This window comes from Cornus florida, unplaced genomic scaffold (assembly GCF_030987335.1).
Source record: "Cornus florida cultivar Cherokee Brave unplaced genomic scaffold, ASM3098733v1 CherokeeBrave_3.0.0_Hap2_Chr06, whole genome shotgun sequence".
NCBI classification, from domain to species: domain Eukaryota; kingdom Viridiplantae; phylum Streptophyta; class Magnoliopsida; order Cornales; family Cornaceae; genus Cornus; species Cornus florida.
The window spans coordinates 86752101-86821973 of NW_026775576.1; the positions used below are offsets into that span (position 1 = coordinate 86752101).

The window sequence follows — 69873 nt, forward strand, 5'->3', positions numbered from 1 at the left end:
TAAAAAAATATACTCCGTATATTTTTTGTGTTTCATATAAATAGAAAACATACCATTAATAAACTCATTAATTACAAATTTTATAGCCACTGTTAAAATATTTTAGATTACTTATGAGGCCTAAAATATTTTTTCGATATAATTATAGTGCGTTTCACTCTAGATTGATTAGGATTTCTAAAATTATATGTCAATTAATTGAATATTTTTTATAATATAGGATATTTAAAATATAAATTTATAAAATAAAAGTGTCCTTTTAACTCTTTTTTTTCTCTCTCTCCTAGATATATATATATATATATATATATAAACACCTAATTTTTTTTTCTCCCCTCTTTTTTTTTTTTTTTTTCTTTTCTCCCCTCACACACCTGTATATATATAAGTTGAGTATCTACATATACAATCAACTACTTTCCTTTTTATATATATATCATTTAATATTTGCCAACCAAATCATATATAGTATATATATGTATAGAAAGACAATTTAAAAAAGAAAAAAAAACAAAAGTTTAAAATATAAATTTATAGAAAAGTGCCTTTTTAACACTCTTTTTTTTCGCTGAGGTGGCATAAAAAAATATACAACCAAGTCCACGTAAAATACTGCATCTGAGTGTCCTCCGAGATGCCGCGAAGGCGGTGTGGGGTATAGGTATATTATATATAGACGACTGTCCTCTGCCCATCTTCTTCAAATACCTAGAGAGAGAAAACGGAGAGATTTTAGAGAGAGAAAATATGGGGAATACGTGCTGTTTCTTCTGTGGGTGCGTCGATCAAGCCAGCGTAGGTGTGATAGAGCGGTGGGGTCGTTTCGAGAAACTGGCTCAGCCTGGCTTCCATTTTTTCAACATATTCACAGGCGAATGCCTCTCCGGCGTTCTCTCCACTAGGATGAACTCTCTCGACGTCCGCATCGAGACCAAAACCAAGGTTTTCTCTCTCTCGAATTGCATAAATCCTATTTCGCTTTTTTTTTTTTTTTTTGTGTGTGTGATTTTCTGCAATGATTTCGATCTTATTATCTTGATATTTTTTTGCCTGTATCCATACTAGTATAGTGTTTTCATTCAAAAAAAAAAAAAAATTTCTTGATCTTGTTTGCGATCCTATCAATTATCATTGTACTTTTAGAATAATTGTTTTCCCCTTTTTGTGGGTATTTGGCGATTAATTTTGAAGCGTAGAAGAATATGTATAATTGAATTAGCAAACGAAAAAAATTATTAGTAGGGTTTTACTATGTTTTAAGTAATTGAGTAGTACCAGAAAGCTTTCTGTGAGCATATTCAATTTCATTGGGATGTCATGGAAACAGTTGAAGTATGGATATGTCCCTGGATGATTGTTGGTCGATTAATAAATTTTTAATGTTTTGGTGGACGAGTGACACTACTTGGGATGATAAAGTTGAAAGGGAAGGAAAAGAATTAGGGCTTAAAATTTTAAATTCACAGGAATTTAACTCCAACTGGGTATTGATAAACTTAGGTCCTTTCTGTAGGGTTATCTTGGTTGAGCCATCTTCTGCATAGCCCTTTTTAAGAAGATCATTTTTGAAGTTTGTAAGTTGGAAATTGTACTGAAGGATCTGAGTTGTTTTCCTTATTTTATACGTTGCATTTGTGTTCCTTTTGCTTTGAAATATTGGATCATGAACTGATATCCCACCCTCACAGAATAATGGTTGTAGTTAGGAAATATCAAATAGGAGTGAATAGAAAGAGGGAAAGTCAGTCTTGAAACTTGATTTGATGCCGGGTGTTACATGTGTTTACATTTATTCACATTTATTGACATTCCATTGATTTAAAGTTGCTCATTATTACCTTGTTGTTTATCCATATTTGAGCCATGTGATTAATATGTAATAAATCAACAAATTCATGCTAGGGCTGAACATACACTTGAAGCCATTGGAAATATATGTGTATGTATCTTCTGAATGTTGGCAGCTTACTTAAGATGAAGTGTGGTAAAAATGTGGTCTGAAGCTGAAATCATCATATTGACTTTCCTTAGTTAAGATCAAATGTATTTAAAGATCTTGTTTCTGAAGCTAAAATCATCATAGTAACTTTCAAGGAGGTAGAGTTTGTGGGTTGATGTAGGATTTTTTTTTTAGGAATATGAATATTCTTCAATAGTAATTAATTTTTCACTTTTGTGCCTCGCTTCACTCAGGCGCACACCCCACATTGGTCCTAGGCTCCAAAGGACCTCTAGCGCCTTAGTGCCCTTGGGCTTTTGATAACACTGTCCAACCTTCACCATTTGCATCAACTTTGTGAGGGCTTGGAATATATCTTAGGACTGCTAGACATTGTTAGGCCCAGCTTGTAACCTTAAATAGTCTATTTTCACAAAAGGATAGGGCATTTCCTTTCCTCTCAACACATAAAAATTGATAAATAAATCTCATATTTTAGGAACTAAGAATACTCTCATCAAGATTTTAGCTGGTTAACTGCACTCATTTTATTTTTTTGAGTCCAATAAGTTGTACAGTATTTCCATGGTTCTTATTATCCTGCTAGTTGTGGCTTTCTTCATTATCTGTTGTTGAACTCTGTTTTCTGTGTCTGCATGGACCTTTATCCTTATATATTAAATTATGTAAATAAACTGGTATTGCAACAAGCAATATTTTCTTTCAATGCAACAAATAAGTTGCAAAAAATCACAAACCAACCCAATTCAACATAGTCTTATCCGAAGAAGAGACTATTTGGTATTGCGCACCATCCTTGTCTTTCAAGAGCTATATACTTATTCTAGTCATATAGTACCTTAATCCTCACCTTCGACCCATGTTGTTTATGGCTTTGCCATGGTCTTTGTAGTGCTTTGAAATTTAAAAGTTTTTGAATTATTTAGCTCTTAGTGTTGTGTATTTTACGCTGTTGGTTCTTCCAAAATCAGTTGTATAAGGCTTACAGCCTGCTAGAAACTTAAGTCAAATGTTTGTGTTCATTTGGTTGAGGGCTTATGAACATGATAGAGGAGTCAAGAAACAGTTGGGGTGTGATATCATTTTACCCTTTGCGAGTATTAATTATTATGATTTTCTAAGAGAGAAAAAGCACTTGATCATCTGGTATAGTCAAAGCTATCATGTAGGCATTGAATGATAACTAGTGCCTTAATCATTGTTGATCTAGTCAGAGTTAAACTTTTACCTTTGATTAGTCTATTAGAAATTATAAAGTGGGTTTTGATGGACGGATTCAATTAAGGGATAAGAGTCTTACCACATGGAAAATGTGTTAATGTTAATTGGATTATTTAAACAGATGCAGTCTTGCTATATTTGGCACATGTTATAGGAGTTCCAGAGGACTGCCCTAGCTCATGTCTGTAGAAGGAGCATTTCCTTCACAAGAAAACTGGAGTTGTATCTAGGAGTATCTATAGATACGCAGATGTCTATCAAAGAACCCCTCATCTATCTGATCTGCCTCTGCAAAGATCGGGTTTCAAGCTTTTACTCCATGGCAATTAACCCTATGTCCTAAAGTTTGTATCTACAACCTCTCATCAGGCATACGGGGATTTTCGTACCGCTTTGTTTGATCCGATCTGAAACTTGTAAGCAGATGGGAACAGGGGTTACTTCTTCTTGTAGAAAGAATACAAAACACATAGTTTTGTACACATTCTTTCAGTCAATAAAATTTCAATTTTATTGTTTTGCATCAACATTTCAAATTATGAATTAAGATGTGTGTTCATATGTAATTAGGAAATACTGTGGTGCCCTTACCTAAGTGATTGTGACCTGGACCTGGAATTGTGATGCCGGTAGTGATTACTGCGCGTATTAATTGATGATTTGGCCTTTTTAGTTCAAAGCATTAATTTTGAGGTGTAGCATTTTCTTTCTGCCTGAAGTAAATGATCCTCTATTCTGCAGGATAATGTCTTTGTGCAAATGCTTTGCTCAATTCAATACCGAGTGATCAAAGAAAATGCCGATGATGCATTTTATGAGTTGCAAAACCCCAAAGAGCAGATTCAGGCTTACGTTTTTGATGGTAGGTTCTATGATTCGAAATCCTTCTGCCTTCTTAGACAGTGTATATATTTATACACATACTTTCCTTTTCCTTATTTTTATTCCATGGCCTAACACTGTCTAAATTGTTTTCTTAGTGGTTCGTGCCCATGTTCCAAGAATGTCTTTGGACGAGCTCTTTGAGCAAAAGGGTGATGTTGCTAAAACTGTCTTGTTGGAACTTGAGAAGGTAAACTTGATCTGCTTAATCAATGTTTTCATTTCTAGTGGAATGTTATGGATTTAATTGCCTACTTGTTTTATTCCATTCCATTGTCTGCACTAATGAGAGCGATATTTTCATTGATTTTATCTTGTTGTCAATGGCAAAACTATATGGAAAGATATTTTCATTGATTCTCTCTTCTTGTCAATGGCAAAGCTATATGGTGGATAGCTGCACACTTTTCTTTGGTATATGATGATTTAGCTTTTAAAAATCACTAATCACTTACAAGTTGGCAAAGTTAGTCCCAAAGCTGAAGCTTAGGGACAATTTCTATACTTGGAATTTTGTTGAATATTTTGTGTGATAAAGAATCTTTGTGGAAGGTGTACATACAAAGGAATAGGCACATAAAGGGACTCAGTAATACAGCCTTCCAGTAAGGGTTCTTTATTAACGACTGAGGTTATGTTATAGATTAGCCTAAACCTGTTCTTTTGTTAGGAGCAGCGTATGTTTTTCAAATATATATTAAATTAATCATGCTTTACTTGTGTTTTTTTGGGTCCTAGGCTTATCCATTTTTCTGTTTTTTATCTTCCATGTGTTTTGGAAGTGGAACTTTTCAGTTTACTTGCTGGTTTGATGTTTTGAGGGTATATCCTCAGTTGCTTATATGTACTGAATGCCTATCTTTTGTGGAATGAAATCACCTCATTTAAGAAAAAAAAAAAAAAAAATCTTGCTTTACTTTTTTGTTATTAATCATTATTTATTTTACAAGATCTCTTTGGAGGGTGTTGATTTTTCTTCCCATTCTATAAGCAGATTTAATTTTTTTATTCCTGGTTAGGTGGAGCTTATTTATTAATTGATAAAATGATCTAGTTCCAATTCTCAATCTGGGTTGCACTTAATTGTTAGTGATGCACTTCATTTTGTATAGGGACAGTATAATGATTTTCACTCCCTGAGTGTTTTTCTGACTTTGCGTAATGAATTTTGGAAAGTTTTGATTCCCTGAGAGACCTCCTAGCGAGCCGTAAATATAAGTTGTGCAGTTTGGGTTACAATTTCACTGAAGAGATGTATTTAAAGGTTACCCAATATTGTGAAGCTGCCCTTTATCTGAAAATCTTTTGAAAACACAATTCCAACTTAAAACTACCAAATTTTAGAGTGAAAAAAATATATATATATATTTTTTTGTGGTTGGGTGGTGGGAGGAGAGAAGGTCTAATAATTGGAATGGTTTCATATCTGAACTAACTAAATTCTACTTAGCTCAAGGTTGGAAATTGAGAGAGAGTGTCTAATAATTGGGATGGTTTCATTGCTGAACTAACTAAATCTACTTAGCTCAAGGTTGGAAATTTTGTGGTAATGGTATTTGATCATCAAATAATCAAATTTTCCCATCAAGTTCTATTGATTTATGGTTCTAAGAGTACTGAAACTCTTGATAAAGAATCTTTTAGGTTGAATAAAGTTCATTAAAATTGTTAAATCTTTTGGTTTAAGAGGTTATGAGATCAAAACATGCCATCTTCCTACTATTTGAGGAAGGGAGTTGTACTGCTGAAAGTTAAAAGCAAAATTATTCACAGTTTTTGCTTTTCTATTTTCTTTATCAGGTCTTTCCATACTTCTTTGAATTGCTTGATAGTTGTGCTTGATGAAGTAAATTCCCAAGAATTTCGAAAACAAATAACTGTTTTCATAGAATCATAATACATAGCTTTCTGAAAACAAACCTTTTTATGATTGAATTTCAAACCATAACGAAATAAAGGTAATGTTTATTTAGTGTACATTTTTCTATTTTTATTTTTTGAGTTATTTCATGGTGCATGTGAACTTTATAGCCATTTTATGAATTATTAATCACATTTTTTTATTTTTTAGTACGATGCTTTGTTATTTATTGTGATGAAAGATATATTTATGAAATTGATGCTCAAGTGAGTTTAAAGAACTGACATTTTTTATCAAGCTGTTATTCTGCTAGTACCATTACATTTTTTTCGCCAATTAGTTTTATGTTACTTCTTGCTGAAACATGTTTTCTATGTTGGCTTTTTATGGCTGAACTTGGTGTTTTTGCAACTCAATGTATCTTGTCTAAAATGTTGCGTTTATCAGGTGATGGGAGCGTATGGATACAACATTGAGCACATATTGATGGTTGACATAATTCCTGATACCGCTGTGCGTAAAGCGATGAATGAGATAAATGCAGGTTTTGACATTTAACATTTTGAACTTTCTGATTTATGTTATTTAAAGCAGAGCAATATGTTTTGAGATTCAGGTACAAACTATTAGTTTATTCTGCATTCCAGTTAGCATCAGACATGAATTTTATGATAGAATATAATATGTCGGGGATGGACTTTCAATTTTAGTGACCATTTTCAGGAGCCAAAGTTAGGATGTTTGTAACTCATGTAACTATTCATTGTTGTTGTTACATTGTATCGCATGGAAAAATTATTTTAATAAATCTGTTAAGTTCATAAATCCATTGAAGATGTTTTACTACTCATGGTGGAATTTATGATACTTGAGGTGAGTTACTTTTGGGTAGACTTCATATCTCAGTGAAATGAGGATACAGGGGAGAGCTGAATTGTCAACAAGGAATCTCATGTTTACCTTGTATAACACAAGGAAAAAAAGTCATATTTTTTTTTCTTTTCAATTCTTTTGCTGCAATATGAGAGTATGTAATTATAGATCGGTGGAAGTACAGTATGAAATAATGCTATTTGTCAGAAAGCATTATTTCACCATTCTTGTCTTTTTGCTTTTACATTAGAACAGTCATTTAAGGAGTTGTAGGTGAGGGAACTTTTTTTCCTTTTCAATTCTTTTGCTGCAATCTGAGTCTATGTAATTATAGATCGTTGGAAGTACAGTATGAAATAATGCTATTTGTTAGAAAGCATTATTTCACCATTCTTTTCTTTTTGCTTTTACATTAGAACGGTCATTTAAGGAGTGTAGGTGAGGAATTTTGAAGTGTCGTGCCTAATCTTTTCATCAGTTTTCAATTGGTTGCTCAATCTACTATTATTCACCCTCTCCTCCTCCGTTTCATTATGATCTGAAATGGTTTTGTGGATTGTCCAGGTCCATGATATGTGCCCTTGTGCTCCTGCATTAATTGACAAGATTCTCCCGGTGGGAAAAAATTAAATCTGAATCGAAAAATTCATAGAGTTATATGCGATTTTCCCATTAAACTGTAAAACCAGTTTTTTCACTCATGCTTTAGATTTCCTAATATTGTGATATTCTCATGTTATTTACATTTTTTTTATTACTCTAAAGGCTTTTGACTGTTCCTTTAGCTTATCTGCAACTGAACAATGCAATGTTGATTTTGTTTACAGCTCAGAGGCTCCAGCTTGCTAGTGTATACAAGGGGGAGGCAGACAAGATACTCCAGGTGAAAAAGGCAGAAGCTGAAGCTGAAGCCAAGTACCTAGGCGGGGTTGGTGTGGCCAGGCAGAGGCAGGCAATAACAGATGGACTGAGAGAGAACATCTTGAACTTCTCTGACAAGGTGGAAGGCACCTCAGCCAAGGAGGTGATGGATCTCATCTTGATCACCCAGTACTTTGACACCATCAAAGATCTCGGGAACTCATCGAAGAATACTACAGTTTTCCTACCCCATGGTCCTGGTCATGTCAGGGATATTGGTGACCAGATTCGCAACGGGCTGATGGAAGCAACCAGTGCCAATGTCGAGTAACTTCTCAAAAGGTCTCTCCCCCTTGACAGATCTCTGAACGATTTTTTTTTTTTTTGAGTTAAAAATAGAAATTCTAAATAATTAAATAGGTATTATAGGAGAGACAATTCTGATACAGTACAGTGGGTTTGAGATGTAAATAGGTTTTTACTTGCAGTGAAGAATTTTAGTTTGAAAATATATCTTGAATGTGATATTTAGATATCACTGCAAATATATATCGTATTTTTGGGAAATTCAATATATAGATATATGTCATGTGTTACACTATTGTTTTAGGTTTGACGGTGGATGGAAGGAAAATGCTCTTTAAACTTCAATTGCATGATAAACATTTTGAATCTCTGATGTTTGTGCCATCTGGTTTCGTGTTAATTTATAAATGCAACTGTTACAGCCGTTACACCAAATATATTCTACCATACATTGCAGAAAGGAAGGAACTAGAGATTCTCTCAGGTTTCAAGGGGAAAGTACCCACAGCTCTCTCTCTAGTTCGGATTCAGCTTTTCGAATATTACAGCTCAGGAGAAATGCAATCAACTATTCACATTACACAGCAATATACATCCAATCTATTTTATTCAAATTTATGTACATGGAGAGAAATATCCTACTGTACAAAAATAATATCACAAATAATACCGAAATAGATGGATATTATAGCACATTTGAAGAAGAATGAGAATTGAGAAGAAAGACAAGAAAAATCTATTGCGGTTTTCATGGAGTCTAGATTGCCTTTTTTTAAAAAAAAATTAAAAAAAACATTGAAGTATTAAACATCAAGTCAAATCCATCAAATGCTCCCCATGAATTAGAAAGATTAAAACCTTTCCAACGATCTTGTCCATCTTGTATAACCACATATTACATTTATAATTACAATCACTTGATGAACAAGAAAATCAAATAACATTACAAGCAAAAACATATATTTTTTTTTCTAGTGTTTACAGGGAGTCCCAAAAAAATAATAATAAAAGGACTACTAATTATTTTTGTTGTAATATTGTAAGAAAATTGGCCATTGCTGGCTAACCTGAGCACATATCCTAAAGCCCCTCCTCCATAACCCCCCTCCAAAAAAAATAGGGACTACACCCTTCAAAGAACATAATAAGGTAGAGGATCCTGAACTGCCTTTTAAGTCTTTCCAGCAACCGTTTACTAGTATGTCCTTCGAGACAGGTATGCTTGGCTGCTTTGATAATATCCACTGACAGTACTATTACCCTGCAAGAAATGGCAAGTGAATAGCGTGACAAGGAGTTACAAATGAGCACGAGCAGGTTGGTCTAGAAGTACTTCAAGGGAAGGCTGGAAGTAAACTTTGGTTAAGAGCAAGAAAAAAAAAAAAAAAAAAAAAAAAAAAGATTTACTGCTACACTTTTGATAATAATCTTATGCAAGCATAACGAAAAACAGGTACTTCTCAAGTGCCCCGATGAAGGGTCTCAGACAACCAAAAATCCAGTGCTTTATGAGCTGTTTGCCCCAGAAGATTATTAATACGTGTGTGTGCAGGTGAGCACACGTGTGCTTGTAGTTAAAGAAATAATTTGAAAACAAGGTAAACAGGAGAGAGACAGAGGAGGGAGGGAGGACCTTGTATCCGGCATAGCTCGTGTAATTTGGAATGTATGAAGTTGGAAGAGCTGATCCAACAGTAAAGACACAATTATCAGTCAAAGCCAAAAGCACTAATAATGTTAAAAACTCTCAAGTGCTTAAAAAAAGCCCTTAGTTCCAGTCACACTAAACAATAACACCCCAAAGATTGAAGAAGCAACTACCTGCCAATGGGATACTAAAAATCATCCAAAACGAACACTAATAATAAGATATAAAACCCAACTAAAAAACCCAAGAACATAACAAGAGTTCTTGTCCAAATTAACACCATCCTCATAACCGTTCACCATTCCTGGTGGCAAAAAGAATTGGTGTCGCCGTACATCATAAAAGCCATACACTTCTTCTCATCAATTATAACATAAAAAGAGCACATACTTCTTATTTGTATAATCTAAATAAAACTTCGGTTTAGACTAAATGTCTGTAGATGATAAAAACCTGGGAACTTCTCCTACGACCATTGAAAACTATAATCTAGAGAAACGAAGCTGCTGTAAGCCTGAAGTTGCTCAACGTTGGTATAATCTCGTTCCATGTCATCTACAAAGGTATTTGTAGCAGTTGGTTTGTCTCTTTTCTTAATTTATTAAATATTCCTTTTCAAGACATCATTCTAAACATGTAGTTATAAGTTTAAAAATAATTGGTGCGTAGAAGGAAGATAACTTTCAGGGATAAGATATAGATGCAAAGACGACTAGGAAGGACAGAAATACCTGCCATTAACAAAAAATTGCCAGGTAAAGGGTTTGAGCCAGTATTGTTCGGTTGTCTAAAAAAAAGTTTCAAGAACTCTCAAAACATTAAATAGTTTTCAGAGAACTACAAGAAACAATTCTCAGAACTCGGGCCTTTTTCTAAGTCGGTTTTCAAAAAACTTTCAATGAATCAAAATTTCAAACTGTTTTCTATTTTCCAGTTCTTTTAAGTTCTCAGAAAATTGAACCAACCAGGCCCTTAGTACTTGATTCTTTCCCATTCTTTGGGATGGGGTTGGTGGGGAAAAACAAAAAAGAGTGAGATAAAAGAAGATGGAGATACTACCTCCCCCGTAAGCAGAGCCAGCACTACCTTGGCCATCATGTCCAGATGCTCTGTTGACAGCAGAATTGTTATGCATATCAACCAAGTTAAATATTTATGTGTATATATTTATATTATATATGTAAAGCCTCAAAATGAAATATAGAAAAAAATTAATATATATAAGACCTTCTCAACCTAGGGTCATATGGATCTAAACCATGTATTCCACCAGCAGGTTCAAGGTATCCTGCAGCATATGATCGGTTTTGTGTTACAACAGCAGGTTCAAGATATCCACCATGAGATTGGCCTTGTGTTCGACCAGTAGATTCAAGGTATCCTGCATGGGGTCGGTTTTGTGTTCCAACCACAGGTCCAAGGTAGCTGGTATGAGGTTGGCCTTGTGTTCTAACAGTAGGTCTGAAGTATCCTGTATAAGATCGGCCTTGTGTCCCAACAGCAGGTTGAAAGTAACCAGCAGGACTTTTTCCTTGTGTTCCAACAGTGGGTTGAACGTATCCTGCATGAGGTTGCCATTGTGCTCCAATAGCAGGTTGAAGGTATTCCGAATGAAGTCGTCCCTGTGTTCCAACAGCAGGTTCAACATATCCTGAATAAAGAGGTCGGCTTTTCTTTGCAACAACGGGCTCAAGATATCCAGCATGGGGCTCCTGAAAAGCACCATTTCTTGTGATCAAACCATGAAATGCCCAAATTTGTGCAGTGTGGCAAAAAAAAAATGTGATTTACCATATCAGTGTAACGCCTTTTGGATCCAGATACTGCACTGGAGGATTGACCATGGTGATTAGCCACGGATGCACCATATCCCTGTGTATACGAATTTCTAAATGCAACAGAATCTGCACCACTGTCTGGCCCTTTTCTTTTACGAGGGTCTCTCTTTGGGTGCCTGAAATTATCGTCTTGCTTTCTGCTAATGTTGCCTACATTAGTCAGCACACGGATCATTCTATAGCTTCTTGTATAAAGGTTGTTAAATAGATAACAAATTTAGACAATAGAAGTGTAGAAGTACCTCTTGATTTCTTTGATGGCCTCTTCCTGTTACTATGTTTAGTGCCTCTATTATCAAAACCATCAGTCCTTAAAGGTATACTCTTTCTCTTACGATGTTTTCTTTTCAATGTGGATGCTGCTCCATCAAATTGACCTTCAGTGAAACTTTGGTGTTTGTTTGGCTGACCTCCTCCAATTTTTGACTTGGAAGGAGTCTTCTCTTTTTCTTCCTCCACCTTTTTCCCCTTTCTTTTCGCCCCTTTAGGCTCTACATGACCTTTCATCTCTGATGATCCAGCTTCTTTTGCGTTTTCACTCTCTTCTTTTGATGGGGCCACTTCAATCATTTTCTCAACCTTGAATCCCCCACGAAAACCCTGATTTTGAAGCCGACCCTTAAATTGAGGCTTTGCAATGCTGGCTTTAACCTGAGACAAAGTACGACACTTAAGACAACTGCTCCAAGAACAACAAAAACAATTTAGTAAACCAATTTATTACCTTGACTTCTCCTTCTCCAATACAATCATTATTGATCCCCTCCACGCAGGCCAGAGCACTTTCTTGAGAAGTGAAAGCAATAAACCCAAAATCTTTGCGCTTAAAATCTTTGCGCTTGGTGCTTAGGCTCCGAGATAGCTTAACTTTCACGATTTCACCATATTTTTTACAAATCTCTTTTAACTTCTCCTCATTCCAAGCATCAGTCATGCCTTCCACGTATACTGTTTTAACCTTCAAAAAGAAATGTGATCTTGTCATTTTTACACTCCAGAGGATGAAATGAAATAACTTCAAGTAGTATTTGCACTTAAGAATATTTGGTAAGTAAATCATTTTTTTTTTTTGTTAAGTGAAATGTATTTGCAGCAATAAGTTCTGCAGGTACAGAATGCAACTGTCATGCTTACAAAACCAACATGTTTTTTCAACAAATTCATCATTGTATTTCCAAAAATGTAGCCACACATACAAGAAAATGCACATAATTCAGTGCTCTAAGCCCCAAAACTCAAATCTGAAGCTGAAACAGAAGTCGTCCATAAGTCCATAAAGGCATCACAATAAACTCACTAATGCCTGGTGAATATGGCAAAACAGAATATATGTTGGCTTACATAATTACTAAATGCAAATTCTGTACCCAATATTCATTAAGAAGATCTAATGATGATGATACAATAACCTTCTCACAACAACAATAACAACATCGAAAGAAGAAAAAGAAGAAGGAAAAAAAAGACACTAAAAGATACGGATATTTCTTAATGCCCTCTAGAGTCTCTAACCCACTAGGGTTGAGTGCATCTTGCTCATCTGTGCCACAGGCCCACAAGTAACAAAACAATTCTAGAAGTGAGCGGCAAAGTCAGAGCAAACAAAACCACGGGTAAACCAAAAGATCAATTCTAATTGTTGGGACAAGGTTGTTAAAGTCGGGATTCTACGTGGAATCGTTTTGGACTTCGTAGAATCGGAATCGTAGAATCGGATCGTGAATCGTAAGATTCTACCAAACAGATTCATAATTTTAATTATTTTATTTCCCTTTGCTGGTTAAAATATGATTGGTTACATAATAGTTATAATTGACCCTGCTACATAACATAGTGCCTCTAATATATCAAGAAGGGTATTATAGTAAGTTCACATATTTTAGGTCAATTATACATCTCTTGTCTATCTCTCTGGTACAAGTCTGCAAAATCAGCCGAGACCCAAAAGATCAGCGGCAGCTCCTCTCGTCTTTCTCAGGTAAGCTCTCTTAGTCTTGATCTTGTTCCCTCTTTCTCCTCCTCCTCTGCTTCTTCTTCTTCTTCTTCTTCTTCTTCTTCACCCTAAACCCTAGCAACTATTTTTTTTTTCTCCTTTTTTTTCCTTGGGCATCTTATCTCTTCATCCGAGCTGCTTTGTGGTCGCGCAAGAGAAGGAACTGTAATTAATCTAGGGCTTCTTCTACAAAAAACAAGACCACAAATATGGAGTAATTTAGAATCGCTCCCAATGATTCCCACGATTCTGCACAAGCTACGATTTCTATGCGATTCGGATCGATTTGGGCACGTTGGATCTTAGAATCGTGCGATTATACGACCCAAAATCGCGATTTTGATAACCATGGTTGGGACACCTGCTTTTGATTAGAGTAAATATGCTCAAAGATTGACCAAAAAATATAGCCGAACACGAGGAAAAGATACTGACAAGATAGTTTTATCAGGTAATGGAAACACTCTAAGCATTTCATTAGTTAAGGATCAACGTTCCAACAAAAATACTTGTATGCATCAAAAACCCCGGGTTCAGCGGGGTAAATGCATTAAAGGGGGGAAAAAAAATTTAGCAGATGGTGCCGCTACGGTTAATGGCAAACTCGCTTTCGGGAATAACGTATTTTCTTGTGATTTCCTTGTTGCTAGTTCTTTTGCTTGTGTTTGTGTTTGTGCTTCCTCATTTTTATTTTTATTTTTAAAGTTCTTTTTGTTACATTTTCCCTCTCCATGCTTATCCTGGTAAGGGGGTACGGAGAATCGGGACCAAAACCACAGTTTATTTCTCAATATCAATGTTTTCTGATCCTTATTCCCCGCAAATGCATCCGATACTCATGGCTCCGATCCTTATACTCCGCACCACTTTCCTTTCTATTGTTTCAGGAGTTCCTTCCTACTGAGTTCTCTCTTATCTTGTTTATTGTAGTTCTCTCATTTTGTGCCCCCAGTCCAGGCTCCATTTGAGCCGAACAGCCTTCCTTTGTTGAGGCGCTTCTTTTTTAGTGTTTCAGGAATTCCTTCCTTCTTGCACTTGTGCTTGTGCTTGCAACAAACAAAGAAAATGAGAGCTGAGAGCTATTACTGGAGATGGAGCATGGAGGGAGAGAGAGAGGACCAACGAAATGTCAAGTGAAGGAGAATGGGATGAAGCGAGGAACTAATTTATTTAGTTGAATGAATGCTGGCGTCACTCCACCAAACCTAATCAATTAAAACGACATAACACGAAACAGTCCCCATTTCAACTACAATTCTTTTCTGAACACATGACATTTTTCTATAAAAAAAATCCTTATAAAACACAAATATATTTATATATACTTTAGTAACAACAGCCAATAGAACAGGATTACAATATATATATATACACACACATACATACGCTATTAAATTAGCATGAAAATGATTTTATACAAATTGTGATACCAATTGGTTCCTCATAAAATCTTGTTTATGCAAAAAAAAAAAAAAAAAAATTAGCATTACCATTCACCTACTGATAATCCCGCATTACGGTAAGGAATATACGGATCAGCTCAGAAAGAGAGATCCATATTTTCATTTTCATAATGGTGTACTTTTAGGGGCCAAGGCCCTCCCAGGCAATAATTTGCACCCAGAAATAATTTTATTTCGATATCCACATATTCACATTTTACATGATGCATCATCAGAAAAGAGAGTGAATTTTTGTTGTCTCTATATTTTATTCAATTATGACTTTCAATAAGCAAGAACGAAATCGGATTCCTAACCTGAGACATAACATCCTCACTGTGAGGCATTGGGGTTTGTGCAAAAGCAACCTTAGCACTTCTGTTACAGCCAAAAACAGCATCTGGCTTTCTTAGTCGTTGGAACGCTGACATTGCATCAGAATGGGTGCTGAATTCCAAAAGAGCAAAACCTTTAATATTCCCTTCCTTCTTTGGATCATCTGGCACATGTATCTCCTCAATATGTTCAATTCCATAGCTTTTCAATGTATTCAACACCTTTAGGGGGAAAAATAGTGTTAGGCAATGGGAGGCACATCATGCAGTAACTTTGATAGAGAAGAAATTGGAGAAGATGATGAAGATTCAAACATTCACATTGTGTGTGTGTGCATTGTGACATGCCCAGTAAGAGATGGATTAGAGAAGCTCATCCTATTAAAGCTTACACGGCTTTTTGTCCATGTTTTACAAATGTTTCCCACGCAAAGCGTGTCATTGTCCTGGCTTGCTGATATCTTAACACGCTTGCCTCCCACCTTGCAGAATAAAAGACCATGTAATTGCTATCTTGGATTAACATTTAAAACATCATATATATTTATTGTTTCGTCAAAAGACCAAACACACACATACACGCATATATATGACATTCAAAAGTTAACATTTAAAACCTCAATTCCGTCCTTCAACAAAGAGAGAGCATTCTTGGCTTGCTCAATAGTTGCATATCGAATAAATGCAAATCCTCTGCTCTTATTTGTAGTTGAGTTCCTTACTATCCTTGCGGCTTTTATTTCCCCAAACTGCCCAAACACTTTAATCAGATCATCCTCAACGGCCCCCTTATTCAGTCTTCCAATAAAAATTTCTAAATCCTTTTGTTTCTTTCTGTCAGTAAGGGGAACATGGAAAAATACAGAACCGTCTTCATCTTCTTTTTGGTCCCCCTCATTATCTTTCTCACTATCCTCGTTATATTCTTCATCATTTCCACTCTGCTCAACCTCTCCTTCCCCATCATTACCTTCATTGACAGGAAGAACATTGTTATTGTGCCCAAGTGTCTCAGTTTGAGTAACAGCAGTTACTTCTTCCACTGCATTCCATTCTGAAACTGTAACATGTGATTTTTGTTAGCATTGCTGGTCATGAAGGTTGTCAACAAAGAATTCCATACAATTCACAAATAATACAAATAGATGCGAGAAACCTCACCAGTGGAGAAAATACGCACAAATCTAGATACATGTAAGAGAAACGAATGAGGTAAAGAGATAGGATAAGACCAGGTGCTTAAGTTGTATAATAGAATTGGTCAGATGCTTGACTAAAGTAATATAAGTTTGAAGCAATGTTAGTTAGACCAGGTGTTTTCAAATTTTTTTTTTTTTTTTTTTGTTTTTTGAAAACTTCGAAAAGCAAAACTCGCATCAGATCTGGTGGTGTGATAGTCATTATGGAATGTCTCCATAAGCATGTGAGAATAGGTATCCGATATAGACATGATACAGATACAAATTTCTTATAGACTTGTCCATTCTTGATAGCCAAAAATAAAACAATCTTCACAAGCAAAATAGGAAAAGAATATTAAAAGAGAGCAAATCTAGAACTTCCATGAGCAACAGCAAACAAAAACTAGAAGAAAAAAAAAAAACTCATGCAACGCCCTTTTACATAGAGAATATAACCCTCAATATAAGAACATTCCAGCCTTCCACGTACAACTATGTGAGTATTGTGCAAATCTTGAAAAGGACTATTGCTCAACAGCTCAACTATGTGACTGTTGTGCAAATCTTGTAACACTCCTAATAGAAAACTCATTCAATGTGGATTGTCAAACTATGCATGAAATAATCTTTCAAAAGCATCCCTGTCCATAAGAGTTATGGGATTTCAGTCCTCAACTAAAAAACATCATTGATAATAATGTCATAAATTAAATCCATTGCAATCATTAAGTAATTATATACTCAATCCAGCTTGTAGTATAAAGTTGGTTTATAATGATCCAATTCAATTCAACTCAAATGAAACTTCAAACACATTAATTATGTACTAATGGGAACTTTTTTAAAAAAATAAAAAATAAAAACAAACAAACAAAAAAAAACACACTAATGCGAAGCCATTTCAATACCTGGGACAATACCCAATTGAGAGCCATCAACATTACCTGCGCACTCAACATTCAGTTCACCCTTTTCTATATCATCTTCCTCATTTGCATTACCATTCTCATCAGGTCCGCCCTCAATCTGCTCATCCTCCTTCGTTCCTCTCTCTTCCATTGCACTCTCCACATTCTGCACTTCCACAACCACTTCCTCCTTAATATTCAATTCCACCGCCGTATTCGCCACAACCTCCTCTCCGCCACCACTCACCAAACCCTTGGTCACAGAAGAATTTGCATTCAGAACTTCGATTTCTTGCTTTATTTCCTTCCCGGTCACTACTGGCTGTGCCGGACCTTCTGACGCTGCCAATTCCCGATCTTTATTTCCCAACTTCAACATTGCGTTTTGATCGGAGATGCTCGATTCAACGTCCGGTTGATTCGAATTCTGAGCCAATTTCTTAGCCCTAGTTGACTTCTGGCGATTACTCGCTCGAGTGCGCATGGTGCCCCTTCAATTTATCTCTCTAAAATCTCTCTCTATATAAAATGTTCTCTCTATCTATCTGAAAGAGGGACAGAGTTGAGTATAGGGTCTCGCCGGGAAAGGGATCGAGGAGACAGAGGTGTAGCTAATGGAAGCCGTGTCGGTTATCGAGGAAGTTTTGATGGGCCTGTCAGATTTGTCGAATGTTGTCTTTTAAATTTTGGCCCAAATATCTATTCCCAAAGTCCAGCAACATGACCCAAAATAATTTTTGTTGTTATTATTGTTATTATTTTGGCCTTTTGCAGCTTTTGTTTTCAATTTTTTTTTTTTTTAATTAAAGGGTAAATGGCAAAAATCCCCCAATTTTATATATATATAAATATTTAAAAAAAACCTATATTTTTCAAATTTAATAAATAAGGACATTTTTCAATTTGAAAACAGAAACAAACCCTACAAGTGAGTAAGAACTTGACTATGTTAGTTTAGGAAGTACTCCATAATTAAAATTAGACTTATTTTGAGTACAAACAATTTACTTAAAGGGTGTGTGTGAGTATAAAATAGGAAAAAAAGAAGATTGAAATACCTAAAATACCTTTAAACCAAATAAAAAAACTATTTTGAAATTTTTATAAAAATAAATTGGTCAAAATTAACTAACGAGGTAATTTGTTACAAAATTTTACTACATAAATTATAGGGGTTTATATGCACATACTAAATAACAAGATTGTTGCTGCACATTTGTTATATAACATATTTGTTTGCTTGTTTCTTCACTTTACCTTAATTAAATGACATAATTATAAGTAAAAATGTGAATGTTGAGATGGAGTTATGGCAAGACTATAAATGACAGAGTTATAAAATGACCACACTTGGGAGATAGTTAGAGTAGTATAAATTTTATTTAAAATTGGAGATAAAATGAGAGAAAAACGTTAAACGACAGAATTATAATAAAAAATGTGAATGTTGAGATGGAGTTATGGTAAGACTATAAATGACAAAGTTATAAAATGACCAAGCTTGGGAGATAGTTAGAGTAGTGTAAATTTTATTTTAAATTGGAGATAAAATGAGAGAAAAACGAGAAAGATGTTTTGGATGTGAACAAAAAAATATATTTAAATGCGGTAATAGTCCACGGAAGGTAATACTAGAAGAATAGGAAGGCAAAAGTTAAAATAAGTAGAGTGAGTAAAAAAAAATATGTGGTGTGACTAAAGCTTTTCCAAAGAGTCCTTCCATTAGTGGCAATATTAGCAGCATAAATAAATGAGGCAAGACATTTCACTTTGTGATCAATTAAACTTGAGAGTTGAAGAGAAGGTGGAGCATGATTGCATAATAACCAAACTCTACTCATTACAGAAGAATTGTAGTTACAAAAACATTGCCAAGAAGGAGCAATAAATATGATAAAATTTTAAGTGATAGTATTAAAAATGATAAACAACACTTAAAATATGATAAAATCAGTAGAAATGATAAGCAACACTTAAAATATGGTAAAATTTTAAGTGATAGGCATTAAAAATTCAAAAAGATATAAAAAATAATATTTATTTTTTAATTAATACTTGAAAACTTCAGTACTTAAAATTTAACTTTTAAAATTTTTAATATATAATTTTCAATTTGACTCACGCCATACTAAGAAGGTGTTCAAATCGTTATTGATAAGAGTCTTGGTCGTGGGAAAGATATTGGGCTTCGATGCTTAATCTTTTGGGCCATTCAGGGGTGTCTGAGTCGTTGTCGGACTCTTTTGGTCACAAAGCGTAAATATAATAGTAGTTTTAAGTTTTTTTTGGGTCAGATGACAGACATCAAACGGACCACATGCTTCGGCTTAGGCCGGCCCATTACACATCTAGTATCATAAATTACCCGAAATATTTCCTCTCCGGCCAGGTGTTATACGTAGACCTCGCTTTTCTGACCACGTTTCAGTGCTTAAGTACAGCCACGTGGCGTCCCTGATGTTCGGCGTTAGGGTTTAAAACACTGAGGGTTTTAGAGAAGCTCCAGTTCCACCCGAGGAATGGCGTTCTGGGGTTAGTTCCAGATCATTTCTTTAATTTTCCTTTCGTTTCACATGATTTCTCAGCAACCAAACATAGGATTTTACATTATTTTCATCGATACCGCATTTACTTTCGTGGTTCGTTTCAGGAATTGAAATTAAATCGGGCAGTCCGTACACTCATCGGTTCGATGAAAACCGAGGAAGGCTTCACGTATCTCAGGTTTCTTCACAAAGCTTCAATTAATTAAATATACGGTGCTTCAGTTTTTTGTTATCTAAATTCAATATTTGAATAGTTACAGATAACAAGAGATTAGGAATGCGTGTGTACACACACCTATAGACCTATTTTTGGCTTTGATTCATATATTTTGATATTCTAGGAATTGCTTCGACGAGACGGCCACTCATATATTTTTAGACTTCATTAAAGGCTAGTTAAAGTATTTTAGAATTTTCTTTTTTTATATTGGATATAAAAGACTACTGTGGTCTTATAATTTGGTTTTGTTTGTATAGCTTGATAATTTATGTTTTGTGATGATACTTGCTGCTTAACACTATTTGAAATTTGATTTTGGAAATAATTATTATAGTTTATTCAAAATTTTAATTGCGTGATATGGTCATTTATTTTCCAGAATTTTGGTTTATATATACATTTAAAATGTTCCTAAATTTTCTTTATTGTCAACTAGATTGTTCGTTGAGAATTCAAATTTTTATGTTGGTCACATGTTCAAGTTTTTTTTTTTTAGTAGGGGGATAGGATCATTTGAGGGTGTATAACTTGCAGTATGATTTTATAATTTTAAGTTTTAGAATATACCCAACTTTGCTACATCCTTTTCAGTTTTTTGAATTAGCAATTGAATCTAAATTAGCATTGCTCGACAATTTGTATCATGTGACGATTTAGGCAACATTAGGAAGTGGCTCATCGGCAAGGAAGAGCATAGTTCAGTGTAATGTCGGAGATGAGAAGCCAATTTACTTATGTTCTTTGTTACCAGAAAGACTTGAGACTTGCGCATTAAATCTTGAATTTGAGGAGTCCGATGAAGTGATATTTTCAGTTATTGGACCTGACAGTGTTCATCTCTCTGGTTTCTTTCTTCTCGGAAGTCAAGACAGCGTTACTGATGATTACGAGTATCCTTCTGATTTCTGATTCAATTGACATTTCTTTTTTCTCTCTGGAAAGATTCAATTGACTATCACATTATCACTATATTTTTTTTCCCAGTCAGTTTACTCTTAATGGGCAAATAATAGTATTAAGCTTTCCTTGTAATTGTGTTAATGGGGTCTGTTTTGTGATTTTTCTCTACTTTCCTTCACTATGACATGAAGTGATTTGTATGCTGAAGATATTGCTGATACAGAGACTGATGAATCTACTGATTCTAGTACTGATTCTACTGATTATAGTACTGATTCTACTGAAGATGATTACGGATATCACTTTTTTAATGATGATGTTGACATGTTCCCACCTTCACCTGTACATAATTGTGGAGGTATATCTCTTTTAATTTTTATGTATCTTCACATGATTCTGGCAAGTGATTCCTAGGTCTATTTTCCTTTCAGCTTATACTAGTTTCCAGCCTTCTCATAAAAAAATCCATAATTTGTCACTTACATATAATTTTGGTATGTGATTTTTTCAATATTAGCTACATTTTAGGAAATATGCTTTATACATTAAAAACTGGTGGAATAAAGTTTCGATTAGGTACAAGGACGAAACAAGTTAGTTGATTTTTTTAGCATGAATACCTCAACTAACGTCATTAATATTTGATTGTTATTGGAAAAATTAAGGATGACTCTGTAGATTTTGGCTTTTCATTACTACTCATCATGAGTGTCATCATTAGGCTTGTCATTTGGTTGGATACTGTTTTGAATATTATCTATTAAGTTGGATATAGTGAGGGGAAGTTGATCCAATTCCTAATGAACCTGATGTCCACTGGACTGAACTTGGATTGACCTCGATCCAATCCTACAAATGTACGTTTATACATTATTACATACATACAACTCTATAACAAGGCTTCATATACATTGTACTGTCTTTGTAATGTGATGTTTCCAAATAAAGTTATATAATACTTATTGTTGAGATTTCTAATCTGAGGTTGAATTATGAAGTTCTCTCTCCTTTTCTCTCCCTGTCCTTTGCATTTTTATTGATTGGACTAGGGTTTCTTTGGACATGAAGAATTGGTGGGTGTGCAATGTGAAGCTCTTTCCCCGTCTCTTGAGCTTTTCTAGATTTTTACTTTCATTGACGCTTCTGTGGCTACTTCTTAAGATTTAAACACCAACCAACCCACCCACAACCCCGCCCCGCCGCCCCCCCCCCCCCCCCCTCTCTCTCTTTATAATATTGAGGTATGATCTCTATATCTGAATCATCTCTTTTTCTTGTGTTTGTATTCAAAAAATTAAGTTTGATTTTCGGATTTCACTTAGTTTCGTATATATGGTCAAGGGAAAAAAAAAAACTGAAATTGCTTCCAGCTGAAGATGTGGTGATTCATATAAAATTACCAGTCATCTGTAAGCAGTTTTTATTTTTTTTATTTTTATAAATTATATCTTTGTTGTTCTCTTTAGTACAGAGGGTTATACGTTATTAAAGTCTGACTAGTTCCTTGTTATGTTGTGCTTTGTGATTTATATTAGCATCTAACTTCTGATCATTTTTCCTTGGGAAATTTCCTGGATTCATATTAGTGGTAATTGAGGAGATATTGGATGATGAGAAACCTGCTACTGAGAATCATACATCTAAACGACCAAAGAGAAAAGGTCAGCTAAGTGCATTTGGTGACAAAGGTATCTCACAGCAACAAATTGTTATCGGGAGAGGTACTAGTTTCCCAATCTTGGAAAGTGAAGATGAAGATGGTTTTGCAACATCTTCCCCTCGTAAGGACAAAGCAAAAGTTATGAATACCAAGGGAACAAAGGAGAAAGGCAAGAGAAAAAAGGCGAAAGATGATTCTGATCGTGTTAAAAGTTTGAAAAGAAAAGTTGATGCTATCATTCAAGATGGTGAACATGCAAGGTAATAAATCTGCCCAGGTACAGTATTTGATGAAAAACTAGTAACGGGTTCATTTTGAGTTGTTTCTGGTTTGTACTATTATCTGTGGACCTTGATCTCCAGTTAGGTTAGTCTTGAGAACAGGTCGCTTAAAGATTTTTTCATTTGTTATTTTGTTTCTGTTCTCTTAGTGCATCTCTTGAAAGCAGGTTAACTAGCCAACAGTTTGATTCTCCCCTTGCAACAACTGAAGTAGTTCCTGAAAACGATGTTAAGCAAAAGAAGAAGAAGAAAAAGAAGAAAACAAGGGGCAATGAGGAGAAATCGAGAGATAGCCAGACTGTAGAGGCAACTACCAGGGACATGGACCAGGCTCCACCTGTCGGAGAACACGATGAGCATCAAACAATTGAAAAGTGAGTTCTGTCATTCTCTCCTTTAGAATCCTGAAGGTAGTAAAATACCAAAATGATATTTGTCGAACATTGTGTATGTAATATACCAGTATCTGTATTACGATTAATCAAGTAATCAAGAGCCAAATTCTCAGTTCAACTAGTACTATTGATACTAGCGATGCCTTATAGTAGTCAAAAGTAAATAAATAACAATGCCTTATTGTGATTGCCAAATTGTCAGTTCAACTAGTACTATAGTACACTAATGAAAAGAAACAAACAAATAAATTAACAAGGCCTTATTGCAGCCATATGAAGTTATCTACATAAAATTCCACCAAAATCGTTGCTTTCTTATTTCTTAATGAACTGCATCCTTCCTCTCTCTGTGCGCTTTTTTTTTTAGAGCAGACACTAAGATAAGAATTTCAGCCTTCATGTGTTTATGTTCTGAACTGTGTTTATGTTTGTTAGATGAAAGCTTTATGTATCAGGGTTGATCATGATGCTATAATTATGTTTATGTTAATTACATGTGTATTTTTGTTCGATATTTGTTCAGAAGTTGTGACACTGCTGATGAAAACCACTCCCGCGGGAAGAAAAAAAAGACCACAAAGAAAGAAAAAAAGACCAAGAAGAAAAAAAAGATCAAGCCTGAATGCAAATATGGATCGCACTGATACAACCTAGAATCAATCCAAGACACAGGAGAAAAAGAAGCCAAGCCAAATCGGGTGAGGTCCTTTCTTAATGGAGAGCTAGGAGTTAAGTGTGAGACCTCTGCAAGGGCCAACAAGAAATAGGCCAATTCAGCAGCTTTTACTCGGGTAAAAGTAACGTATAGTATTTGAGAAAATACAATACACATCAATTAAAAATTCCGTTTATAGCGTCAAACATGACTTGATTTAGAAGGAACCACTTTGTGCTTATCTATCCAGAAATGTTTATTGATTAAGCATGGATCTCTCCCTCCCTCCCCCCTCGTGTTTGTCTAATTGCATGCATCTGGTCATGTATATGTTATTGCCTTTGTAAGAATATCTTGTTTTATTATATATATACAGGCTTGAGGTGCTGGTGAGTGGTGGCACGATGCTATCAAAATCATGTCTGGTGTTTGAAGTTGATTTGGTAGATGTCTATTGGTCACCTCCTCTAATGTATTAGAGATTTCCTTCTTCCCATTTGGGATACCTTAATGCTTTATAAACCAGTAGTTGAATATGGTCTTGAATCTTTTCATTTTGATTCTCGTCATGTAAAATGGTTTTGTTGGTTATCATAAGCCTGAATTCGGAGTTGTTTGTAACAGAGTATTCATGCGAGCAAAGGTTTTACTGTAAAAACTGGTGCATTTCAATGCTGCCAAATGGAATTAAGAGTATGTATTGCTGAATACTCCAATAACTGATTTTAAGAAGATTGTGCTGATTGAATGTGGGTAATAACTTGTGCTCTCAGAACACTAAGGTCTTGCATATCAAATGATGTTTCACCTTTCACTTAAAAATCATGCACTCTGCTTAATACAATACAATTTCATGGTAGTGTACTATTTTTTTGTTCTTTTTCGTATTTGCTTTTATTTGGCTGAGCAGCTTAGTAGCAACTAGCAAGAGATTAATAATTTAATTATTTGATCTTGGTTAACTACGTTTAATCTCGATTGTGTTATCTTGTAATATTATAGGAAAAAATGATTCAAACTAAAATATAAGGTGCATCTTTGAGACCAAACTGTCACTCCTAAGGTCACTTGAGTTGAACTGCACATAATTTGCTTTGCATTCATGAGACCGGTTTTTTTTGGTGCGGCCAAACCAAATGAAATGACCTTGAAAATGGTTAGAAGTTTAGGCTTCGTTTGTTTAGATGTAAATTAATTTTAAAAAAATATTTTTTTTTTATTTTCTGGTGTTTGATTGTCGTTGTCATAAATATTTTACGAAAAAATAAAAATAAAAAAAATTTGAAACTTAATAAAAGTAACGTACTCATTATTATTTTATACGTCTCGTGTCCATCTGATACGATCCCACCCTCAACCTACACTTTTACCGAACATCAAAAAAGCAAAGATAAAAAAATATTTTACTTGAAACGTCAAAACAAACATAACTTCAATAAATAAACATAACCTTAATAAATGGCATTTTGGTTACCTGGTTTACCATCTTGTAAACTAGTTGAGGGGAATTATTATATACATTATTTCAAATGAAATGAACGAAAAAATAGTCGAGTTTATATATCTTGTCAAAAGCTCTAGTATAAGGATCATGAGGGAACAAATTCTTAAAATCATGATCGTCAAAATAGTATATGTTTTGGCAAGTAACAAGCACACCATTCACAAGCTTATTTTTTTTTTCTTTATGCTATAGGTAGGAAGGAAAGAAGAGGGGTAAAAGGAAAATAAAAAGGAAAGAACAATTTTTTTAGTTCGGTAGAGATGATATAAGGAAAAAAAGAATAATAGAAAGGATTTTCACAAATTTTCATCTGCAGGGTTAAAAACAAGTGAGTCTATTATATAAGTTTTAAATTACTACATCATCCTTTATAAACATTTAATAAATCTTATAAATAAAGTAAGGGATGAGTTTAATGGTAAAAACAATTTAAAAATTTCCTTTTATCTTATAGATCAAACAAAATTATAATTTTTTCTATTTTCTTCCATCCAATCGAACAAAAAGAGAGAAACAGTTAATCTCTTCGCTGGGATGTCTCAGTCATCCTTTATTCCCTCCCTTCCATTCAAAATTTTTCTTCCTACCTAACGGAGCATTAGGGACTAAACTCTCACTTGACTTTTAGGAATAGAAGAGATACTATTCGACTACAAGACCATTATACTATTCGACTACAAGACCATTGCTTTTGGAGGTAGAAGCGATAATATTAAGTTACATTGGTAATAAGATGAGTATTTAGTATTAAAAATTTGGGCAAGTTCATTTAAATTTTCAATTTAAACATTTTGATAGAATTGTTTAACCATCAAGCTGAGAAGTCTTGTCTCAACTTAAAAAAATCCAACCCCTTCTAAGTGGAATTTATTATTATTATTATTTTGTTTTTTCTTTTGGGATCCTTGTTATGGAACTCACTTAAAAAAAATAAAAAATAATAATAATAAAATAAAACATAAATTATTTCAATTTGCATCATCCTTAAGATGCTAGGGATTCCTAAAAGATATAAAAAGGAAAAAGAAAAAAAGGAACACCACAAGAATGCAGAGAAATGGAATAGTGCGTGACCAAAAGTGCCATCCGTGCATTTTAAAACAGGAAAAAAAAAAAAAAAAAAAAAAGAAAAAAAAAAGAAAAAGAAGAAGATATAAAAGGGATCAATGTTATATATTTATTTTATTTTTCAAACTAAATTAATTGGTTATTTCCTTCACTTTTTGGGCCCCTAGCCCGTTTTCTAGAGAAACAGTCAAGCCTTTCTCCAACATAAAGATTTAAAGCCCACTTTAAGGCCCAATCTCAAACAAATGTTAAAATAAGCATCATCAAAATGAAAACCTAGGTCTGAGGTTTCAACTCGCGAGGCGACCTGGCGAAGCGAGCAGCGAACAGTAGCGCGACCTGGTTAACTTCCGACAACCTCAGCGAGTTGCCGACGACTCTAAATACTTCCATTGAGCTGTTCTCGAGGTATATCTTGCTCTTTCCTCTGTACTCTTCTTCTTCTTCTTTTTGATTTTTTTTTTTTTTTACTTATTCTTTGTTTAAAATCGATAGAAGCTTTCTGTGATTTTTGTTTCTTCTTTCTGGGTTTTTGTTGTAAGGAGTCTATGAGCATTTTTTTCTTCTATATGATTGTATACAAGTCAGATTTAGTTTCTGGGCAAGTGTTAATTTTTAATAATTTCTTAAGTTCTTTTGTTCGCTGCTGGACTGTGTTAGTCAAATTTAGATACATATTCTCACACATGTCACTCAAATTCATCAATATTTCTTGGATTTTCCTGGGTTTCGATCAAACAATCTTTTTCTTATCTTGAACGATTATTTGCTGAGGGGAGGATCTGATTGGTGGGATATTTTCAAGTTTCTTCTTATGCTAGAGGTTTTAATTGATCTGCTGGCTTCAGGCACCTATTTGCTCTCTTTGTGTGAATTTCTATATGTTTTTGTAGTCATATTTAATATGTTTATTTTGAGGCTAATAGAGCGGAATAGAAACATGAGATTCATGTAGCCAGCCCCAAGTAGTTGAAGAAGGCTTGGTTGTTGTTGTTGTGTTCAATATGTTTATTTCATGCTTATTCTATCTTACTTTAAATTGAAATCTAGTGTTTTTTCTTTCTCAATTTGTAGGATAGTTTTAACTTTTAACCCCTCATTGATGCCTATAATTTGGTTGGTCCTAAAATTTTATCTAGGTTTAGGGTCTGTTCCATAACAAAAGGGGCGACTTTTGCATTCTCGAATTAGATATGAACAGACTCACAAAGAAACTGTGATTGAAACGTGTGTTATGTTTTCCTTGAAGAACAAATGATATGTTTTCGTGTTCTAATTGTAACAGTAAATTGTATTTTGATTTTAATAGGTTTATTTGATGGGGGTTCTCGTTGAAGATCCGGTACTGTCTGATGATGATATACTGAACGATGTTGGAATGGGAGATGTTAATGTGGAGGCTTCGGAATCTGAGTCAGAATCAGAAGAAGATGAAGATGTGAAGTTGACTGAACCTTCAAAGACCTCTATATACAACAGAGACGGTCTGCTTGATAAACTTGACGATATTAGGTGGCCTGAGAATGTGGAATGGATCCACAAGCTCTCCATTGATATTGATAGAGAGCAAGAGGTGGACGTGAATGATGACCTGACACGGGAGCTTGCTTTCTATACACAGGCATTGGAGGGTACACGGCAGGCTTTTGTGAAGTTTGATTCTGCGAGGCTTCCTTTTCTCAGGCCTTCCGACTATTATGCTGAGATGGTGAAAACTGATAATCACATGGAGAAGGTTAAGGGCCGGCTCTTGTCAGAGAAGAAGAAGATTGAGGAGGCTGAGGAGAGAAGAAAAGCGAGGGAGGCAAAGAAAATAGCTAAAGAGGTTCAGGCTCAGAAGATTAAGGAGAGGTCTAAGCAGAAAAAAGATGAGATAGAATCTGTTAAGAAGTGGAGGAAGCAGAGGCAGCAGAGTGGATTTGCCGGGGGTGACGAAGATGGTGAGATGGGTTTTAATTTCGAAGATGGAAAAACATTTGAGAGGTCAAATAAGAAGAGGCCATGGGTGGCTCCTGGAGATCGCTCTGGAGGGAAGGCAAGACAAGGTGGTGGCAAGGGGAAGAAAGGAGCAAATAAGATGAAAAAGGGTAGGGACTTCAAAGATTCTAAGTTTGGTTTTGGAGGAAGGAAAGGTATGAAGAAGCAGAATACAGCTGAGACCACAAATGATTTGAGAAGCTTCAACAAAAATGATTCCTCAGGAAATAAGAAAAGGAAGAGGTGATCCATTTTCTTATGGTTTGTTCTCTTTGACTGTTAGAAGGATGAGTAAAGTAAAGAGGGCAGCTTACGGAGTTTACTGTGGAAGATCTACAGCCTTTTATTAATAGGTTGTTGTAACCTATTGAGCTTTTTTGGTGATTTTAAGCTATGTGAGACTGAAAGTTGGATTTTCTATTTAATTGTGCTCGCTTTGAAGTTTATATATTTCCGTTTTTGATTACATATAATTTGAAGCAGAGTTTTGCTGATATTGAATTAGTCTTGTATTTATGACTTGATTATTTCTTCTGCATAGGGGAGGTATGAATGATACTTGAACTGTCTCATATTTTGTCTACTTGTCTATGAGTTGATAGAGTAATATTTATTCCTAGCTAATTCAACTTGGCCTAGAATTTGTTTAGGGAGATCAGATATGCATGTCAAGCATCTTGTACTCTCTGTGAACATGTTGGATTGTTTACTTCTATTATTATTATTATTAGATTGGTGTAGTTATTCTTATTAAAATTCAAATTACAGTAGTTATATTTATTGAAATTCGAATTGCTGTTGTTATTCTTATTCAAATTCATGAGTACAAAATTGCTATTTCTGATATACAAAATTCATGAAGCTATTAATATTAGTACTTTGTCACTTTAAATGTCAGTTTTTGTTCATTTGTTCGATGTTGCGGTTGGTATTGTTACAATTTTTTCCCATTGTTATCATTACTACCACTGTTATTCCCTGTTAGATGGGGTTGATGTATCATTGGCCCGAGCGGGTAAGGATGTTCTGTGGATTGCCTTAAAAGTTATTTTCCATCTGGTCATCCATCTTCTGGATCCCATCTCCACACATTGAACCAAAAGCTGATCCCTTAACAAGAGTGATATGTGTTCTTCATAGCCCCTTAGCCTTGACATGTTTTCCCATCTAGATGTTGAGCAATGTCATAAGGTGAAAGTTACTGAAATATTTCAGCTCACTTTTCGTTTCCCCATCGGGGTTTGTGTTTCCTGTGTATTGTTGAGAGCAGGCCCTCCACGCTTATTATAAGGTCTCTCTGTTGCTTAGAGAATCAATATGAGCCCAGATTTCTTTGAGTAGATATAATCTCAGCTATACTCTAATTTTCCATCAAAAGAGAGCTCTTTCGTGGATCTGAAAGGATGTGCCAAAGATTTCTGTGTTGTTGCCCGAGTTAGTCTCCTTGTACGTCTAGAGGCAGCTTTGTTAGCACTTACAGATTGGTAAGAAGTGCTGCTAGAGGCAGCTCTTTTTGTACATAAGATGGGTGTTCCTCAATGTGCATTATCTGGGGTGAGCTGGGAATAGATATATTCGGTGCGCTGGGGGGGCACTCGTGAGCTGGGTAGCCTGAATGCTCAATGAGTCTCTTTTGATCAAAGTAAAGTGAAAAAAGGTAAGCACACTACTGCCTATGAGGACATGTGTTAACAGCCAGATGTTCACTGAAAGGAATTGTTCATGAGGATATAATATATCAAAATCTTGCCAGTTTGTTATTTATTTAACCACGGCTTTAGCAGAATGAATAGAAAAACGGAAAGGCCATGTTTGTACTCTCCCTCTCTGTCTATGTCTATGTGGATATTGGTGTCCTGTACTAGGTATCCTTCACTTTTTATTTTCTCTCCAATCCAACTTTTCATTAATTTGATTTAAGTTTCTCCACTCTGGATGTGTGATCATGTGAATTTGACCCACTGGTTCATATGCTACCGACCCTTTTATGCTAGGGATATTTATATCATTTTTCCAAAAGTATCCTTCATACTTAAATCACTATTTTTGTGTATTTAATTTAATTTATTTTATTTTATTTATTTTCACGGTGTTCTCCCTTTTGGGTGAAAGTAATCCCCATGATCATGAGGTGTGGTTGTTCGCCGCACATTTGTAGGTTAGTGTGAAAAATATAATTGGTTTTGGGGAAGAAATCAATCAATTTTACCAATTCCTATAAAAAATTTGACCAGACCTATACTCAATTCCCTCCCCTCTTTGAGGATGAGAGGTTATACCATTAAAATTGAGGCCATTTAGTGTCGTATAATAGTAATTAATAATAATAATAATAAAACTTTACCATATTTATTTATCTTTATTGAAGTATATTATTTATAGTCTCTTTACTGTAAGTACTTGATCATGTTATTGTGTATACTTCGAATATGTAGAAACAGCAAACAGAATTTTATCAAAGCGAAACCTTTGTCCTCCTTGCACTATTTAAGCCACTTCCTAATTTGTAAATGGTAAAAGTGAAGTTAAAGAACAAAAATAATAAGAAAACGGTGAGAAAAAAAAAAACAGAAAAACACTCCTAAATATGAGTTATGTGATGTCATTGTTGTTGAAATTAGATGGCATAAGAAACTGAGTAGCCATGTGAGGTTCTTTGGTGGTTACAAAGACTTTGATTAAACAATAAAGAGAAGCTCCACATTTCAGTTGTGATGGAAGCTTCACAAATTCATTGATACATTAATGATTAAACAAAAACATATAATAAGTCAACCCATTTCAGCTTTCACACCACACTTCATTAATTTAATCCTTCAATGAGCTACAAAGGCTTCCTAACTACACTTTTTTCTCATCCAAACAAGCCTTTAAAAAGGCTTAACACATCCTCATTCTGCTCACACACCAATAATACCTCTCAGCTGACTCTCTCAACCTCCTATCTTCTTCATTGGAAATATTCTCTTCTTTTCCTAGCTATCTCCAGCCTCCTGTTGTTAGTCATTGGAATTTTCCTCCCCTTCTTTTCCTTCCCAAAACCATGTTTACTTCCACAATTGAGTTGATCACTCTGGCCACTTCCAATTCTCTTCTCGTCTTTTGTTTCTGCAATTTTATTATCGGCATTCTACTCTTAGGTGGCTCAAAACCCACCTCTCATCATGATCATGTGACTTCCCATCCAACTGTTGACAGCAGGAAGAGGAATGACATAAATGGATCGAATGAGAGATCCAAGAATAACATAAATGGATCAAATTCTAGAAGTTCATTTGGCAAGAACAACGCGACAATTGGAGCTAGCACTCCATCAAATGTCAACAGAGCAATCATGATACATGATGACGAAGTGAATGACAACGAAGAAGATGATGAGCTGAGAAGGAGAGTGGAAGAATTCATCGATAAGATTAACAGAGGCTGGAAGGCAGAGAAGTTGAGGACATCTCCACTAGTCTGAACATAGTTTGATGTAACATCTAGCCAAAACAATGTAATGTGTTTTTGTAACTATGAAGGGACTGTACTGGAATGAAATTTTGATTCAGTCAACGACCTTAGAATTGGAGTTTGAAATGATTAAAACGACGTATAATTTCATTCCATGTTATCTTTCTGGAGGGTGAACTTGTTTAAACATAGAACTTTTGTACTTCGAATAGTTCAAATGAAGAATATGTGAGCAGTACATATTTGATAATAGAATGCTTTGATTTATTTAAGTTCTTTTTTGGTACTCTGTCACATGGATAAGGTAAGAAAGTGAGAAAACAAAAGTTAAAGGCATACTAGGTGGGTAATGACAGATTCCTTCTTTTCATTTGGTTGATTATTTATTTAGGTATCCTTAACTAAGGCTCATCTTTAATCAAGTTTCATTTTCCTGGGTACTATATAGTGTGTGCGTGCATATATGTAATGTGTGTGTGTGTGTGTGCATATATGATACAGGATTTCAGATCAAATTGATGTTTTGGGAATACTTTTAGAAATCAAGGACTAATTTAACCATTCAACTACTTTAGCTGGTACAAGATCTTCAAGAATGTGTTCTCATGATACGACGAGCTGGTGATAAATCAAAACTTTACTGTCCGCTGTACTACATACAATCACATCAAACCATCTTGAACATGTTCTCATGCCAACAGTAAGAGTCAATCGGAACTATAAAGAGAAGCTCACATTCAACAAAGAAAGAACAATTCCAACAACCTAGTCTACATTCAGTGCTCGTAGACTATATACACCTTAGAGAAGCCAATTATAATTGACTTATCACCATCTCAAATCCCGAGGTTTAAACAAATACAATAAAAGCATTCAGTAACAACAAAATATGATTTTCGCAATCGCTCCAAAGTTGGTAAGAAGTTAAACTTGTACCAGTGTCTTTAGGTGTGTTCTAGGAAGAACAAATCCAGCTCTTCTTTCCTCGAAGGAGTATTCAATTTCTTCGACTTGATTAGCACTGTAAGGGACCAGAGGAGAAGGAGCTGGGGTCGTGGTCGTCTGCATTGGAACTGATACTGTTGAAGGTGTAGTGGGAATAGCAAATGGCATTGCTTTAGGAGTCCTGTTTTCCTCCTCTTCTGGAGAAATTGTTTTCAAAGGTGTAGTGAATGATGCATTGTTAATTGGTGGAAGTGCTTTCTGTAACGTATCACTATGTTTTCTGTTCAGATCTTCCAATAAATTTGTTGCATTGGACTTCGACGATTCTGTGGACGAGATTGGTGAGAAGGGCTTTCGTGTTGACTCTACTCCACGAGCATTTGCTGCACTAAAAGAGTGTTTTCTTACAGGGAGACCAGCAATGTCCAAGCCTCTCCTACCTAAATTGAGCAGGTTAAAAAATATAACATTATCCATAATACTTGAACTGAGGCTGTCATGTATGTTCTCATAAAACAGGAAACATAATTTAGAGTGCATTGACAATGGCCAACTCTTCTTCCTATACAAACCATTAAATAAAAACGAAAAACTCAACAATACAAAAAAAAAAAAAAAAATGGAAAAAAATAAGTACATGTTTAGATAGCACATTGAATAGTACTGAATCTATAGATTAAGGTTGTTTGTCAGGTTTTCATTACTCTGTTTGGGTCAACTATTCGTTTACAGGTTTTCTTCATGCACAGTTCAAGTTTGAACTGCCAAATTTAAGAATGAAGGTTGAAGTCCGAAAGCAGCCACTTATTTAATAACATTGTTAAAAAAATTAAAAAAAAAAAAAAATTCAAGTTACTCGATTAACAAGCTAAATTTAATACCTAAATTTATCATATCTAACCAAATAAGAGAGAAGACAGTTGCCAAGTTCTTTAAGTTTTTTTTTTTTTTTTCCCCTCGTTAAGATAAATTAAAAAAAAAAAAAAAGGGTGAATCCAGACAAAACCCTTTACCTAAAAATAAACCGGACATTTTAGTTCCAGGAAAATTACCAGCTGATAGAGCTGCAAAACCATCATCTTGGTGGTGATTCAATCGGTCATTTTGTTTCTTCTTTGTTTGACGTGTATTGGGAGTAGCTTTTGTGGGGTGCAGAGGATCAGCTTTAGGAGTTTGTAGCATTACTCCTCCAAGGGAAAGTCTTCTATTGCTTGCTCCACCAGTTGACAATCTAGGACCTTTTTTTCCACTCTGGGGTTTCATAGGACTTGGTTTTGATCCAAAAAGTGCCTCCTGTTCTGCTATTAACTGCTCCTGAAGTTTCTTCTGATCCTGAAATAGATGAATAATTTGTGCACATGCCATAATTAGACAGAATTTATGAGTAACCATATTGAGTAAAATAAGAGCTCCATACCCTCTGCCTTTTGCGTTCTTCCTCTTTTTCTTGCCGTAAAATAGTATATTCTTCAAGCATAGAAAGAAGTCGAATCTGGACAATAACAGATAACAGAAAAAAATACAAATAAATTTGTTTGAAACAGCCATTTAGAGCACAGAGTAAACATCAGTTGGAACTTACTTGTTATAAAATCAAATATTCAGTAATTAATAAAGAAAGACTTACGCCATCATAAGTGAACTCAGTGCCTCTCTCATTCTCCCATGCTGTGGTTTTTGAAGCCAACGCCTCCACCATTCCTGTTAGATAACAATGCAAACCAATGTAGGTTAAAATTAATATGTAAATTTTACAGAAAGCAACATATATAAAAGTTTATCAAAAAATGCATGTACATCTCTAATTAGACCAAAAGGAACCCAACTTTCATCTGTGATGTCTACATCTCTAATTGACGGTTCTACCAAATGATGGCTGCTGACCTACATTATGTGTTGTGTACCTGGAAGTTTATTAACCAAAGCACGAGCTTTCTCAGCGCGCTTCAAAGTAAGATGAGCACCTCTTCCAGCATTATATCGGTTTTCATCCTGAACAAGCATCAGGATTGACAATTAAGCAAGGATATGCTTATTTAATTAACAAAAAATTAGCACAAAGATGAAGCACCAACCCTGTTATACTCCTCAAGCCAACACTCCTCATCACATACAGCCAACCATTTCTCAACCTTTTCCAGTATTTCTTTCCTGCTAAACGCTTCCTCTTTTACTTTAGAAATTTGGAGCTCCATTTCTTCAAGGACACAACCAGGATCCACAGCTCCTGTATTTAAGAAAGTGACACAAAGTTAATGACATCATAGAAATGTTAATGACTTAATAGTATTAGTCTTCTCTTATATACTAGTTCAATACCAGACTCAATAGCTTCAATAGCCATATCCATGGCACTATCTGATTCAGGAATCATATGTGTCTTCCTACAAATCTCCTCCAGCTCTGACCTTTTCTTCAAAACAAGCTCTTTCATTTTGCTAGCCTTCAGCTCTTCCAGCCGAGACACCTCTGCCTCAACCTGCAAAATAAATTTACTTTTCTTTCATTTCCCTAAACAGACCTTTCTGCCGCCTAGCAGATGTAAATACTTTGAGAAGTAAAGAAAACAAAATATCAAAATGACCTATTTTCAGAGATTCCTTGACTCACATAACTAATGAAGTCCACGGAAAGCATGTTGGGCTCTGTTATCTCATGTTCTGAAGCAGCTATGTTACAGGTAACATGCTGAAACATCTGTTGCTCTTCAATAGGTGTATCCATCAATGTCCATAGCTCCAACATGGAAGTTGCAAGATCTTGAAGCTGCCACAGTTTGAAAAGTTAATAAGGTCTACAAATTAGAAAGAAAAAGAAAGAATCTGCTAAAAGTATGGAAACTAATTTAGAACACTATTTACCTGCTGCATCCTCTGTTTTTTAACCTCCCGCAACCTTTCTATTACTGTTGCCAACTGCTCAATCGTAGCATTACTTATGTTCTTTGATCCTTCAGAATCAACTAAACTGGGATGAACCTCAGTAACCATCTGATTGAAATCCATACCAAGCACTAAGCACAGTGAATTCAAAGTATTCAGGTGGTCCAGAACCTGCTCCATGCGATCACTCTGCATGTAAAGAAACATTAGGAGAAGTAAGGCAGGGAATTTTTTCAGAACTGATGATGATACAAAAACAAAAATAATATAAAGAATATTATTACCTTTTCCTTCTGAAGTGCATGCAGCTCTCTGTGCAATTCTTCTAGCTTTCTTAAAGACAAATCAGTTTCATCCACAATAGTGTTGGAAAGAGTATATTCGGAGGAACTATAAATCTCATTTGATAACTTCTGTGTCTGCTCTAGAACTTCGACAAATTGATTCTTTCTTTCACATTTCCTCTTCCGCATCTCCTCTAGTTGTGGAATAATGGTTTTAAGCTCTTCCTTCAAGCTTCCAGGACTTTGATCAGACTGAAGATGATGAACATTTTGGACATGGTTCAGAAGAAATAATAATAATAATAATTCATTTGTTTATCTATTTGTTTTACTTCAACAGACTTTTTCTATGTCTGAGTTTTAGGTCAAGACCATAGGTTTAGACCTCATTAATTCTTGTACGTTCTTTTAACACATTATTGGCACCATAAGTTTAATTTCTTTCGCCATTTTTATCTAGTATAAGCTATTATTAAGTATATTTTAACAGTCATGGCACCACTTGACCGTGGCAGTAACATGCATCACATTCTATTAGAGTTTCATATACTTTAGTAACTCTATTGTGATATAACATTAAATACCAGATCATAATTTTTAACGATTTTAAGAAACTGAAACCACATTGAGTTCAAACTGTTTCCTAAGAAATGTGGCAGTCTTTGAAATCTTCTGAGTCATATTTTATATTACTTTAATACCGACCTGCCTAATATGTACTGGTCGCTCCCCCATTGCGGAACAGATGGCTGCAAGTTCTGCTTCAGAATCAGCAATTGCCTGTCGTAGCTGAGCTCTACATCGGTTCGCCTGGTCTACCTTTCTTCTGTATACTTCCAGACACTCTTGTTCAAGCTCGAGAAGCATTCTGTCTCTTTCGGTGTCGTTTTCCCCAACTTCATCCCATATTATCTGATTTTACCAATAAATCGGGAAAGTATTATTATTGCTCTCTCAATGTAAGTATATAAAAGAAACAAGTTCAATGATGTGCTTCAATGGGCAAAAAGAAACAAGAAATAAACTGTCGAGGAGCCATAAATCAAAAGTTCATAAACAAACCTGGAGTTCATATAGAAGAGATCCACATGTTGTTTCCAATTGCAAAAGTGGGTCGTTTTGAAGATTAGACATATTGATGCAATTGTAACTGTCAATAACAATTGTCTCTATAAGAACATCCAGAACAGAATGCACTAGAAAATAGTAAAACATTAGGTTGATCCAACAGAAAAGTAAAATGTTCAACTTTTAGCACAGAAGACCTTAACAAGAAATTGAACACCCTATTTTTTATGGAGCAAAGGCCTCTAAAGTTAATGAAAAAACTGATGTTGCGTCCCGAATTGGTGCTTTGGATTTGGGATTGGAGGAAATTCAATTCAAAGTTTTAACTAAATTTCTTCCAATTCCAAATCTAAGCCGCTGATTTGGTGCTCCCAAACATAGCATGATGATCATTTGGGGTTCATATGAAGACAACAAGTCATATGGGGCACATCACATGTTGTTTCCAATTGCAAAAGTGGGTCGTTTTGAAGATTAGACATATTGATGCAATTGTAACTGTCAATAACAATTGTCTCTATAAGAACATCCAGAACAGAATGCACTAGAAAATAGTAAAACATTAGGTTGATCCAACAGAAAAGTAAAATGTTCAACTTTTAGCACAGAAGACCTTAACAAGAAATTGAACACCCTATTTTTTATGGAGCAAAGGCCTCTAAAGTTAATGAAAAAACTGATGTTGCGTCCCGAATTGGTGCTTTGGATTTGGGATTGGAGGAAATTCAATTCAAAGTTTTAACTAAATTTCTTCCAATTCCAAATCTAAGCCGCTGATTTGGTGCTCCCAAACATAGCATGATGATCATTTGGGGTTCATATGAAGACAACAAGTCATATGGGGCACATCTGAAAATGAATTTTATTTTTTTTTTTAATTTTTTAATTTTTTAATTTTTTTTTTTTTTTTTTTTGTGACTTTTAGGTCTGGTCCGTGCTAATTCATCAACTGAGAAAGAAATTTCTCTATGTTCCCCACGAACCTCATACAGTTTACCTAGCCAATTAAAAAAAAAAAAAAAAACTACTACCTCACATTTGTAAGTGCCCAGAATTGTTCTCCTACATCTGGCCTATGAACTATTAAATTTTTTTTTTTTTTTTTGAAGCACAAGGAATCAATAAAAAACCATCTAATGTTTCTGATGAAACAATTCCACATATCTTGTCAAATTCAAGCATTGGTGTTGTTTAGTTGTATATATGATACTTATGTCATGTTTCTGATGAAACAATTCCACATATCTTGTCGAATTCAAACATTGATGTTGTTTAGTTGTATATATGCTTATTATGTGAGATATTGGTAAACCTTCTAAACCCTAGTTCAGCTTCCATAGTTGGAACCCACTACTGAATAGAAAAATCTAAATCACTGCAGGTTATACATAGTTCGGTTTTTATTTTCAAATTTACAATTATGAACACTAAACCCATTCACCCGAAGTCATTATCATTTCATATACAAAACACAAACACACACAATTCATAGAATGCGAACTATACTATTTTTATTTTTTATTTTTTTAGTTTCTCACTCAAACTACTTTTTTCACGACAAAACCTTTTCATCTCCAAGAGCTTGTGACAGGGAAAAAAAAAAAAAACAAATCCAGCTGAATTGACTAATTCGATCATTTCAGGAGAACCAAACAGCACCGATTTCCTTAATTTACTCTAATAACTCAACAATCAAACATAAAAGAAAACAAATCAACTACTACAATAAATTGGAGATCAGGAGACAAACCTGAGCAAGCGATCTTGCAATTGCACCCAAAATTATGTTAATTATTAGACGAATCCTTCTATCTGAGAGATCACAGGGTTCAAACTTGATGAGAGAGAGGAATTGAGAGATCACAGGGTTCAAACTTGATGAGAGAGAGAGAGAAAGAGAAAGCTAGATGAGAGAGAGAGAGAGAGAGACAAGACTTTTAAGAATTCGACCGTTGATGATGAGCGTTTGTGATTGGGGTTTTATGAGGAGGGTTTGAGTGAACGAGAAATATTTGAATTTCAAATGACCAGGATACAAACGTCACCGGCTGTGATGTGGATAATGTAACGAGCGCTTCAAAACCCTTCCTGTACAAGGTTAAAGAGAACAACGGCGAAAAACGTTAAAATTACCAGAAGTCTTACAAAACTTTCAACGGACCAGATCAACTACCGGTTCCGGCTCGAACCCAAATCCCACACCGTTCAGATTAAAAATTCGATTTAAAAAAAATTAAACTGAGAACTAAATTAAGAACTATAAGAGAAATAAAATTTAAGATATTATATAAAGCAATAAATTCAATTTATACATAAATAATATTTTTATATTTATTTAGATTTTGGATCAAATTGAGATTTTTGAAATACACAATCCTGTCAATTTATATTCAAATTTATATATTCGACCCATTACTAGTCATAACTTTCATTCTTTTTTATGGAGATTATTAATAATCATTAATTGAGATTTTTTTAACTTTATTATTTTATCATAATCAAAACTTAGTAAAAAAGAAAATTTATTATCGCACTCCAATGTATGGTAAAATGCAAACCAATTTACAGTATATAAATACGCTACGTGACCAATTAGAAATGTGGCCTCTAAATAAGAGAAATTGAGTTAAAATAAAAGAAAAAGAAGTCAAATATACTGAAGAAAATCAAGGCAAGACAGACTTATTTTTGCTCTATAAAGACTTAAAAAAAAAAAAAAAAAATAGGCAGAACACACTCTCACACACTCATTTTTACCCTATAAATCACACACTCATTTTTGCCCTCATATATATATATATATATATATATATATATTTTAAACCTGGCAAACACACCACAAGAATCAGCACAAAATTAACATGAACAATTTTTGGTTGCTAGACAGCAAATATGAAAAGGAACAGAGACAAGAGCAATATCCTTGACAAGATGACCTCTAGACAGCGCTGCAAGAGCATGAGCCATCTCATTTTTGCCCTATAAAGAATTGAACACTCGGCCCTTTTATTTTGAAATTGATAAATTCAACCTCACAATCTCGGTTAAAAAGTCAACATGGGTTAAAAAGTCAACATGCTTCAAAATGAAGACAGAACTTCACTTGTACATCAAAACCAATCTCAGCAAATCAGAAGAAAAAGGCGGTTTAGGTACAGACATGTGCCAAACTAGATTGAATTGCTTGATTTTGTTACTATTGAAATATGTTCAATAGCAATGTTTTGTATTTGCTGTTTATGTATAATAAGTAACACGACATTAAATTTTGAACTAGGGATGTGGGGGACTTGCATATTGCCACCAAGCTATTTTTCCGGTTTGCATAAAAATTGACAGGCATTGCATCCATGCAGTGAGGTTAGTTTCTTCCTAACAGAACAATCTCCTCCGTAGTACAACACAACACATAGGTGAAACGAAGCTCACCATGTGATTCTTTGCACAAGTTGTACACTGAGAGTCTGAGACTCTGCAGGTGTTGTATTGCGTATTGCATTGGACAGTAGCTTCACACAGGTGAAGGCGCGAAGCTCACAATGTGATTCCCTGCACAAGCTGGTGTACAGACTCTACAGGCTCCCCATCATCATTTCCGGTTAGTTCCAAGATAACCACATACGAAACTGACAAAGGAAGCTTCCGATATTTATTTTCTTTTATTTATCTTTTTTTTTATTATTATTATTTTTTTTGTACAAAGTACTAGTATCATCTGCTCACAGTAACCAACATTTCTCAATCATCCATTGCCAAAAAAGTAGTATCATCTGCTCACATTAAAAACATTTCTCAAACATCCATGACCTCGGGAATAGGACTAGTGATTTACCTACACAAACTGCACCAGAAGTAAGATTATTGAAACAGAAGGAGAAACCAATGAAAATCTCTTATAAATTATTCTGATTGCACACATCTAAATAAGCAATGGCTCTTAATCTCTCTCTCAGTATATATTTTCTGTACGTAAATTGAAAAAGAAAATAATCTTGTAATACACAAAAAGGCTTCTTGTCACAAATGCTATTTTCTCTACAGGGTATCATGAAAGAATATGACCATGATAGCCCTCACCTAACCGTAACTCACTAGATTTTGAATGGCAGATCACCCTTTAAATTACAGAAGCACCAGAATGCTGTCTAGTTAATTAACATCTCGTGAAGGAATGTTTTGGCTGCCCTCAAATTCTCTTCTTATGATTTCAAGGACCAGTTCATTCCATGTATCAGCTGGACCGGGCATGCACCAGTGTAAGCAATCCTGAGGAGGGGGCTTCCCATCTGGGCCACGTACCGTGATCTTATTTGGATCAGTGTTCCTATAGGGGCCTGGATGTCCATCTTGGCGGTATCCAAAGGCTTTTGTGATATCCATCAATCTCAATTTTGATTTATTTGTCATCTTCTTGATTGCGTGGCTAAATCCCGTCACCTGCTTCTCATGCATTATATTTGTAAATCCATTTTCCACTAATTCACTATCCAGGGCAGGCCTTACCTTTCCAGTGCACGATCCTCCTGTATTCCATGCGCCGCCCTCATAATGATCAGGTGAAAAGGAGCGCACTATGGCCAAACCGGTGTAATTTGGATGCGTAGCAATAGCTGTGAGAATAGTTTCAACAGATATTCCAAAAGCTTCAATGTTGTTAATTTTCATTGGGCGAGACTTGTCTGGCCACCACAGCTGTCCTCCCACAATCTCATTGTTTAAGATATATACTGATTGCTTTGCAAACCAGTGGCCAGATGAAAGGACAAGCACATCATAGTTCGGGATGAATTCAATGAAGACCTCATCAGGAGCATCAAGGTGAAGCTTGACCACACCTTCTGGGGCAAAATCAAATGGCTCGGATGTTTTGTGGACAAGCCATGAGGACCATATCCGGATAATCGTAGTTGATGTTGATCTGAAATAATAACGTTGCATTCTTTTGTTCCCGCGGTTTTGTGGAACTTCGATCTGAAATATTTCAAAATCAGGAAATAACAGTATTGTGTAGGGAGTAGGAAGAAGCTGTTAATAAGCATAGCAATTATCTAGCTTGAGCCAAGCCAAGCAAAGCAAAGCAATCGAAAAAGTTGGGCTGCCAAAGGTCCAACAACATACACATTATGTTCTTCATTTACTAAATAACTATAAGTAAAAAAAGAAAAGAAAAGAAGGGACCATCTGTCACCTTTAAGGATTGAAACATCTCCAAAACCCACTAGAGACCTCAAGTTTTTTTTTTTTTTTTTTTTTTTTGCACATAGAGACCTCAAATTACTTGCCAAAAAAATGATAGACCTCAAGATTAAATAAAGGGGGAAATACAACACACACAGAGGAATGTACAAAACTAAACTTTGCTAGAATAACCAATATAATAAAACTTCATGCACTACGGGATCAAATGATGTAATTGAGGTGAGGCGGGGTGGAGTCAAGTGGGATCAATAGGAATTATCATGGCCTAGAACACCATACAACCTGATACTTCAAAGAAAAAGAGAGCAACTATTAAAAGAAATAAAAACTGAGAATTTATTTATTACTTCTTTCTTTGGTTTGTAAAATCTTTACAACTTGCAAGCCAAAATGAATAAACCATATAACTTCATTAAGAACTTGGAAACCGAAGTAGGCCCCTGTTAGTTATAAAAGGAGGAACATATAGCTTCATTATGGCTGCCATAAAATTGTCCAGGCCAAGCCAAACAGGGTCTAACTTATAAAGCCTGAGCCAGAACCCATAATAACTGAACTTCTAAAATTGGGCCAGACAGCCAACCATAATCTACGTTCCAAGGTGTCACAACGTCTTGCTGTATTCTTATTCACCAAGCTGGATGGAAAGACCTAAATTGCAAATCTAGATGTAATCTATGACCCACCCAGACAAGTATACAATGATAAATACTCAAATATACTTCAATTTTTCTTTCTAATATAGATATTTACATCTTTCTTCACTGGTTTTACCATGTCTTGATGTATACCTTTCGTCCCCATGTTTTGAATTTTCTATTTGTCTCCCTACATTATGTAAAATTTCTTCGATGAGAGTCCCTGCCACTGATTAGGCAAAAAGGACTTCTATTCAGAAACCTTCTAGCCTTATCCCAATTTAATCACCCATTGTGCATTTCAAGTGAAACCTGAATTGAAGTGTGAAACCACCTATTGTGCATTTTCAGGTGAAATCCAAACTCTATTGTGAACAGTAAAACTTTATAGCCAGTTATTCGAAATTGACCGAACCACTCTGACAAATATTTGCCAATGATGTGTCATATTGTAGAAGTCAAAACAGGCAGAATATACACTCTCCACTCAAAACGACTATCTACTCTGATAAAATGCTAAACAGTATACCCTGATCATTGAGACGATATTATAGTAACTTCATTCTATGGACAGAATTGCAACATAGTACCTTTAATAGGAAGAGACACTAAAAGAGTACTGTAACAAACTAAAAACAACAACGTTGCATGAAAAGAGATAGGAGTACAGTGAAAAAATCAGTAACCAATAGGAAAACAATATGAAGACCATGGAATCTTGCGCTAATTGGTTTGAAGTAAAATTGTTCAAATAGCCAATATACAATCTGCCTTATCAGGAAAGGTGAATGAATACTTTGTCAATCAAATTGACATATATGAATAGAATAGAATCATAAAATCCACTAATCAGGATGTAGTTGAGGGCCTTGAGGCACCATTCGAGTAAACTGCTAACCCAATTGGAAGAAGGATTTCCATTCATGCAGTTAGATCATTATAAAAGGCTTTGATACTTGCCTGCCAAAGAATGCACATCAGAGATTCCATCTGGTTCCGAGCAACAGAATCGCCAACAAAAGCTAATGTTTTCCCTCTCATCAACTCCAGGAATTTCTTGGCATCAAACCGTGGGAGGTCACACTGAGCAGGTTTCCATCGCCAATTCTCATATTCCTTGTCAGGCCTCCCATTTCCCTGGCAGTTCTGCATCTGTGTCAGGATGGGGCACGAGTCATGTGCGTATAATGGTCCAGTTGAATTATTATATACCCACGTTCCATGATACAGATCACATCCTATATAATAACAAGAGAAAAGGCAAATTAAAAGTTAGACAAAAATATATAAAAAGTCAAATCAAGTTTTAAGGAAAATATATAAAGGAGCAATAGTTTTTTAAAAATATGAACAGATCTGCTTGTGAAAAGTCACAAGGCCTTGAGGATCATACATATTGGACTGTTTGGACATTATTTTGTAAAAGCAAAAAAAAAAAAAAGTTGGACTTGGATTCGGATCCGGTACAAATTCTGGCAATAAATATAATTAAGGACTTCAATTTACACGAATCTGCTCCATTTAATGACCTGGTTGCAAAAATCACCCACTGTATTGTAAAACCGTGAGACGAATGGAAGGAAAGACATGTTAATTACACTTAAAACATCAGACTGAGTATTTTCACCTTATCAAATGTCAATAGAACACAGGTGAAATGGTGAGTCTAGCGGGTTCTACTGTTTGTATGCTATCAAAGATTTGAGAAATGCACAATAATACTAAACACTAAGCAAGAAAAAAATTATTTATTTAATGTGCTTCTCCCATAAGATGAGGAATTCACTCAAATAAGCAAAAGATTGAGTATGAAATTGAAAAGTAAAAAAAAAAAAAAAAAAAAAAAAAAAAGCTGAGGTTTTGACAAGGTTAAATAAGTTTTAAAAAGGAAATGACAGGGACAATAGATATTCAAAGTACCACTGGCTGCAAGCTCAGCAGTATCTTGTATCTTCTTTACAGATCCTGTGCCACGCAACGGCATTCCGCGTGGGACTTCACCAACTTATATGTGAAGTGGTCATCCCTCGAATCAATTTTAGACATTTCAAATCATTAAAAATCTATTGATGAATGTTAAAAGGTACAACCTATGTGAACTAAAATCTAATAGTGATTTATGAGGCCCCTACAAAATATTTATCACATTTTTTAATTTGAATGTGCAGAAAAATTATTGGCAAGAATTTTGCAAACTAAAAAGCATAATAGATGTCCAACTATTGATGTCCTTTCTCTTTTTTTTCCCCCTTCATAAGCATGAATCCCAAAGACTCTTCTGACTGTTTTGTTTGTACTTCTCATTAGAAAAACAAAACTGAATGCATGGGAATGTGAAAATGTATGGTCTATCTCTGTAATAAATAAAGAAAAAGCAACATAATAAAAGCATAAATACAGACAAATAGACAATGACCAGCTGATGAACTAAGCATACTAATAACAACATACCATTCATACATTTACAACTAATAAAGTAGATTTACTCAAAAATTTCAAATTTATATATGGAGAATAATTAATTACATTAGAACAAAATGAAAGAGAAAGTGAGAAGTAAGGAGGACTTATTACTGAGCAACAATAATATCACAGATAATAAAAAGGAAAGAGAAGTGGGAGGGTGGTAGTACCTGAATCACCTGGACCAGTCTGGCTTATGTGGCTGAGCACCGGAGCTGAGGGGGGTTTAGCATTTTTGACACCCTCTGTAATGTTGGAAGAAACAGAATTACCAATGTCCTTCCTATCTTGTGTTAAACCAGGAGCTGAATCTGATCTTCTCGGATCATCAATGTCAGGATTATCATGCTGAGAAATAGTTACAGTTCTGTTGGAACCTGACATAGGTATACCCAAATCTATTGAATCTTCAAGATTACCATCATGGAGAGAATCAGTGACTGTCTTATTGCTCCGTGACACTGAATCTAATCTGCTTGAATGACCACTGCTGTAGACATACCCATGAAGCACAGGCCTACTTGGTTGTGAGACCAGAAACAATGAAGCCAAAATTAAGAACATGGCAAGTCCTCCCCCTGTGGCTGCAATCGATAAAAGAGTCCTCGGATATGCAACCATTGTTTGAGACCCTTTGAATGAATTCGAAGTCATGGCTTTCCAGATCAAGTTACAAAATTCAATCACAATGCATAGGCGCTCCTGAAACCAACTTGATTACTTGAGACCATATTGCACATCACAGAATCACCAATTCAATAAGTGTGTAAATAGAGATATGAAATCTGTACTCCCAGTTTCAATGGAGTAAATGTTCAAGGAGATGTTACCCTCCTTAAATAGACTTCAAAGATAACAATGATCTTCAAAAATGCTCCTCAAAGAAAAGCCATTTTTCGCAACATTCAAGTGATTATTTTACCAAAAACAGTACATTAGGTCTAAATTTTCTTGATCTCCTTCAGACATCCAAATTCAGCTAAAACAATTTCCAATAATGAAATTGAGCAGTGATATGAATCATACAACAAGTAAACAAAACTAAAATTAGAATTAACCTTCCGTTTCATTGCTAGTAAAACGTGGGAAGAGAGAACAAAAGCAAAATTTAAATCTTATATTTTTCATTGTTTAAAACCTTCCACAATCAACATATCTTAATTCAGGCTTCTGGCTTTAATTGAGTGAAGTTATTCAAATATTGGATACCCAATCGACGTCAGAATGAAAATTGTAATTCCTTTTTCCCTCCATTTTCTCGACAAACAAACGTACGAATTCAGTTATAGATTACTCTAAATTATTAAAGAACGCAACACAGAACTAAAAATAAAGAACTCGTACCTTCACCAAATTCAAATTTCAGAATTTCTAATTGGCTCGATTATTCCCATCAAATTCAAAGACTGGAAAGGCAAATCATTTAGAATCAGAAATTCAAAAGAAAATTTGATCATGACATTGCAAAAATTGTTGAACGAAAGCATGAGAGAGAGAATTTGTTGAATATGAGGATCGGAAGAGAATAAATGGCCGCTAAATTGGCCACTCTCCCTACTTGAGAGTATATAGAGGAAGGTCGTATCATGGAAAGTACCGAATCGGCAACTTTTACCAATGAAGCGTAATTGGTACTAGTATTTATTTATGACCTTTTTTATTTTTGGAAAGAATTAAAATCATAGAATCTTTCTTTTACGTGATTTTGTTTCCAAGTGTTATTCCCTATTTAAGCAATTCCCAAGGACCTACACTTTTTTTTTTTTGACTGTATAATAATTGTTCAATAACTTTATGCTACAAACACCAAAATGAGAGACTCATCTGTTTTAATTTTTAATTTTTTATTATTATTATTTGACTAAGAGACCCATGAGTTAGGTTAAGCTGATGTTTATAATCACTCCACTAAATGTTCTATATATAAATAAAATTTAGCAGAATATTTATAATTAGTTATTATATGAGAAAATTCTATAGGTGTCAAACTCTTAATATTTATTTATGTTTTGAGCACCAAACAGAAGTTTATCATTCAGTAAAAAAAATAATAATAAAAAAATAAAATTATAGAGGGTAATTAGTTATTATTTGAGAAAATTCTATAAGTGTCAAAAGTATTTATGCTTTGAGCACCAAACAGAAGTTTATAATTCATTAATAATAATAATAAAATAAAATTATAGAGAGTAAGTCACGTTCAACAGTCACTCATACCAAAAATCCCAATAAAAATTCCTAACTTTTTAACCCAAAGTATGTTTGCTCATTGCATGTGTGGCGGTTTTGTGGGCAGGTGGACAAGCTACAGGTGCATAGATCGTAAAAAAAAAAAAGATGAAGTGTCTATTTGTTGTGATGATATCTCCAATTGGTATGAGACTTTTTGGAGATAAAATTCAATAGCAAAATTGTACGGGATTGGTTCAAAGCGGACAATATCATACCATATAGTAGTGTGGGCCATTACAAATAATATTAGAGCATGATCCAGTTAGAAGTGTGCCGATGGGGACGTCGGGACTCCTAAGGGGTGGATTGTGGCGACCTTGTCAGCATTGTGGGCGAGGTACAAAAGGCACTAGCAGACTACTACATTGGATATGTTACAGATGCACAGTTCTACGTACTCTGAGTAAGGGAAATGTGAAATACTTATATTAAAACCGTTCGGAATGTACCGGCACAACTTGCATTTTAAAAAAAAAAAAAATTCCCCAAAAAGGTAAACAATTCATTGAATAGGCAGAAAAATCAACATCCAATAGGTGGAGCAGCCATTGAGGCCACATCTCCAATCTCATGGACAACACAATTGCAACTGCAGGGAGGCCATTTAAGAGAGAACTCTCTTATCAACTCCTATGAGCGCGCATTACACTAGCATCATCTAACAAGTAAACACCACAGCCCACAGACTATCATTTGTCGATGGATTGAGACATAACCCCCTTTGCAATCTCCCTCAAATTTAAATGGACATTGTTATAATCCCAGCTTTTTAACCAGTTTAATTGCCTCCCTGATCAATATCAACCACTCTTGAATATATATATATATATATTTTCGCTTATTCTTTTTAAACAACTGAATTCATGTTTTGCCTCAATACTCACGATATTTAACAACATATAGTTTTTCTTTCTTTCTATTTTTTCTGAGATTAAAGAAGGGTTACTACACTCATTTTTTTCTTTTTTCTTTTTTTAAGTATCTAAATACATTATGCTAATGCTACTAAATTATAAGAAGAATGATTTTATCTATACTATCTATGTCTATACAACTTTCTATTATTTATATACATTTTTCACTTTTTTTTTTTAAATACAAAAATAAGGTTTTTGCTTTTATTAAAATTGCATTAAAAATTTTGTTTCTACATATTCATTTTTTAAGCATTATTATAGTTCCTAATGCAACCATTTACATATGAACATAATGAACCAATAAGCTTTGAGCTTTCCACTATTTATACGTTCAAGCAAAGTCCTTGCTTTAAATACTTGAGAACATAACACAAAAAATTAGCAAAGGAAGATCTTTCGCGGAGTTATCCCTTGCCATACAAGTTATTTCCGTATTTTTAATTTTTTTTTTTCTTATTTGCTAGATTCTTTCTCCTAAGAGATGGCAACGGGCCGATTTAAGTCGGGTGTACCTCTTTCGTAATCGTTTAGAAACTCTCGTACTATGTTCGCTTAAAATTGCCTAAACCGAGGCTTTTCCACCCTATTCCCACCCTGTTTAACTTTTTCAACCCCACGGTTCCCGCCCCAACATGTTTAGTTCCAAAATTTATCTTCATTTTTTAATTTTTTTCCTCAAATTCAATTATATAACTATTGAAAAAATTCATAATAAATGGGTAATCAATAATTTAACATAAAATTCAAGGGTCTGAGCGTTCTTAGTTCGCAGGGCTTTGACGCTCTCTAAAACCAGTGAGAAAGTGAGTGAATGTGGCCTAAATTTCTAGAGCTAATATAGTACTAAAAAATAATAATAATTTAATAATTTACCTACCTAAACGAAATAGGGTTGGGCAAGGTGACCTCCCTCTGCACCCGTGTGAATTTTCATTAATAAAAATCATCTCTATCTAAATAAACTAAACATACAATTTTCCAAAATTGTTATAAATGAGGCGGGTACCTGACTTTGCCTGGCAAATTGCCATCCCTATTTACTCATAATGATGGAGGAGGGGACTCTGCCAGGCCTTCTCTTTCCATTTTGAAACGATGTTGCTTTGGCCCTTTGGTATGGATCGGGCCTTTTCTTTTATATTGGTAGATTGATCCATTCGGACTATTCTCCTTAAATGGACCCAACTCTCCATTCTTCATAATGTACCATTTACGGAGGTCCTGTTACCATCGGTAATTTCCGGGCTCTAATGTCATGTTCTAATTGACAGGGATTTATTGTGTGGGGGCATTCGTCCCATTGAAATTTTTTGTTATTATATTTTATATTTTTAAATTTATACTTTTTTACAATTGTAATCATAAAATTTTAAAATTACTCCCCACAAAAATTATAAAAAATAAATCCTTTATATAAATTTGTCCCCTTCGTATCAATTTCTAGATCCATTCATGTCGATTGGTGATAATTTTTTGATCAGAAAAATGGTGACTACTCATATTTTTTGGTCTCCCTCAATTTTATCTCATCAAAGATTAATTCATATCTTCTGGGATTGCATATCTTAATGTCTACATCCATACCTATATGTATATATATCAAATAATAGTTCATGATCTTCTGTCTCTTCCAATGTTTCAATACAGAATGTTCGCTTACAAAGATAATCTTGGTAACTGAACATACTGTGTACTATTAAATGGCGTGGACCCATTAACAATATCCTGTAAATTTTATTTTTTTAATTATTTTGTAGAGGATCCAATCAATTGTTTTGTGCTGACCACCTCGACTCCTTTTTTCTTCTACCTTAAAATTCTTGGATTTTCGTTACTTTATTCTTAATATCTAAGTTATATAAAACTGAGGTGAAAGGAAGAGTGATAACGAATTTGAAAGTGAGAATATGAAAATCATAAAATTTAAGTCATACGGGTGAGAATGAAAAAAAAAAAAGAGTGCGTGAAGTGTAAAAGAAAGAGCGTTTAAATTACAAAAAGTGAGAAAGAAAAAAAGAGAGTGCGCGAAGTGCAAAAGAAAAATCGTTTAAGTTACACAAAGTGAGAATGAGAAAGAGAATTCACACGAAAAAAGAAAGAGTGCACTAAAAATGTGAAAGTGGTATTCGTTAAAAAAAATTGTGTGACTTTAATTTAATATTTGGGCATCTTATTTAGTGATTTTGAATTTTTTTTTTTAATTACTAAATCTACTTGTGTATATATATATATTTCACAACACACATAATGTAAGTCCAAAATAATTGATGGGTTGGATTTGTAAAATGGTGCCCCGTCCTCGTCCACCCCGTGTGTTTGGTAGGGTTGATTTGGAGGGATAGGGAGAGAAAAGAAAAGAGAGAATAATGTGAGAGTGTGTTTAAGTAGGTTAAGTGAAGAGAAAAGAAATAATAGAAAGAGATAGGGAGGGAACTATCCCTCCCTATCCCTTATATATAATAAGTTATAAATTATTAATACCAAAAATACCCTCAACAAATCAACATATAGAAATGTAATTTCATTTATGTCCCAATATGCTTAGCGGAATGCAAGGATGTATGACAATGCTAAAAGTTATTAAAAATTTTAAGATAGGAAGGGATTGAGTCAGATATGTATAACAGATACAACAAAAATAAAATTTTCACGTGCTCATAAAAAAAGTTAAAGACTGCTATTACCTTCAACCATGTTGAATGGTTCATCTTAACTTTGTAATACTTTTATTATTATTATTATTATTATTATTATTTACTTCTGTTTTTACCCATGGCATTGAATTATAAAAAAGCCACAAGATTTTAGAAATAGATAATGTATGAAGTAAGTTATAAAAGGGTAGGACAGTAATTTGGTTATTATTCTTTCTTTTCTTTTCTCTCTTCTATCTTATTCAAACAAGAATATCTAGGCTTTCTTTTCATTTCTCCCCTATCTATCCAAACACAAATAAAAATTATTACTATCATTTCTTTTCTCTCATAACTAATATTATCTTTTCTATTATTTTCTTTCTTATTTATCCAAATACATCCTAAATTCCTTCCCTCCCTTCCCTTCCCTTTCCTTTCCTTTCCTTTCTCTCCATTTCATCCGCTTCCTTCCAAACGTGGCGCTAAAAGTTCTGCCCTCCACGATTATTCCAAGCTTGCATATCAGTTTTAGCATAAATCCGCGCAAAGCTAGAGAGAGTGTATGAGAAGCAATCCATATTTGCACAGTAGCACACGCCACTCAAAATTGAACATTTCAATCTCCAATTCACCTCAAGAAACCTAGGGTTACTGCAAATCAATGGCCACCTATTCACTCTCACTACTTCCAATTCAACCTTCTTGTCGAAAACCCAATGATTATCCATTATCACTTCCTCTTATTATCAAGTCAAACAATTTATTGAGTTCTTTAATTGGAAACAAGCTCTCAATTCGACCCTCGAATTGGAGGCCTCAGGTTTCAAAGCATCGTCCTGCAGCAGTCGCTACGGTCTTGTTTAGTCTCCCAACTGCGTAAGTTCTAAAATAGTTCGAACATATATATATATATATATGTATGTGCGTGTGTATTATGTATGGTATGAAAATTGACGTAGTGACAGTGATTGATTGGTTTTTGCAGGAAACCGGAGAGAGTATCGCCTGAAAAAGCCCCAAAGTGAGTTTTTATTATTATTATTTTTTTATATGGGTTACAATTTGCTATTTTGGTTGGTGTATATTGATTGAGCAGTAGTTTGTATTGATGTTTAGATGGTCTGCGAGGTCGATAAAGTCGTTTGCAATGGGTGAATTGGAAGCAAGGAAGCTCAAGTACCCTAATACCGGGACTGAAGCTCTTCTAATGGGGATTCTGGTTGAAGGTTAGTCATTGTTTCCTCTAAATAGGGTTAGTGATTTTGAACATCTTTAATTTTTTTAGAAAGTTAACATCTTTAAATTCATTCATTACCAAATGATGAACAAAATCTTTAATTTTTTTACTTAGAAAGTTAACATCTTTAAATTCATTTATTGCCACATGGTGAACTTACAATGCCCATCAACAATGGACCATTAGCTCAATGGTATAAACTCTCCTCCCTCAAAGGGAAGGTGAGCAGTTCCAGCCATGTTGTGGGCAGTTTGTGAAATGCACATCTGCACGTGGCTGTGAACATTTTGTTCAACATTTTTATATATGTATGTGTATCGGTTGCCCAACATGACATCTGGAGAATAATTCCCCACTGTGATGTAGGGATGGATGCTTGTCAGCCAAATCTTCAAATTTGTGGATGCATTGACATTACTGATTTACTTCCCAATCTGGTGTATATTTGTAGCCTTTCATATTTGCGAGTGAGTTCATCCATGTTGTGAAAAATGAAAACGATGAAACTATAACTGATGAAAATTCTATGAATATAAGGAGGGGTTTTCGAATTGAAATCATAGGATGTTTGCTTTCAAGGGCTCTCGTATGTTAGTACACAAGTTTACCTCAGTGAAAGATAATGCAATAATTGTTTTACAATTACTTATTAGTTTCATGGTTTCCTCTTCTTTTTCTTCAGGAACTAGTTTAGCTGCAAAATTTTTGAGGGCCAATGGAATAACACTTTTCAAAGTACGAGAAGAAACTGTAAAGTTACTTGGAAAATCTGACATGTATTTTTTCAGTCCCGAACATCCACCACTGACTGAACCAGCTCAGAGGGCTCTTGATTGGGCCATTGATGAGAAACTGAAGTCAGGTAATGTTGTCTTACAGTGGGTAGATATATAGTATTTTTTTAGTATTGAAAATAATTTTGCAGTATTTCTAGGACTTCTGCCTGTTAATTATTTAGGTTTATTTGTGAGGTCAGTTGGATTTTGGCTTGTGTACTTCAGTAGTAATTGGAAGCCATGTAAGTTTTTGATGTAAGATGAATATGATCCTGCATGGAACTCCTTGTCAGCTTTTAGGAATTAAAAAGTAGAAAGTCACTTATATATTGGGCTTGTGCGTACCACTGTAAGGTATTGGGAAGTTCTCTTAGTTTAAACATCTCATAGATTTAATCTAGTACATAATTATATGACATTTTGTGGATGGATTTTAAGAAGTGACGTTTTGGAGAGCCTCTAGTTGGGAGTAAAATGCTGATGATACACCTCTGTTTGGTTCATACATTGGAGCAGAGTATATTGACATACAATTATGTGTTTTGTTTTAGTATTAGTTTTTAGTTATTGTGCAGAGCTACAGTCTCTTTCAAATTGAAGTGGTCAGGAGGAAGCATAGGTTCCATATAAATCTTGCCAGGGAAGACCATCACAATTAAAAATACGAGAGAATATAATAATGAATTAAGAAATGACTAAAGTTGCTCAAAGCTTAGGCTAGAAAGGCTTTGCGAGAGACTAGCCCAATCCTAATGTTTGATTTTGATATTCATATTCAGATTATCTGGAGTATTGGCTGGCCCACGTTTTTTTCTTTTCTTTCTAAGCATTTTGTATATATTGTTCCATCAAATACTATTGGAAGCGAGATTAAACGTGCTAAACACACACCTTAGAAATTGACCTTTCTCCATACCCCTATAATTTTGTCTTCACCTGGAAGGAACATCTGAGTTTGGAAGCACTCTTCTAAAATCTGCACCTTAACAATCTAAATCCTCTCAAGGATCCCATATATTAGGCTAATCCCCAAGTTTCAAAAGCAATACCAGGAGAGGAGAAATAGTACAAATTTCTGAACCAAATCATGTTTCGTGGTGAATGTTTCATACCATTTTATGGTCATACTAAATTCCCCCCAAGAAACTCTTACAAAATAAGCTTCCTGACCTTGGACATATAAAAACATTTCAAGCCATCATCTTCTTTTGGCATCTTCCAACTGATGATGAATGGTTTTTCAGCTGAAAATTCTTATCAGGGAAGATTCTTGCACTTCTTTCCATTTAAGTATTTCAAATAGTTCAGTGTTATAATGGCTATCCACCAAGAAACCAAATCCATGCTTTGGAACTGCAGGGAACATAAAGTGGATTATTGTTACAAGGGGAATCTTGTCCCACATCGGATCTGGATGGGAAGTAAAATGGGTATTTGGTGTCACACTAAGCGCCCGGCCTGGAGGTGTCTAGGTGCGCCACCCCGGGTAGGCCGGGTGGCCCGACCGCAAGAGGGCGTTGCGCGTTCGCGTGGGGGAGAATGTTACAAGGGGAGTCTTGTCCCACATTGGATCCGGATGGGAAGTGCAATGGGTATATATCAGTTGGGTGTTAGCACTACCTAATAGTTTAAGCTTTTGGGTCGGATCGCGAAAAACCCGGACCGTTGCAATTATTGTGTCAACTTCATTTTTCTAATGCTCATTATCCTTCACTGATGTTTCCTTATGACTATATAAAGGCAAAGAATAATGAAACTTTACTTTAACTTCGATCATGGCTAAAATAAGCTTTTAAATGAGGTCAAATTGCAATTGGAATTTATAGATCATGCGTACTTCTTGATGTACATTCCATGTACCAATGGACTGATCTTTCCGGAAAATTGTTTGGACTTTGAAAGGATATTCCATGCAGTATATGCCATATGGGGAGAGTCTCTTCTCATAATTACAATTTGATATTTCTAGTACTAAAATATGTTTTGCTGAGTGAAGTTTTGCAAATGTTAGGACACAAAATATTTCCACCTCTGCAGCTCTACCTTGGGTTCTAATTGGTGCATTACCATGAATATGTGTAAACAAGATTTAGACATACCTAATAACTTCCACATTAAGTATAGGATAACAATAACGATTTCTTTTAGAATGTACAAATGGGGTTTGAATGCTATATGTATGCATGGGGTTGCATGCAATTGTGAAATACCCAATCTCCTTGCTAAGAACTGAGTATTTGTAAACAGAATACTTTATTTGATACTTCTCTAGGTGTGAAAAGGTTACATCTTTCTACTGCTTTCAGCTAACTGGTTTTTTGCTAATGGGGCTAGACTATGATGACTGCTTAATTTCAGAATATAGAGTAGTCAAGACACACCATCCAATGATCTTATTATTTTAGTTTTTAATGTTTGGTGTTTCTCCTTGTGAATAACTAAGCGAAAACAAAATACTTCCATGTAATATTTTTTTTGGGTGCAAAAATATTACTTCTTTTTGCTCTGTTGGAAAGCAGGTCATTTTGTCACTAATGAAGTGGGGCTATGATGACAGCTTAGTTTGGGAAAATATTTGGTGGAAACTTCTTGGAGATTAGGTGGTAAAAGCCACATTACTAATTATGTATAATTCTCCATTGCTTGGTGTTCTCTTTTGAAAAAATTACAGTGATTAAATATATGTTTCTTGGTTTGTTGTATAACTCCATGGATTTTTGTCTTATAAACTGGTTTGGATCTTAACAATGGAGATGCAATGTATGAAGACATCAGATTTTTAAATGCTGTGCCTGTTTGCAAACTTGGGCTAGGTTGCTGTTAGAAACAAATATAACTTCATTTCACACAGCTTTCGTATTTCATGCCATCATATCTAGCTGTTGTAAACTCTTTTCCTTATTCTAACATTGTTATTATGTGAAAAGCAGGTGAAAGTGGAGAAATAACCACAAGTCATTTGCTTCTTGGAATTTGGTCCGAAAAAGAATCAGCAGGTCACAGGATAATGGCTTCGTTTGGTTTTGACGATGAAAAAGCTAAAGAGCTTGCCAAATCTGTAAGTTTGGAGCTGGAATTGTCAATTGACTGGCTGCAGGAGTATAAATATTGATACTGTTCTTGTTCCATGCAGATGAACGAGGATATCATTTTGAGCTTTAAATAGAGGCTTCAAGAAAAAAAGGTTATCAAGAGCAACAAGTGCTTGTTGTTGGAACCCTCTCAAAACACTTCTGAAGAGAGATGCTTTGGCAAAGTGATTTTGCTGTCAAGGAAATTGTTCTACACGCAGTCATACATCATTTTTCCTGCAAAAGCTTCTCTTGAAAACATTGACACTTTCAAATTTTTGTTAGAAGGAAACCTATGCATTTCAAATACCCATAGAGGTACGTGTTGGTGACATTTGATTTTCTAGCTGATGTGCTGTGGTCTCTCTTTTTTCCTTGATTTAAACTTCATTGCTTTAGATGTTGGTTAAATCTACATTTATTTATGACTTATGAGGACAAGCATGCCATTTCCAAATTGTGGTGTTTTTTTTGGAACTTAATTTGAAGTACCCTTGTGATTAATTGAAATGAACCCTTTGTTCTTTAGCAATGTAGACAAGTTTCTTTTTTGCAGCCAAAGCTTCTTTGAGATGTTTTAGGAGTTGCAGGTAAGGAGGCATTTGTGAGATTGAGAATGGTATCATCTTATATTCCTTTGGATAATGGATAATAAGGTCGTCTGCTTTGATAGTTAACTTTGTTTTTCGTTGCAGTTGTGATTCGTGTTTGTCATTATCATAGAATATTAGAATGTTATTCCAGCTTTATGCAGATGGATAATACACAACAAGGTGATTGGACTTGAGCCTTCTGGTCATTATCCATGTCACAACTATAATAAGCCAGTTAGTTGATGCAGTAAGTAGAGTTCTTATGGGTGGAAAAATATCAACACACATATTATGTATGTATGTATGTATGGAATTTTATTAGAAACCAAGTTTAGTGCTCCTAGCTTTGTAATAGAAGCAATTTTCTTTGGAAGATGGAACAACTTGCGTAATTGCTCTACTTCGCTAGGATGCAACTATTGACATTGCAAATGTGAATTCTGCAAAGCATTTTAAACTGTTTTGAGCTCTGGGACAGCTCTAATTGCTTTGGCAGCATCTTAACGCACCTCAAGAATATACTTTCGAGGTGTGCAATAATATTGGAAAGAAAAGAATTGTGTTTCCTGCTGAATAGGGAAGAGAGGAGCATGCTTGAAGGTATTGCGTGAATTCAGTAGTAATATTTCACAGTGAAATGTGAAAACTGGTGACACTGTGGTCTTAATGGCGATTCAAATGTTGTATAAAACACAGCAGTCATTCAGTTTTCACAGGATCTCCAATGGCACCCAATGATTCGTAATGGTATATTGCTGGAAACAAAATTAAAATTCACTCTCATGATACTGATTGAATAGCAGTGCCCTGATATATTCTTGTGTAGTTCTGATAATATATGGCGTAAATTTTAAGTACTTGTGTATACTATACTCTGATTTCCATACATCTGCAGTTCTTGGAGCAGCGAAATCTAAATGAGGTGTAAGGTTTAGTGTCTGGAACCAGAGGACCTAAAGTCTCTGTATAAAAATTCAAATGAAGGACCATCTTAAATTTTTTTATGCGAGACACAGATAAGTTTCTTTATGGCTAGGTAAATATTCTCGCACACCCACAAATTTTCTCTATTGGGCTCGAACTTTTTGGCCCTTGTTTGAGGGTGGAGAGGTTATACGACCTGGATTCTCGGTGTGAGACTATATAATGCCTTAAACTCCCATTAACGAAAGCCTAATTTTATGTAATGAGCTGTGAGATTACCACAACTATAGAATGATTAAAGCATCTAAAGTCACATTCCTCTTCTACCTTTGAGACACAGTTGGAGCACCATAACTCAATATTTAGATAGGCCTAATTATTCCCATAAATAGGTCTACTATAATTCGCTCATGCTGGACTGTATACACGTGCTACTGCTAGAATAATTTGTGTCGTTGTATGTCAACAATGATAATGACACACGTGAGCAGGGTTCATCAATATAGGATGCTTCTATGTACTACCCTCATGTTTATGTTTTTGCTTTTAAGTGGGACCATTTCTTAAGGAATGTCTAGCAAAGCACACTAAAGTTGTTCCATTGACATTGTTATGAATAAGAGGTCCATATATAGTGTGCATGCTCTCACGCGCACATGTGTCTCAGACTGTGTGTTTGTGTGTTTGTGTAATCTCCTCATGGCACCAAAACCCCTCTTTGGACTTGTATCTCCCAAAAGTAATTATAGTGGGAATCCAATAATGCACACTTTGGTACCCATCAAGGGGGTGAGGTGGAGAGAAAAGCAAAATGAGTGATGAGTAAAATTAGTGAGGAGTCTAAAGAGAGCTTGAGAGGGTCAAGGCAAAATGAGTGTGGTTTGACATCAATTTACAGCCTTTCATTTCCTCAAATGCCTTGAAGCATGGTTGGCCCTTGTCTACTCGGCAAACCACCCACGCTAGGTGAGTTACACGACTGAATTTCTTTTTTCAGTGAAATTTTAGGTCTACTTTAATGCTTTGTTCGGTAAGAAAGAAAAATATTAGATAAAAGGGAGAGAAAATGAATGAATAAGACATCCTTAAAGAATAGATTATGTTCTTTTCTATTTTTGTTCGGTTGGATGAAAAAGAAGAGAATAAGCTAATAATTTACTTTGTTCGGTTGGAGGGAAGAGAAGAGAGAGTTTTAAAATATTTTTATCATTATACCCGTCACTTTCTTTGTTTGCGTTGTTTATCTAATATTTATGAAAGATGTACGGTAATTTCGAACTTCTATAATAGGTTCACTTGTGTTTTTTAATCTCTTCCGTCCATATTTGGAGGGATAAAAATTTGTGAAGCAGGGAGTACGATTCATCCATCCTATTATCATTTTTCTCATTTTTTCCTCTCTATCGAATGAAGAAAGTTTTTTTCCTTTATTCCCATCTTCCCTCCACCCCCTCTTCCTTCATTCCTACCTACCGAACAAAACATAATCTGTGCTGAAATTTTTTCCTTCCATTTTAGCTAAAGAATAATGCTATTTGAGCCGAAGTCTACAACCGAAGATTTCGGGCGATCACAATGCACCCATGGGGCCGTAGTCTTTGGCTTGGCTGAAAAATCATTATTATTTTTTTTCGGGAAAAAAATCATTATTCTTTAGCTAATTTCAGTTCCTTTTTAATTCAGATTCATTTCTTGCGCCCCTGTGGCCAGTAGTGGTGTCAACTCTAATTTATTTTTTCTTGTAATTGTGTAATTACTTTTATGACCTAGCGTACTCTCCAATTCTTCCTAGTAGGTACATAGAATCCGAATCAAGGACGAATCTTGAGGGTGAAAATTTATATAAAGGTTTTTATTTATTTATTTATTTATTTATTTTAATTTCAGTGGAGGTAATTTTAAATTTTTATGGGTATAAATGCAAAATGGTACAAATTTAGAGGTCTAAAATGAAAAAAAAAAAAAAAAAAAAAAAAAAAATTCAGCTGGTACGGATGCCCTCACTGAGTCCACTGGAGATCTGTGCTTGATCTGCATCCTCCGTGGTACAGTGCGCGTGTTATATTGCAAGAAATGACTATAATTGCTCACACGCATGAGCACTCACAACCATCATGTGCGATATATCTTTACGCTGTTAGAGTACCGATCATCTCACAGTTGCATAACCATTTTCTCAAGTGGAGTAAACAGTTATTTTTGTAAAAACTGAACTATCTCAACGTGTGAACAATCATAGCCATCTTGTACAGTACATCACTGTGCTGTTAGTGCACCGATCCTCTCGTAATTGCATAACCATTTAACCATTTTTTTCAAGTGGAGTAAACAGATGTTTGTCTAGAAACTGGACTACCTCTCCTTCATTGCCCTTTTTACAAAAATGGTCAAAACAAAGCATAGATGATCATCATAATTCTTGATCCTATCCATTTCTTCCCCAATTCATAAATGCTTTAGATGAATGATTGTGCTTCGCATAATATTGATGTGAATTTTGGAGTGAGAGTCATTCATGAAAAGGTTTACTAGCAAGGTTTGACCCAAAAGGGGTGGGGTCTAATGCATGGAAAATGTTCAGACCCCATGGTCACCAATGAATGGGCTACCTTCGCATTCATGTACTAGTTTATGTTACAACTCACGAGGTTTCTTTTAAAACAGTTCCTCTATTGTTGTACGTGGTCTTCTGAGTTTTTTGTTTTGGAGGCAAGTGAAAATGTGTATGCTAATAGTGATCATGTCACTCCCACTATGTTTTACATTATATATATTCACACACACACATGTATTTATTTGTACACACAGATCATGATGCCTTTTAATATGGATTACGGGCATCATCACACCTTTGTGTGGATAACTGCATCACACTTACGTTCTGACCATAGAAATCTCGTCCATGATCTTTGTTTGAATTTATATAGACATATATATATATATATATATATATATGAAGAAGCAGAAACTAGATAGATAGATTGATTGGTTAAAGCAAAAAGGTAAACACAAGTAACTATCTCTAAAAAATTATGAAAAAATAGATATGAATCTAATAACTAAAACTTCTTAAGTACCACCTTTAACAAAAATTTCAAAATATTCAACCCTCCTTGTATAAGAGTGTAAAACACGAGGAAATGATGGAACAAGAATAATTAAGGAGAAGCAAAATAAAATGTAGTTGACATTAATATATAAACTCATGATAAAATAGTTGACATAAATAAAATAAAATAAATATCACTAAACACTCCACCTTCATTAGCATTTTCAAAGCTTCTATGATTGATATATATACCAACCATGAATTAGCAAATTATTCAGAAAGTCAAAGCCCCATTTCGAATTCTTGAGTTGTACACTTGTAGTACTGGATCATGATATATATTGAAATTTCTAATTTCTAATCCGCACTATAGCCTAGTTGGTAGTTAGATTTTATTTATATGATAAATATATATCTTAGGAGTAACCAAATTAAGGTTTGGTGCTCTGCATTTGTCCAACATGCTATAATTAAAGCAATCTTTCATTTTCTTTATTTTTTATTACATTTCTGCAAATTGACTTTAATAACATGATTTTATCATTGAGAACAAGATCACACATTTAGACTTACCAATAGATGTTTGACCAACTGTCCACGGATCTAAAATTTGCGATTTAACCATTCATTAAGTGACAAATGTATAAATAAATCCAAGTAATAATAATACATCAAACAATATATTGGAAGGCTTCTTTTCCCAACAATTCTCGAAGATCTCTTTGTCCAAACAAGCATTGTCCATCTTCTCATACAACCCACTGCAAATTCCTCTGCCTCCGGGGCAATAACAATAAATAAAGAAAATAATACTCGAAATAACAAAGAGCTAGCCAAGTGAACAGATTCTAGACGTCAGAAAAAGTTTACCCTACCTTAGGGTATTTACTATGTTATTTTTCACCAATGACTAGTAATGTTCTTTTTTTAAAAAAACTTCATATTTCCTATGTATTAAGACAAAATAAGAGTTTAATTTTGTGTCTATTGAATGGGAATACTGCGTGTAAGTACCTCCGAAGTATTGTAAATTTTCTTTCTGTGGGATCTGGATAGAATTAGATATGCATAGTCCTATTTCGGTATCCGAAGAATTTTTTTATTTTGAATTCGTGACTTCTTAATCGCAATAAAATAATCTTATCGCGCCATAACCCGTCTTTAAAAAAATAAATCATTGTTTCTAAACCAAATCCCTATATCCTTTTAAAGTCATTAATGTTTGATTTTTTTTAAAAGAGAGATTTAATAGAACAGTGTCCATGAGATAATCATATAGATATATAAAAAAATGTGGCACACGTGCCATTAGTGCGTGTGTATGTATGTATGCATGCATACATATATATATATATATATAGAGAGAGAGAGAGAGAGAGAGAGAGAGAGAAGGGTGGGGGTGTGAATTATATTGATTGCTAAAAAAAGCACACTTGTATCAACGCATGGAAATGTAGGATGCCTGCCTCTGAAATTACCGACAAAGTAAACAAGCCTAATGTTTGCTGCCCTTCATTTGGTAGGCAAAAGGTAATAGTAAAATGGAACTTTGCATATCATTGACTGATACTCCAATATGTATCATCAATCTCTCTAGAAATGTCAAATATGTATCAATCTCTCTCTATCTCTATCTCTATCTCTATCTCTCTATCAACCCTTGTATTCATGATTCCAAATCCACCAACCCAACAACACTCTTTCCCACTAACCATGTGATGTGAATGAGTAAGTGGGGTTTCCCTATATTCCCCTTAACAATACAATCTTACTACCCAAATTTATTAGGGCTTCTTGATACTCACTTGTATTAATCAAGCTGGGTTTTCAACTTTTCATATATTAAACTTATATATGCCATTAGGGTTAGTGACGTTTAACTGTATTTAATTAACTATTTTAATGGCAATCCTTGTGATTTACATTAGGTTAGTTGAATCCGATCCCTTTTGGCCAATAAATCAATTAATACATACAAACAGACCAGCTAACAAGAGATAGTGATGGTTCAGAAAATCAGAAGGAAAAGCCAAAGATGATAGAATTGAATTGCTTCATCTTTGAAGAAAACAGAATCTTAGAAAAAAATTGTATGTGTGCTTCAAAACAGACGGAAAGGTACCGTTTACCAACTCAGAATATGTAAGTAATAGAGTAATAGAATAACGAAGAGAGTGTAGTGTATATATATACAAACACACACAGTCGACATTGCAAAAGTTCTGCAAGCAGTGGAACTTCAAACAGAAAATACAAAGTATCCAATTGATTGAAAACCCAACAAGTGCATGAAGTAACTCTTTTCTCCTCTTACCCATTTTAGCCACAAAAAAATAAAAAATAAAAAAAAATAATAAAAATCTCTTATTCTCCTCTATTTAGTGAAAAAAGAAAAATCATTTTACACGAGCTATACAACATACAAACAACACGATCCAAACACATGGGGATTCAAACCTCACGAATATGGGCACACCCGGTCAAGGAATTGCATGCTTTATTAACTAGGTCACTAGATAATTTTCAAAAATAAAAAATTAAATGTAAATAACGAATTATTTCTATATTCTACATTTGAATTGATTTTAATTAAATGTTCCTTTTAATTAGCGTCTAATTTCTGTGCTAACCGTTTGACTGGCGAGTAAAGACTGTGTGTGTTGCTGTTCACCTTTATGAATATGAATTTAAATCCTTTTCTGGTTAGAAGTATATGTAATGCTCTCAACATCCCACGAGCCTTACACCTGCAGCTTCAAACTCTCCTTTTTATCCTCATCTCTGCAACTCCACTCTTCAATTATTTCTCTCTCTCCACATCCCTTTGTTCCCTCAATCTCTCTCATCCAACCCATCACTCATCAACTCCAAAGAATTGCATTAACTTTCTCTTCCCAAAAATATTTTTGCATTGGGCTTAATTCTTTATATATCCCTACACCAAATTCAATGGCTCTTGAAACATTATTAATCAAGGTGAAGAAAGTCATATCTCACCGTTTTGATGCAGTACTCACCACAGCACCAAAGCCACAAATGGCCAAGAAATCTAAAGTTGATGTTTTAGCCTTTGAAATCGCCGGAATCATGTCGAAGCTATTGCATCTATGGCAATCCCTCTCCGATAAAAACATAATTCGCCTCCATAACGAGTCCATCTCCCTTGAGGGAGTTCAAAAGATTGTATCCAACGACGAAGCTTTCTTGCTCGGCCTAGCATGCGCAGAGATGGTGGAAAATGCGAGGCTCGTAGCAAAGTCCGTGTCCAGGATTAGTAAACGGTCCGTGGACACGAATCTCCGGTCCTTTGATCGCTTGTTCGATGAGTTTGCAAACACGGCTCGCGATCCTCACCATTGGGTTTTGAGTTGGAAGGAAATGGAAGCAAAGAACAAGAAAATGGACTGGTTTGTCACCATAACCGCCACCCTTCATCGCGAGATGGATGAGCTTTCGATCATGGAAAATGGTTTGAGGAAAGCACTACAGTGTAGTGAACACGAATCTGCTTCGATCAAAGAACAGAAGATCATTGATCTACAGCAGAAGATTTTGTGGCAAAGACAAGAAGTTAAGGATCTAAAAGACCGATCTCTTTGGAGTCGAAGCTTTGACACTGTGACTATGTTGCTTGCTAGATCAATCTTCACTGTTCTGGCAAGGATCAAGCTTGTATTTGGGGTTGGACATGGATATCCAGCTTCCCTACCGCGTAGTCTCTCAGCTTCAGCCACTGTCCACCCTACTGATCATCAAAACCCTAATTCATGCAACTTCGTATCAGGGCAGTTGATCAAGAGCTCTGAGCTTCAAGAAATGAAGGATTTTGCGAATGGGTTCTTCGACATGAACACGAAGGCACTAAAGCCGCCTTCGAGTACCTTAGGTGCTGCAGCTCTTGCTCTACATTATGCAAACTTGATCATTGTGATGGAGAAGATGATAAGGTCACCACAATTGGTCGGCGTCGATGCTAGGGATGATCTTTACTCCATGTTGCCAAGTAGTGTAAGATCATGTTTGAGGACTAGGTTGAGAGGGGTAGGGTTTTCGGCTAGTGATCCGGTTTTGGCCGGAGAGTGGAGGGATGCTTTGGGGAAGATATTGGGGTGGTTGTCACCTTTGGCACATAACATGATAAAGTGGCAAAATGAAAGGAGCTTGGAACAGCAGAATTTGATGCCCAAAGCAAATGTTCTTCTCTTGCAAACACTCTATTTCGCAAACAAAGAGAAGACCGAGGCAGCCATTACTGAGCTATTGGTTGGTCTGAACTACATCTGGAGGTTCGAAAGAGAGATGAATGCTAAAACTTTGTTTGAATGCACCAATGGGTTTTGGAATTTGCAGAATTCTAGCTGATTAGAGGTTTTGTTTCTTATTTTTCATAATTTTTTTTTTTTCCTTTGTTTCTTATACTATGTTATATTTGAAATTCAACTCAGCTTCAGCTTCAGATCACTTGTGAGGGTTCGATTGTTTTGTTTGTAACCCTGATCTGATTCATCTAAATATTGTATTATGTATATGATTTGAGTTAAATTGCAGAACAGTTTTTCGGCTTTTAATTACAAAATATAGATACAGTCATAAACTATGAAGATTCAGGAGACACTCTCAATTTTGAGGAAGTGAGTATAGTTTTAGGTTTGTTATGAATGAATGAAGATAATCTTTATTGGTTTTTAATGTAAGATATATGTAAAACTAATTATAGCAGTTGGATTGTATGTTGCGGCATAACTTCGAGCAGGTGTGTCCATATTTGAATCTCTTATGGTTAATTTTTTTTTTTCTTCATATGGGAAGTGAATGATGGGAGGTTTTTTTTTAAGATTAGAGACTTTAGAACAGTTTTTAAAATCGTTGAAGGAGAAATCAGTCTCATTAAGTCACTCAAAGTATCTTTTTTCTTGTAAAGCTTAATTAGTGTTCTTGACCGTTACCCTTAATTAACTATTAGAAACTTGGATTCTAGTTGGGTGAGTATGAAAAGATATTAATCCTTCTCTTATATCTGGCGAGGCCATATGGATTCACTTGGCTGTCTCCACTCTTAGCTTGTGCAGAAACACAATAGGGGGGCCCTTGCAATTATTATATGAAAATAATGTATAAAGACATCTGATATATAAAAGTACTAGAAGATAATGAGAAGCCATGCCCTTCTAATTGTACTTTAGCCCCCACCTTTTATTTTCGATTTATTTCCCCTCAAAGCAACATATATACTATATGTATATATATATACTCCGTACATATAAACACATACGAGATGATACATCTATAAGATAATATGAGAGAGAGCTTTCTCTCTCTTTGGTAGGGTAGAAATGTTCAAGTCATATTATAGGCAAATGGTAGGTGTGTGAGTTTCTCCTCGAGGTTAAAAAAAAGGGGTAAATTATGCGGACCTCCTGTATAATTTAAAAAATTACTCTAACCTCTCTTGTAAGGCAAATTTTGTTACACTGTACATTGGGCCATTAATTGGGTTGTGTGAAGAAAAGTTTGTTACAAAAAAGGCAAACAAGACCAAAATTTAGCGGCCCGTGCCCACCAAGATTATGCCAGTTTATGTGATCATATGGCTACTTCATCAACTAAGTTTGTTGCTTGGATGCTTGCTCATTTTTGTAATATTTAAAACTTCTTGCTCATCGATCTGCTAGTGTTTTTTTTTTTTTTTTTGGGTTAAATATAACTGTTCATAAAAGAGAGAAACTGTACAAAAAGCATGGGCATACCCCATGGACCTAAAAAACTGGCCTCAAGCCCAAAGGCCCAATACAAGACTATTAGAAGGAGTCCATAGTCCATACAACACAAGGCCTTGGGGTGCTGACCTAATCAACTAACCTACCTGCAATTTTAATGTGGCGGCATCAACAAGATGCAAGACACGGGTTCAAACATTGGGCTATTTGAAAGAAAAGGGGTTCTTGTCCGTGTCAAAGGAGGAGGACCTTGGAAGATTCCATTTCTTGAGCGCTTTTGTCCGTAAAACTGTCAAAAGATTTGATGTCAATAAAAAGGCATCTCAGATCTTTGGTGTCACGTTATTTATTAGGTCACTTCCATACTACAGAACATTGGATGAAAATCCGACTTGTAATATACCGATATATATATTTGTATTTGCCACTTCATACCAAAGTAAAATTATACCAAGTAACTAAGAAGTATCATCACAAAATCCGAATGCATTTATGACAAATAACACTAAAATCTGATTACTAAACGAAAAAAAAAAAGAGAACAATCTTTCATAAAATTGAAAAATTACAATACTATATTAATAAAATTAAGAAGATCGACCTATCTTAGGCACAAACTATCAAAACATGAAAAAACAATTTCTTATTGCAAGTACGTTCATATCCTCTCCTCCAACTAATCTTTGTTCCAATAAAGATTAAGCAGTCTGCTTGACCGTTATACCCTAATTAGCTATTAGAAACTTGGATTGTAGTTGGGTGGAGTATATGTGTAATAATGTAAACATATTAATCATTCTATTATGGTACGTGTAGGCTCCATATGGATTCCACTTGGCCCTATACAATAGGGGCCCTTGCAATTATTATTTGAAAATAATGTATAAAGAAACATAAAAGTACTGTAGAAGATAATGAGCAATATGCCCGTGTAATTGTACTTCAGCCCCAACATTATTTTTATTTTTATTTTTATTTTTTAATTTTTTTTTTCAATGCCGTTTATATATGAGTTGATGAATCTATTGACATGAAAGAAAGACACTTCTCTCTCTCTTGTATGGGAAGCAGGTTACTAACATTGAGTCAAGTGTCTGTCACAAATACTGGTTACCCTTTCGTTTTGATTATTGGACTCGAACACGGCACTTTCTAAAAAACTGAACGCTCCGCTAATTAAGTCATTAGACAATGCATATACATATAAAATTTAACAAGTAATTAAGAAATAACCTTCACAAAAGAAAAGCGATAAGTACTAGTGATGAAATGGCTGCATGAGGTAAGGCCACGTTCATAACTAAAATTTTGAAAAACAATTTCTTCTCTCTCATAGATTCAGTCAGTACCACTGTTTCAAAAACTTTAATACAATCAAACCCATTGACTCAATTAAAAACTTCAATTTCATGTTGATCGAGTACCATGCCCCTTTTTTTTTAGTCAAGGGATCACACACTTATTTGCCTACCAAGACTCAAGCACTCAACTTTCTATTTGGAAGTGAGAAGCTTATACCATTATAATGTAACGATTTTTATTCGATGCTCTAGTGTTATTAAATAGCCTTAAATTTTAGTTGAAGTTACATAAACACAGTTTATAGATAGTATTGTCATTGTGCTGCGAAGATATGCATAGTGGCTCATCTCTTTTTGTGTTGGGGGCCATTGCCACACCATAAGATGGTACCTATAATTTTATCATTTATAAGTATAAATCTCATGCTCAACAATGTCTTCTTTTCTGCTGATTTTGCCAAGTATGTTCCTTTGACTGCGATTTCGTTAGATAGTAAAACAATATTCATATCTCTATTGGCAATTATCTTTCAGAACTCTGAGGGATTGGTTTAGTTGGAAAAGACTTGCGCCCTAAAGCTTTAGCTATCAAGTTTGATTTCTCTTAGTCAAGCAATTCCTTTGAGACCACGACTGCAAGCATAGTCCGAGTCTTATCCGATCTGTGTGAGAATCGCCTTACACTAGTCTTATAAGTTATAAGTTAGTCAGAATAAAGCCCCGAACACTTTGATTATTGAAAAAACAAATTATCTTCGCACTAAACTTAACGAGAGAAAATGAACACACAATGTGTTTACACTCTCTCATGGCAGACATATTTGGGGCCAAGCTGAAGCCCAACAGGGCCAAGACCAAGCCCAAGCCCAAGCCCAAGCCCAAGATTGGACTTGGAGCCATTAAAGACTGTCAGGCCAAGACTCAGTAGTCCACACACATTGAAAAATGACCTTTGGATCAATAGAAAATTCAAATCCACCAACACGGTATCGGAATTAATTGTAACATTACGCTTAATGTGCATGGTTTAGTACCTTTTTATAGTTTAGTACCTTTTTATAGTTTAGACTTTCGGAGACATAACCACTCCAACTTTGTTGCTGATTATAGCGATATTGGGCAAAGAATTGGAAACCGGCTGCTCCAATGGCCTATCCATTTTGTGGGCTCCAAAATTTGGTTCTTCAAACAGGTCGCCAAAAAGGGCGAACCGGGAGGCGATTCTAGGCTCAATTATGTGGGCCTATTTTTGTTTTTTGTTTTTTTTTTTAAATTTTTTTTAATTCAAGCTCAGAACATTGTACCCGCCCATAACACTGTTTCTAAGGACATGTTTGGCTAAAATAAAAGTTAAAAATCAGATTTTTGACTTATTTTGGTTAAACCTGTCAATGGAGCAAATCCTGATCCGGATCCGATCCAAATCCGAACCGATTAGTCGGATATAGATTGAACAAAAAATTCGATAACCCGGTTACGATCTGAATCCGATAATTCGTTAGCGTAATAAATCGGATATGGATTATGCTGATCCGATCCGATAAAAATCCGATCCGATCCGATTGAAATTATATATATAAATAATTATATATATAATTATTTATCAATAATTTTATATATATACTCCTATTAGAATTGTATTAAAGGTAACCCAAAAATTCAAAATAATAATAATGTTATATATAAATATTGTGGTGTTTTCCTCCATATGCGAATAAATCTCTTAGTACATATGCCAATAAAATTATACTCTTTATAATTATATATGTTAGTAAATATTATTTTAATCCGATTTCGAATCCGATCCGTTCCGAGTCCAAGCTAAATAAGATATGGATTGGGACATTCAATCTGAGAACCCGTTAGTGATCCGAATCTGATAATCCGTTTGCTTAACAAATAGGATATGGATTTGATTGATCCGATCCGAATCCGATCCATTGACAGGCCTAATTTTGGTCTTTCTTTTTTTT

The 69873-nt window shown here is 34.9% G+C and overlaps 8 protein-coding genes across 11 annotated transcripts; 5 read left to right on the plus strand and 3 right to left on the minus strand.

Moving 5' to 3' along the window:
* Positions 1-695: 695 nt before the first annotated feature.
* On the plus strand, positions 696-8254 carry LOC132312589 (hypersensitive-induced response protein 4-like). Its single transcript, XM_059811011.1, has 5 exons — positions 696-942; positions 3923-4043; positions 4162-4253; positions 6372-6468; positions 7625-8254. Exons 1-5 carry the CDS (start codon positions 748-750, stop codon positions 7987-7989), a joined length of 870 nt encoding a protein of 289 aa, XP_059666994.1. The 5' UTR covers positions 696-747; the 3' UTR covers positions 7990-8254.
* Positions 8255-8885: 631 nt separating this feature from the next.
* LOC132312588 (uncharacterized) lies at positions 8886-17934 on the minus strand. Of its 3 annotated transcripts, none has more exons than XM_059811008.1 (11): positions 17310-17934; positions 15838-16280; positions 15613-15702; positions 15203-15442; positions 12175-12408; positions 11693-12101; positions 11404-11600; positions 10849-11324; positions 10672-10721; positions 9598-9647; positions 8886-9225 (listed from the first exon to the last, which is right to left on the minus strand). In XM_059811008.1, exons 1-11 carry the CDS (start codon positions 17791-17793, stop codon positions 9160-9162), a joined length of 2739 nt encoding a protein of 912 aa, XP_059666991.1. In that variant the 5' UTR covers positions 17794-17934; the 3' UTR covers positions 8886-9159. The 3 variants fall into 3 exon arrangements, with proteins under 3 accessions (XP_059666991.1, XP_059666992.1, XP_059666990.1); XM_059811009.1 differs by having other exon boundaries at positions 10840-11324; positions 17346-17933; XM_059811007.1 differs by having other exon boundaries at positions 10840-11324; positions 17310-17933.
* A 1829-nt stretch (positions 17935-19763) lies between these two features.
* Positions 19764-24674, plus strand: LOC132312590 (peptidyl-prolyl cis-trans isomerase FKBP53-like). 2 transcript variants are annotated; one of them, XR_009483299.1, is made up of 8 exons: positions 19764-19841; positions 19960-20033; positions 20733-20965; positions 21167-21333; positions 22562-22895; positions 23084-23290; positions 23835-24102; positions 24343-24674. XR_009483299.1 is itself a non-coding variant. In XM_059811012.1 (7 exons), exons 1-7 carry the CDS (start codon positions 19829-19831, stop codon positions 23953-23955), a joined length of 1149 nt encoding a protein of 382 aa, XP_059666995.1. In that variant the 5' UTR covers positions 19764-19828; the 3' UTR covers positions 23956-24674. The 2 variants fall into 2 exon arrangements, 1 of the variants encoding a protein (XP_059666995.1); XM_059811012.1 differs by having other exon boundaries at positions 23835-24674.
* A 2115-nt stretch (positions 24675-26789) lies between these two features.
* On the plus strand, positions 26790-29009 carry LOC132312591 (probable rRNA-processing protein EBP2 homolog). The gene is made up of 2 exons (XM_059811013.1): positions 26790-26946; positions 27848-29009. Exon 2 carries the CDS (start codon positions 27857-27859, stop codon positions 28760-28762), a length of 906 nt encoding a protein of 301 aa, XP_059666996.1. The 5' UTR covers positions 26790-26946; positions 27848-27856; the 3' UTR covers positions 28763-29009.
* Positions 29010-32587: 3578 nt separating this feature from the next.
* On the minus strand, positions 32588-39232 carry LOC132312592 (65-kDa microtubule-associated protein 3-like). Its single transcript, XM_059811014.1, has 13 exons — positions 38898-39232; positions 37142-37645; positions 36785-36991; positions 36080-36331; positions 35775-35984; positions 35524-35679; positions 35233-35392; positions 34989-35140; positions 34818-34905; positions 34541-34614; positions 34331-34405; positions 33966-34245; positions 32588-33353 (listed from the first exon to the last, which is right to left on the minus strand). Exons 2-13 carry the CDS (start codon positions 37292-37294, stop codon positions 32893-32895), a joined length of 2268 nt encoding a protein of 755 aa, XP_059666997.1. The 5' UTR covers positions 37295-37645; positions 38898-39232; the 3' UTR covers positions 32588-32892.
* A 1789-nt stretch (positions 39233-41021) lies between these two features.
* Positions 41022-47147, minus strand: LOC132312593 (protein YLS7-like). The gene is made up of 4 exons (XM_059811015.1): positions 46792-47147; positions 45618-46149; positions 43945-44222; positions 41022-42118 (listed from the first exon to the last, which is right to left on the minus strand). Exons 2-4 carry the CDS (start codon positions 46099-46101, stop codon positions 41297-41299), a joined length of 1584 nt encoding a protein of 527 aa, XP_059666998.1. The 5' UTR covers positions 46102-46149; positions 46792-47147; the 3' UTR covers positions 41022-41296.
* Positions 47148-51700: 4553 nt separating this feature from the next.
* Positions 51701-56848, plus strand: LOC132312594 (ATP-dependent Clp protease ATP-binding subunit CLPT1, chloroplastic). The gene is made up of 6 exons (XM_059811016.1): positions 51701-52108; positions 52218-52253; positions 52349-52458; positions 53152-53331; positions 56176-56303; positions 56379-56848. The coding sequence occupies exons 1-6, from the start codon at positions 51894-51896 to the stop codon at positions 56409-56411; spliced, it is 702 nt and encodes a 233-aa protein (XP_059666999.1). The 5' UTR covers positions 51701-51893; the 3' UTR covers positions 56412-56848.
* Positions 56849-63462: 6614 nt separating this feature from the next.
* Positions 63463-65866, plus strand: LOC132312596 (protein PSK SIMULATOR 1-like). The gene has a single exon (XM_059811017.1). The coding sequence runs from the start codon at positions 63601-63603 to the stop codon at positions 65242-65244; it is 1644 nt and encodes a 547-aa protein (XP_059667000.1). The 5' UTR covers positions 63463-63600; the 3' UTR covers positions 65245-65866.
* The last annotated feature ends 4007 nt before the right edge of the window (positions 65867-69873 follow it).

What these genes read in the sequence shown, in the direction of transcription:
- LOC132312589 (XM_059811011.1), top strand. Translation starts at nt 748, where the DNA reads ATGGGGAATACGTGCTGTTTCTTCTGTGGGTGCGTCGATCAAGCCAGC. An exon ending in GCATCGAGACCAAAACCAAG is followed by an intron (nt 943 to 3,922) that starts GTTTTCTCTCTC and finishes TCTATTCTGCAG; the next exon opens with GATAATGTCTTTGTGCAAAT. An exon ending in GATGAATGAGATAAATGCAG is followed by an intron (nt 6,469 to 7,624) that starts GTTTTGACATTT and finishes TTTTGTTTACAG; the next exon opens with CTCAGAGGCTCCAGCTTGCT.
- LOC132312588 (XM_059811007.1), bottom strand. Translation starts at nt 17,793, where the DNA reads ATGCGCACTCGAGCGAGTAATCGCCAGAAGTCAACTAGGGCTAAGAAA. An exon ending in TCAATTGGGTATTGTCCCAG is followed by an intron (nt 16,281 to 17,309) that starts GTATTGAAATGG and finishes CACATGTTACAG; the next exon opens with TTTCAGAATGGAATGCAGTG. An exon ending in TGGCTCTGCTTACGGGGGAG is followed by an intron (nt 9,648 to 10,671) that starts GTAGTATCTCCA and finishes CTGTTGGATCAG; the next exon opens with CTCTTCCAACTTCATACATT.
- LOC132312590 (XM_059811012.1), top strand. An exon ending in ACCTGTACATAATTGTGGAG is followed by an intron (nt 21,334 to 22,561) that starts GTATATCTCTTT and finishes GATTCATATTAG; the next exon opens with TGGTAATTGAGGAGATATTG. An exon ending in GAGCATCAAACAATTGAAAA is followed by an intron (nt 23,291 to 23,834) that starts GTGAGTTCTGTC and finishes ATATTTGTTCAG; the next exon opens with AAGTTGTGACACTGCTGATG.
- LOC132312591 (XM_059811013.1), top strand. Translation starts at nt 27,857, where the DNA reads ATGGGGGTTCTCGTTGAAGATCCGGTACTGTCTGATGATGATATACTG.
- LOC132312592 (XM_059811014.1), bottom strand. Translation starts at nt 37,294, where the DNA reads ATGTTTTACTATTTTCTAGTGCATTCTGTTCTGGATGTTCTTATAGAG. An exon ending in CCGTGGACTTCATTAGTTAT is followed by an intron (nt 35,393 to 35,523) that starts GTGAGTCAAGGA and finishes TTTATTTTGCAG; the next exon opens with GTTGAGGCAGAGGTGTCTCG. An exon ending in TATTGAAGCTATTGAGTCTG is followed by an intron (nt 35,141 to 35,232) that starts GTATTGAACTAG and finishes TCTTAAATACAG; the next exon opens with GAGCTGTGGATCCTGGTTGT.
- LOC132312593 (XM_059811015.1), bottom strand. Translation starts at nt 46,101, where the DNA reads ATGACTTCGAATTCATTCAAAGGGTCTCAAACAATGGTTGCATATCCG. An exon ending in GACTGGTCCAGGTGATTCAG is followed by an intron (nt 44,223 to 45,617) that starts GTACTACCACCC and finishes GTTATTATATAG; the next exon opens with GATGTGATCTGTATCATGGA. An exon ending in TGATGTGCATTCTTTGGCAG is followed by an intron (nt 42,119 to 43,944) that starts GCAAGTATCAAA and finishes GAAATATTTCAG; the next exon opens with ATCGAAGTTCCACAAAACCG.
- LOC132312594 (XM_059811016.1), top strand. Translation starts at nt 51,894, where the DNA reads ATGGCCACCTATTCACTCTCACTACTTCCAATTCAACCTTCTTGTCGA. An exon ending in TTGTTTAGTCTCCCAACTGC is followed by an intron (nt 52,109 to 52,217) that starts GTAAGTTCTAAA and finishes TGGTTTTTGCAG; the next exon opens with GAAACCGGAGAGAGTATCGC. An exon ending in TGATGAGAAACTGAAGTCAG is followed by an intron (nt 53,332 to 56,175) that starts GTAATGTTGTCT and finishes TGTGAAAAGCAG; the next exon opens with GTGAAAGTGGAGAAATAACC.
- LOC132312596 (XM_059811017.1), top strand. Translation starts at nt 63,601, where the DNA reads ATGCTCTCAACATCCCACGAGCCTTACACCTGCAGCTTCAAACTCTCC.